Source organism: Panthera tigris, chromosome B2, assembly GCF_018350195.1.
Source record: "Panthera tigris isolate Pti1 chromosome B2, P.tigris_Pti1_mat1.1, whole genome shotgun sequence".
NCBI classification, from domain to species: domain Eukaryota; kingdom Metazoa; phylum Chordata; class Mammalia; order Carnivora; family Felidae; genus Panthera; species Panthera tigris.
The window spans coordinates 24,377,989-24,450,077 of record NC_056664.1 but is presented as its reverse complement, the minus strand read 5'-3'; the positions used below and the strand labels follow the sequence as shown (position 1 = coordinate 24,450,077).

The following is a 72,089-nucleotide window of genomic DNA, read 5'->3' as shown; positions in this document are numbered from 1 at the left end:
TTAACCCAAGATTCCCCTTTGCCTCTAGCAAAGTGTCATCATCGAGGCAGCGGAGCTTCTAGAGGGAGGTCACTCTGTCTGTTTCAAGTACTTGTCAGTGGGCTGTAGGTAGTAAGGGAATTTAATTTTTAATTTGGCTTTATTTCCCACATCACCATGGCAAGCACTTAAACCTCCTTACATCTTGATGAGTGTGATGTTAGGGCTCCAGGGAACAGAGTCTATAGGTTTCTGGAGATTAGGCTATGGATAAAATTGCCTTTTTCTTGCAGTTTATTCAGTTATCCATAAACTGAAGGAGACTCCTATCATGCATGACTGCGATTTCTATCAGTCAATCATTTGCTTTTTTTTTTTTTTCCTTTCCTCTGTCCTTGGGCAGCCAGGAGTATCTGAGAAATAGCACACATATCCCACCTGGGGTGGGGCGGGGGGTGCATGCTGTTAGCCTATACTTTGCCCTCAGCTTTCCCCAAGCTCCCTCATCACTCTCACCTAAATTAATTAACAGAGGGAAAGAACATCATTGTAGGAGCAGGAGTGGCTGGCCTAGACCTTATGGTTATTTTAAGCTGTGGTGGCAACAGATCTCACTGTGTAAGAATTAAAGAAAAATTATTCTCCTGGGCTAAAAAGGGAAAACTTGGAAATTTGCAATAAAAAGTTCACAGTCATTTCATAAATACTCTAAAAGCAAACAAACAAACAAGAAAACATTCTGAAGATCTGGGTAAATAAAAATGTGCAGCTTGCTTTCTTTCTTTCTTTCTTTCTTTCTTTCTTTCTTTCTTTCTTTCAGCTTAGAATAAAGCTGCTTATGTAAAACAGATGAAGGCTGGTAAGTAACTAGAATGAGGGGAAATGTACAAGGTTAGATTACACAAAATTAACCATATAATGTGATATGAAATTCTAGCTGAGACTGGGAAAACATGAAAGACATTTCAGAAAAAATACATTATGGGTATATTAGGAAAAGATAAGTGAGGAAAGAAAATAAAGAAGTATAAGATAAAGCCATACTGGAAGATGGCGATGCGTAATATACTATTACAGAAAAAAATTATATTTAAAGAGAAATGCATTGAATGTTTGAATTTAAAGTGACATAAGAATAACGAATCCCACCCAAATGCCATGGTTTCTGCTCTACAAAGAAGGAAAAATTTCTGTTCTGGTATAAGTTGGAGCTTATATGTCCAAACCACTGCTCCAAAAAGTTCTATATTATTACACTAACGGTGGTGATATTTCAGAGACCAATTTCCGATGAAAACACATGGATTCCTCGAGATATCATAAAATTTCAAGGAAGTCAGAAGAGACTTTTAAACATAAACGTTTAACAGAAAAGTACTTTCCAATATACAGATGAAATTTCACCAAAAACATGGTAAATTATGATCAATTCAGGGATGCTCTCCAAAACCACCATATGGGCACTGACCACTCAGAAGGCAGGCTGGCCACGGTACGAAAGCAGGATCCAGGAGGCACCTGACATAAGCTGGGCAAGAACGGAAGGAGGAACCCTGAAGGCATATGCTAACGATTCCACTCACATGAAATAACTAAAATAGGCAAATTCACAAAGATAGAAAGTAGAATAGAGGTTACCAAGAGCTAGGGGGAAGGTGAAATATGGAATTATTGTGGATATGGAGTTTCTGTGTGGGGTAAAAAAAAGTTCTAGAAATGAGTAGTGGTGATGGTTATACAACATCATAAATGTACAAAATGACACTGAATTGCACACTAAAAATGGCTGAAATGGTAAATTTTATGTTATGTGTATTTTACCAATTTTAAAGGATATGGAAAAAGTGGAACCCTCATACACTGCTGGCGGGAATCTAAAATAGCACAGCCACTTTGGAAAACAGTCTGTCAGTTCCTCAAAATATTAAACACAGAGTTGCTATATGATCTAGCAATTCCACCCCTAGGTACCCAAGAGACATGAAAACATAAGTTCACAAAAAAACTTTCACATCGATGTTCGTGGCAGCATTATTCATAATAGCCATAAAGTGTAAAAGTATAAACAACTTAAATATTCATTAGCTGATGAACAAAATGTAGGATGTCCATATAATGAAATATTATTTTGCAATAAAAAGGAAAGAAGTACTGTTGTGAATAATAGTAATTCACGATAGATGCTATTTCATAGAGGAAAGCTTTATTAATTATAAGGGAAAGGAATATACGGAATTAAACAATTAGAGTAAACGTAAGGAGGGAGAGAAGTATAGAGAAGAACAAAGAAGGGTTAATACATCAAATCAGGTACTCACAACATCAAACCTTCTGGCAGGGAAAGCCCCACAGTGAACAGCCCAGTTGGAGTCCTAATTGAGGGCCCTACAGTGGAGTGTCCTCCCCTGGGGTGAGACTTCCAACTATTCCCACTGGGGCAATATATGGACTAGCTGTGTGATTCATCTGACTAGTCATTAAGTTTGCCTAAGTGCAGTCCTGAGCAAGCTGGGTTTTTTTTTTTTCTCTGATTTCTTTTTTTTTCTTTTTTTTAATTTTTGTTTAACGTTTCCTTATTTTTGAGAGAGAGAGAGACAGTGACAGAATGCAAGCGGGGGAGGGGCAGAGAGGGAGGGAGACACAGAATCCGATGCAGGTTCCAAACTCTGAGCTGTCAGCACAGAGCCCAACGCAGGGCTCAAACTCACAAACTGAGATCATGACCTGAGCCAATGTCAGATGTTTAGCTGACTGAGCCATGCAGGCGCCCTCTCTGTTTTTCTTATCATATCTGAGAATCTCAGGAGCCTGGACATCTGTATATTTTTCTTCCCTCCCTGATCTATTCCAGGGAGCCAGCCTGGTCTGGTGCAAGGAGGTGAAGCGAGTTAAAATTCCTTTTGGCATCAAGAACAGAAGGGCCAGTTCTGATACCAAGGCCAATACAGAGTACAAGCCAACTAAGCCCCCCATGACTGTGTATGTGCGGCTCTGGGCAGAAATGCATAACAAGTCACACAAGTTTTAGATAGAACACGTGCTACAACATAGATGGACCTTGAAAATATCATGCCACAAAATGGCGGAACAGCATGGAAGCTTTTTGTATGTCTTGCATCCATGAAGTACAGCCAGACCAACACTAAACCATCCTACACACCTAGAAAACAGACTGGAAGATTAACACAACAATCTGCACAACCTGAACCACAGAATTCAGCAGGAACGGGACACGAAGAGATGAACTTGAGGAGCAAGAAGCCCGAAAGGCAGGAAACCGCTTTTGCAGGCAGAGAGAGAATGGAGACTGGGGAGGGGGGGAGCATACAGGAAAAACACCCCTCCCCAAAAGCAGCTGGAGAGAAAGTGGAAAATTGGAAACAGCCACAGGGACTAAACTAAAAAGGGAGAACGGAGAAAGGACAGGGTTTAAATTCCATTAAGACTGTAAACAAAGGGAGCACAAAGGCTGCAACTCCGCAGCTTGATACCTGGCGGTGCTGTGGTGGGAAAGGTGAATCCCCAGGAACAGAGTGGGCTCCAGGAGGTTCTCAGGCCACATGGGGAAAAGCGGTTCCACTTCTGGAAGGACATTTGGTAGAGACTGTTGAAGCCACCTGGTCCCAGCAGACCCCGGAAGGCAGCCACACTCACCAGTGCTGGAGCAAGGTTGTTGAGGGTGAAGCCTGGTGTCAGATGTATGTTGCGATTTTCCATGGTCCCTGAAATGCTGAGGCTACATTGTCTCGTGATTTTGGGGGCGGGGGGGGGGGGGGGCGGGCTAGCACCTGGCTGCAGTCTCAGGGCACCGGCAACAGCAGGATCCAGCGGGCGTTCCTGGGTGCAGCTACATTCGGCCATTGCTTGGTGAGACCCTCCCGCAGAGGGGTGGAGCAGGTCAAAACCGCAGTCCTTTGGAAGTAAGGGACCGGGGAAAACAGCCACATCTGAGAAAAAACTCGGGAGAGAGGTACTGCCTGGGGCCTGGTCATGGAGAGTGGAAAAGCAGGGAGTGGACAAGAGCTGAAGACGGAGGACTGGTGTGAGACTGCTGATCGGGGAGAACAGACTGGGTGGCTGGGTGGCACCATTTTTCACTGCTCCCACGCATGAGCATGCGCACCTAAGAGCACCTCAACAATCCACCCCAGTAGGCTAGCAGCGCCATCTAGGGGAGAGTGGAGCTGTTACACCGAGCCCTGCCCAACTGGGCCAACTTCGCTCTTCAAGAACACAAACCTCACCACCAGCTTAAGCTAGGGACTATAAAGAGCTACATGGACTGACCTCTAGGGGAAAACAAAGCAATTTCAGTCCTAGTTCAATCTGTTAGCAGGTTCATCTATTTTTTTCTCTCTTTCTCCTTTTTCTCTTTTACAATTCTCTTTTCTTGAATACAGAAAGAGAAAAAACTCATTTTTATTTTCAATTTTTATTAAAAATATCTGTCTTTAATTTTTATTACTATATTTTTTACTTTTGTGTAAATTTTTTTCAAATTCTATCTTACTCCCATCATTTTATTTCAGTCTAATACAGTGTATTCACTTTTTCAAATTTTCAAATGATCTTTTTTCTTTTCCTTTTTTCTTTTTTATCTTTTTTCTCTTTTTCATTTCTTTTCTTTTTTCTTAAATACAGAAAACAAAAAAATTCATATTTCTTTTTAATTTTTATTAAAAATATTTTTCTATAACGTTTTCTACTATAGTCTCTATTTTTGTGTATTTTAGTCTACTTTAGTATATTAATTTTTTCAAATTCTAAAACGATTTCCTTCTTTTTTCTGTACCCCCCTTCTTTTTCTGTTTGTTTCTATAATCTGTCAAACCACTTTCTACACCCAGACCAAAACACACCTAAGATCTAGCATCATCTATTCGATTTTTGTGTGGGTGTGTTTTTAATTTTTAATTTTAATATTTTTTTAATTTTAATTTTTTTAATTTCCATTTTTCTACTTCATTAATTCCTTTTCTCCCTTCAAAATGACAAAACGAAGGAATTCACCCCAAAAGAAAGAGCACAAAGAAACGACAGCCAGGGATTTAACCAACACAGACACAAGCAAGATGTCTGAACCAGAATTTAGAATCATGATAATAAGAATACTAGCTGGAGTCAAAAATAGATTAGAATCCCTTTCTGCAGAGATAAAAGAAGTAAAAACTAGCTGGAATGAAATTAAAAATACTATAACTGAGCTGCAATCACGGATGGATGCACTGGCAGCAAGGATGGATGAGGCAGAACAGAGAATCAGTGATATATAGGACAAACTTATAGAGAATAACGAAGCAGAGAAAAAGAGGGAGATTAAGGCAAAAGAGCATCATATAAGAATTAGAGAAATCAGTGACTCATCAAAAAGGAACAATATCAGAATCATAGGGGTGCCAGAGGAGGAAGAGAGAGAAATAGGGGTAGAAGGGTTATGTGAGCAAATCATAGTGGAAAATTTTCCTAACCTGGGGAAAGACACAGACATCAAAATCCAGGAAGCACAGAGGACTCCCATTAGATTCAGCAAAAGCCGACCATCAACAAGGCGTATCATAGTCAAATTCACAAAATACTCAGGCAAGGAGAGAATCATGAAAGCAGCAAGGGAAAAAAGTCCCTAACCTACAAGGGAAGACAGATCAGGTTTGCAGCAGACCTATCCACAGAAACCTGGCAGGCCAGAAAGGAGTGGCAGGATATATTCAGTGTGCTGAATCAGAAAAATATACAGCCAAGAATTCTTTATCCAGCAAGGCTGTCATTCAAAATAGAAGGAGAGACAAAAAGTTTCCCAGACAAACAAAAATTAAAGGAGTTTGTGACCACTAAACCAGCCCTGCAAGAAATATTAAGGGGGACACTCTGAGGGAAAAAAAGATGAAAAAAAAAATATATATATATATATCAAAAGCAACAAAGATTAGAAAGGACCAGAGAACACCACCAGAAACTCCAACTCTACAAGCATCATAATGGCAATAAATTCTTATCTTTCAGTACTCACTCTAAATGTCAATGGACTCAATGCTCCAATCAAAAGACATAGGGTAACAGAATGGATGAGAAAACAAGACCCATCTATATGCTGTTTACAAGAGACCCACTTTAGACCTAAAGACACCTACAGATTAAAAATAAGGGGATGGAGAACTATCTATCATGCTAATGGTCAACAAAAGAAAGCCAGAGTAGCCATACTTATATCAGACAATCTAGACTTTAAAATAAAGACTGTATCAAGAGATAAAGAAGGGCATTATATCATAATCAAGGGATCTATAGACCAAGACCTAACAGTTGTAAACATTTATGCGCCAAATGTGGGAGAACCCAAATATATAAATCAATTAATCACAAACATAAAGAAACTCATCAATAATAATACCATAATAGTAGGGGACTTCAACACCCCGCTCACAACAATGGACAGATCACCTAATCAAAAAATCAACAAGAAAACAAAGACTTTGAATGACACATTGGACCAGATGGACTTAACAGATATATTCAGAACATTTCATCCTAAAGCAGCAGAATATACATTCTTCTCCAGTGCACATGGAACGTTCTCCAGAATAGACCATACACTGGGACACAAATCAGCCCTAAGTAAGTACAAAAAGATGGAGATCATACCATGCATATTTTCAGACCACAACACTATGAAAGTTGAAATCAACCACAAGAAAAAATCTAGAAAGATAACAAATACGTGGAGACTGAGGAACATCCTAATAAAGAATGAATGGGATAACCAAGCAGTTAAAGAGGAAATTAAAAAGTATATGGAAGTCAATGAAATTGATAGCACCACAACCCAAAACCTCTGGGATGCAGCAAAGGCAGTCATAAGAAGAAAGTATATAGCAATCCAGGCCTTCCTAAAGAAGGAAGAAAGATCTCAGATACACAACCTAACCTTACGCCTTAAGGAGCTGGAAAAAGAACAGCAAATAAAACCCAAAAACAGCAGAAGACAGGAAATAATAAAGATTAAAGCAGAAATTAATGCTATCAAAACCAAAAAACCAGTAGAACAGATCAATGAAATCAGAAGCTGGTTCTTTGAAAGAATTTAAAAAAATTGATAAACGACTAGCCAATTTGATCAAGAAGAAAAAGGAAAGGACCCAAAAAATAAAATCAAGAATGAGAGAGGAGAGATCACAACCAACACAGCAGAAATACAAACAATAATAAGAGAATATTATGAGCAATTATATGCCAATATAGTGGGCAATCTGGAAGAAATGGACAAATTCCTGGAAACATATACACTACCAAAACTGAAACAGGAAGAAATAGAAAATTTGAACAGACCCATAACCAGTAAGGAAATCAAATTAGTAATCAAAAATCTGCCAAAAAATAAGAGTCCAGGGCCAGATGGCTTTCCAGGGGAATTCTACCAAACATTTAAGGAAGAGTTAACACCTATTCTCTTGAAACTGTTCCAAAAAATAGAAATGGAAGGAAAACTTCCAAACTTTCTATGAACCCAGCATCACCCTGATTCCAAACCAGAAAGAGACCCCACTAAAAAGGAGAACTATAGACCAATTTCCCTGATGAACATGGATACAAAAATCCTCAACAAGATATTAGCCAACCAGATCTAACAATACATTAAAAAAATTATTCACCACAACCATGTGGGATTTATACCTGGGATGCAGGGCTGGCTCAATATCCACAAAACAATTAACGTGATTCATCACATCAATAAAAGGAAGGACAAGAACCAAATGATCCTCTCAATAGATGCAGAGAAAGCATTTGACAAAATACAGCATTCTTTCTTGATAAAAACCCTCAAGAAAGTAGGGATAGAAGGATCATACCTCAAGATGATAAAAGCCATCTTTTATTACCCAACGCTAATATCATGCTGAATGGGGAAAAACTGAGAGCTTTCCCCCTAAGGTCAGGAACAAGACAGGGATACCCACTCTTGCCCTGTTATTCAACATAGTATTGGAAGTCTTAGCCTCTGCAATCAGACAACACAAAGAAATAAAAGGCATCCAAATTGGCCAGGAGGAGGTCAAACTTTCACTCTTCGAAGATGACATGACACTCTATATGGAAAACCCGAAAGATTCCACCAAAAAACTTCTAGAATTGATTCATGAATTCAGCAAAGTTGCAGGATATAAAATCAATGCACAGAAATCGGTTGCATTCCTATACACCAACAATGAAGCGACAGAAAGAGTAATCAAAGAATCGATCCCATTTACAGTTGCACCAAAAACCATAAAATACCTAGGAATAAATCTAACCAAAGAGGAGAAAAATCTACACACTGGAAACTATAGAAAGCTGATGAAAGAAATTGAAGAAGATGCAAAGAAATGGAAAAAAGATTCCATGTTCCTGGATAGGAAGAACAAATATTGTTAAAATGTTGGTACTACCCAAAGCAATCTACATATTCAACTCAATCCCTATCAAAGTAACACCAGCATTCTTCACAGAGCTAGAACAAATAATCCTAAAATTTGTATGGAACCAGAAAAGCCAAATAGCCAAAGCAATTTTGAAAAGGGAAGCCAAAGCAGGAGGCATCACAATCCCAGACTTCAAGCTATACTACAAAGCTGTAATCATCAAGACAGTATGGTACTGGCACAAGAACAGACACTCAGATCAATGGAATAGAATAGAGAACCCAGAAATGGACCCACAAATGTATAGCCAACTAATCTTTGACAAAGCAGGAAAGACTATCCAATGGAATAAAGACAGTCTCGTCAGCAAGTGGTGCTGGAAAAACTGGACAGCAACATGCAGAAGAATGAACCTGGACCACTTTCTTACACCATACACAAAAATAAACTCAAAATGGATGAAAGACCTCAATGTAAGACAAGAAGCCATCAAAATCCTTGAGGAGACAGCAGGCAAAAACCTCTTTGATCTTGCCCACAGCAATTTCTTACTCAACACATCTCCAGAGGCAAGGGAAACAAAACAAAAATGAACTACTGGGACCTCATCAAAATGAAAAGCTTCTGCACAGTGAAGGAAACAATCAGCAAAACTAAAAGGCAACTGACAGAATGGGAGAAGATATTTGCAAATGACATACCAGATAAGGGGTTAGTATCCAAAATCTACAAAGAACTTATCAAACTCCACACCCAAAAAACAAATAATCCAATGAAGAAATGGGCAAAAGACAGGAATAGACACTTCTCCAAAGAAGACATCCAGATGGCCAACCAACACATGAGAAAATGCTCAACATCACTCATCATCAGGGAAATACAAATCAAAACCACAATGAGATACCACCTCACACCTGTCAGAATGGCTAACATTAACCACTCAGGCAACAACAGACGTTGGCGATGATGTGGAGAAAGAGGATCTCTTTTGCATTGTTGGTGGGAATGCAAGCTGGTGCAGCCATTCTGGAAAACAGTATGGTTTCTCAAAAAACGAAAATATAACTACCCAGCAATTGCACTACTAGGTATTTATCCAAGGGATACAGGTGTGCTGTTTCGAAGGGACACATGCACCCCCATGTTTATAGCAGCACTATCAACAATAGCCCAAGTATGGAAAGAGCCCAAATGTCCATCGATGGATGAATGGATAAAGAAGATGTGGTATATATATATACAATGGGGTATTATTCAGCAATCAAAAAGAATGAAATCTTACCATTTGCAACTATGTGGATGGAACTGGAGGGCATTATGCTAAGTGAAATTAGTCAGAGAAAGACAAAAATCATATGACTTCACTCATATGAGGACTTTAAGAGACAAAACAGATGAACATAAGGGAAGGGAAACAAAAATAATATGAAAACAGGGAGGGGGACCAAACAGAAGAGACTCATGAATATGGAGAACAAACTGAGGGCTGCTGGAGGGGTTGTGGGCAGGGGGATGGGCTAAATGGGTAAGGGGCATTAAGGAATCTACTAAAATCATTGCTTCACTATATACTAACTACTTTGGATGTAAATTTAAAAAAATAAAAAACAAAGTTAAACCAAAGCACAAAAAAGAAAAAAGATTACTGAAAAAAAAAAGAAAGAAAATATCATGCCAATGTTTACAGCAGCACTTTCAACAATAGCCAAATTATGGAAAGAGCCTAAATGTCCATCAACTGATGAATGGATAAAGAAGTTGTGGTTTATATATATAATGGAATACTACTTGACAATGAGAAAGAATGAAATCTGGCCATTTGTAGCAACGTGGATGGAATTGGAGAGTGTTATGCTAAGTGAAATAAGTCAGGAAGAGAAAGACAGATACCATATGTTTTCACTCTTATGTGGATCCTTAGAAACTTAACAGAAGACCAGGGGGGAGAGGAAGTGGGGGGAAAAAGTTACAGAGAGAGAAGGCAGCAAACCATAAGAGACTCTTAAATACTGGGAACAAACTGAGCATTTATTGGGGATAGGGGAGAGGGGAAAGTGGGTGATGAGCATTGAGGGTGGCACCTATTGGGATGAGCACTGGGTGTTGTATGGAAACCAATTTGACAATAAATCACATATAAAAAAAAGTAAAAAAAGAAAAAGAAAAAAATTAAAAAAAAATATCATGCTAATTGAAAGAAGCCAGTCACAAAGGATCACATATTTAATGATTCCATTTATATGAAATGCCTAGAAAAGACAAATATATAGGCAGAAAGTAGATTACTGACTGCATGGTAGGGACGAGAAATGGGGGACAAATAGAGGGCAATAGCTAAGGAGTCCAAAGTTTCTTTTTGGAGTGATAAAAAATGTGCTAAAATTGGTTGTGATGGTGGTTACACAACTCTGAATAGGCTAAAACCCACTGAATTGTACAGTTTAAATGAGTGTATTATAGATAGAATATATGAGTTATATCCCTATCCTTTATAAAATAAAGATCTGTGACATAACTTTATTTGGCTAGAAAAGAACAAGTAATAGACATGAAGGCAGTGATTAAAATTCCAGTTTTCTTACTTTTACAAGTTATATTCTTTTTATAAAATGAAGCCTAGTTTCTACAACAGTATCACTACTTTTCATCACTGTCAAACTTCACTTTGAAAGCTATCTACTTAACAGATTAATTCCGCTAGGAGGAATTAAAAAAAAAATGACTAAGTTGGATTTATCCAATGAATACAAAAATGGTTGAATATTAGAAAAATCTACAAATTCGATTCATCGTAATAGATGAAAAGAGAAAAATCATGATTATTCCAATCGATGCAGAAAAAGCATTCGATAAAATTTAACATTAAATTCATAACAAAAGGCCTTAGAAGGAAAAGATACAATGAATTTCCACAGAGAATATCTCTAAATAATCTGCAGTAAAAGCCCTTAAAAGCATTCCTTTAACAAATCAAAAAATAACACTAAGTTGAAGCCCTTAATAGGACATAAAATAATAAAAATAAACTGACGCTAAAATGTTTGCAAAGAAGTACATAAAACTATCTTTATTGGCAGATGATATGATCATTTCTGTAGAAAAAGATCTGCAGATGATTTACTAGAAATAACGAGAGTTTAACAAAGTGAGTGGATATAAGGTTGTTGTACAAAAGTCAACTGTATTTCTTTACACTAATAACACATACCTGGAAAATATTTTTGAAAAAGGAAGATAGCATTTTCAATAGTATCAGAAAATACCAAGTACCTACAAATAATCTAATAAAAGATATACAATATCTATGGGTTAAAACTATGACGCAGGTGCCCCATAATTCTTTTTTAAAATAAAATTAGGAATAAGTATTTAAAATAAAATTTTAAGAAGCATAGAGATAAAATAAAGCCATGTAAAGCAAAGGGGAAATGGGCAGAAAATAAAGGAATGACCGAGGTCCCAAATTCAGGTAGGCAAGGAATGAGAAGAGACAGACATAATATCAAGATTCCGGGGTTGAATTGGGTAGCAACTTCATGGATGCTTAATCAGTATTAAACAAAGTAAAAAACAAATGCAGGCTTTGCATGGACCAACAGTGAAAATGTCAAGAACCAGATATTAGTGATCTATTTCTGTGCACCACTTGAGGTGCATCTTAAAAAGACACACACAAACAAACAAACAAACAAACAAAAAGTAACAATAATCTCAGACTGAAATTTTAAATTATTTATCAAAATATAATAAGCATGTCACAAAGGGAGATCTAAAAAAAGAAATCAGGGGCACCTGAGTAGCTCTGTCAGTTGAGCCTCTGACTCTTGATCTCTGCACAGGTCTTGATCCCATGGTTGTGAGCTTCAGCCCTGCATTAGACTCTGTGCTAGGCGTGGAACCCACTTACAAAAAAAGAAAAATCAATCTAACTGTCTTATTTGAGAGTCAGAAGTTAAGATACTCAATAATTCCCACCATTGATAAAAAGATATATGTCAAATATGGCTAGTAAAAATTTAAGTACAAGAGATCAAAAGAGAACCATACTTAATGAAGTTTCACAGGCAAAGGGGAAAAAATAATCAAGAATGTTTTAAAAAAGAACAACATGAAAAATGTCATAAATAAGAAGAAACAAAGTTATCACAACAAATTTGTGAGAATTAAATCAGGATGAAACAAGCTCACTTATTTTTTTGCTCAGAAAACAATTGGAGTAACCAAATTAAGATATGCTATTTGAGATAGTCCAAGTTTTTTTAATTTATTATTTTATTTTTAATTGAGGTATGGTTGACATACAATATTGTATTCATTCAGGTGTACAACATAGCGTTTAAACAATCACGTGCATTATGCAGTGTTCACCGCCATAAGTATAGTCACTATCTGTCACCAAAGTTATAACAATATTACTATGTTTCCTCTGTACCTTTCATTGTCATGATTTCTTTTATAACTGGTAGTTTGTAAAAGATTAAATGTATTTAATTGGCTTCAGAAATTATATGAATAAATAATCATTGGTATACAAATATATGTTAATTTAAAAATATAGAAGTAGGGGTGCCTGAGTGGCTCAGTTGGTTAAGCATCTGACTTCAGGTCAGGTCATGATCTCATGGTTCGTGAGTTTGAGTCCTTCATGGGGTGAACTCGAGCCCCACTGCTGGTGAGCCCTACTTCTCTCTCTCTCCCTCTCTCTCTCTACCCCTTGCTCATTTTCACCTCTCCCTCAAAAAAAAAAAAAAAAAAAAAATTTCATCAGACCCTAACCAGGATTTTAAGCAAATAGTATACATCCAAGTCTGGTAGGCTATTGGGCTAGTTTTTTTTTCTAGTTCCAACTTTTAATTGCTCTTAGCCTTTCCAGGATACAGAAATTTGTGTTTATTAAAACCATGTAAAGTAGGCACTGCCAGTCTTTAACACTGCCCCCTCCTTTTTTAGTAGATGAAGAAACTGAGGTTTAGAAAGGTTAAGTAGTCTTTCCAGGTTATGCAGCTGGTAAGTCATGCTGCAGGCGTTCAAACCCCAATAACTGACCCCATGGCCAACATTCAATCATTAAACTATCACTGATACCACAATCCTTGTGAGATAATCTGCTATGTGGTACAAAAACCATATTATACCACACAAAAGATAACCTGGAAACTAAGCAAAACTGTAACTATGCCCTCTGTTTTCCCTTTCTCTTGCAAGATTTCCGTTATTTAGGTTTTCTAAGTGAACCAATCTCTGGTGCAAGATTGCATGATAACAAAATTATGCTGGTCCTTTGCTGCCCTCTTATGGAAAATGTACAGAGATACACAAATCCTTGCCAATAACTAGTCTCACTTTTTCATAACTAGTTCACATATACCTAGTTTAAGTGATATCATTCAGCTTCTAGAACAAAGCAACCAGTACAAAAAGGTACTCAATGAATGTTTGTAGAATTGAACTGAAACTTCATCCACTGAGTCTCTGATATGTAGGACCTTGATTTCACAGGAATCCTATAATAAATTACTTAGTTAAATGACTAAATACCTTCCAATTTAATCTTTGGGGTATATGGATTGGCATATATCATGCTTATTTAAAATTATAGAATTGCATCATGTACCAAGTTTATGCACAATAATAAAATCCTAATATTTACAAAATAAATAAAGATCATAATCAAAAATTGTCAGTTCAATCACTTGTTTCAAGTACTTCTACATCTTCTTAAAGCTCAAATAGTCAAAGTGAGTAGTTGAACAAGTTTCTTTTCATTTCCTGCTCTTTGTTTAGTCTCTGTTGGTTGTGACAACAATCTATCTCAGAAGAAACCAAGAGCTTTGAACACTGCAATAGGCAGGGCTGATCAATCCTCAACAAAATCTATGAAGAACAGCATTGCTTGAAGTCTTAATGTAGGTAAACAGTTATCTCCCTAGCTACTTCCTCAAACTCTTAATGATGACACTAAACATGAAAGCCCATAATCATATGACTTCAAAACAGTGAGGGATTTTTGTAATTGTTTCACTAATTCATAGATGAGTGGACTTCCAAAGTCATGGATCATCTCCTACAATGGAACTTCTCCAGGCTTTCCATTGGAATGGAATGTTTCAATCCTTAGAATTGAACCTCACCTGACTTTAGTCATCACAAGTACTGGGAAAGGTTACACACATCACTGAGATGTGTGATGTATATATCATTCCTACATATTGGGCAGATACCATAAATATCATTCCTCTGTGTTAGGTAGCTACCACACACACACACCACCACCACCACCACCACCAACAACAACAACAACAACAACTGCTTAGTGTACTCACCAAAAATATTTCTTGAATCCATCTGGTAGCTGTATCATAACTACCCACTATGAGTTCATCAAGAGCTTTATTACTCACACTTTCCTTCCCATTGTCAATGGTATCATTCTAGTACGGTCTCTTATCTTCTTATATCCATTCATCAAATACTATACTTCTTGAGTACGATGTACAAGTATTGTGTTAGGAGCTAGGTACACAATGAAAGACAAACAAAAGATACATGGCCTGCTGTCATGTAACTTATAACCTAGAAAGAAAAAACAAACACCAAGCAAATAAACATACAAATAAATATACTGACAGTTTGATGGGGCTTCTGGTTGACTCCGTCAGCTGAGTGTCCAACTTACATTCAGGTCATGATCTCATGGTTCACGAGTTCAAGCCCTGCATCAGGCTCTGTACTGACAGCTCAGAGCCTGGATCCTGCTATAGATTCTGAATCTCCCTGTCTCTCTCTCTGTCCCTCCCCATCTTGTGCTCTCTCTCTCTCTCTCTCTCTCTCTCTCTCTCAAAATAAACATTAAAAAATTTTTTTAATAAAATAAATATACTGACAGTTTGATTAGGGAAAATAACAGGAAGTTTTAAGAGTCAAAAGAAAGATAGTTCCTGTTATATTTATATTATATTGATATTATATTGATATTCCGACCAGAAGGAACGCTATCACTCAAAGAAAGGCCCCTTTGTGTACAACATCTGAAGAATAGGTTGTAGTAATCAAGGTAAAGAGAGAGAAAAGAGAAATCCAGGCAGAAGAAACAGCAAAAACCTCAGGCCTTAAGATAAGAAAAAGTATGGCATGTTTCAGGATGAAAATAAGGCCAGCATGGCTGAAAGAGGAGAATAAACAATAGAGCCTAAATCATCAGGGTTTTGCATGCCATGTTATGAAGTTTGATTTCAAAATTCCATGGTACCATTACATGGGTTTAAGCAGTAAAGTGACATGATCTAATTCATACTTTTAAAAGCTTACTTCAGTTTCTGGGTAGAGAATGGTTTGAAGCAAAGCAAAGGTGGAAGTAGAGAAATCATAAAAGAGGCAACTGCAGGCATTCCAACAAGACAGAGGCCTGGGTTAAGGTAGTAACAAGGGAATAGAAAAGAAATCACTGAATTTAATATACATTTTAAAGTTAGTGGTGCCTGCGTGGCTCAGTTAGTTAAGCGTCCAACTCTTGATTTCAGCTCAGGTCATGATCTCGTGGTTCGTGAGATGGAGCCCCGAATCAGGCTCTGAGCTGACAGTGTGGAGCCTGCTTGGGATTCTCTCTCTTCCTCTCTCTCTGTCCCTCCCCTGCTCATGCTCACTCTCTCTCTTTGCCTTTCTCAAAATAAATAAACATTTCTTAAATAAAGGTAAAATTAATAGAACATGATGATGAACTAGATATTAACTGGTTTGAGCAACTCAAGAACAGAGATATCTCCTATACTGAGACAAAAGGAGTCTAAATTGGGAAGGGGGAATGATAATTCAGTTTGAAGCATGTTCATGTTCAGATTTCTGTCATGTATCCAACTAAATGTGTCTATTAGCTAGTACATAAATGACAAACAATGGCAATGGATGAGATCACTTAGAGATCACAGAGAATATGTGAGACTCAAGGCTAAGCTAGAAAGGTAACTTAAGGAGTAGGAGCCCCAGAGACCCATACAGGAGGAAAGTCAGGAGAGTATTATGCCACATAAATTTGTATTCAGTAATTAGAGCTGTTAAATGAACACATGAATAGCAGGTTAGTCCATTTGACCAATTTCTCATAGAGATCCTGCACAAGAATTAAATGCACAAAACTGGAATGTTTTAGTGATCTCACAAAATGGAATAAACTGTATTTAGTGGGAACACAAGTCTTCTTCCTGTCTTTTGAACACATCAAATGTACCCCCTTCTCAGGTGTTTTATACTTGCTCATGTTTGGAACATTCTTCTCCCTAATGGCTCCTCACTTTGTATTATTCAAGGCTCAGTTCAAATGTCATTTCCTCAGAGAAGTGTCTGAGAGCCATCCTCTCAAACAGCTCTCTCCTACCACATCATTCTGCTCCATCTTTTCATAGCACTTACTATTGCCTGTTTCCTACCAACTGAATATAAGCTACATGAGAGCAAGGATCTTATGTATCTTAAGTTCACCATCATTTTCCCAATGCCTAAACAATGTTTAAGACACAGTAGGCACTCCAAAAATGTGTGAAGTAAATAAAATATGTAATAATTTTCTGATAAGAATAGGAGATTACTGTTATTCGTGGTTCAGAAAATGTAATACTAATGACAGACTGCATTAGATAAAAGACAGTATTCTAGAATTCTGAATCTGTTATTGGAGTCTTCATCTTTCATCTGGTCATGAGGACTCCACTAAACAAACCTTCATACTGCACTCCTCCTTCTTGCTTCCCTGAGATCACACTCAACAGCTCACTTCCTCTCCTGATGAGTACACCTAGCATTTCCTGGGGCCCATGTCTAGCCTGTATATGACCTCTAAACATGAAACTAAGCCACTGCCTCTTTATCCACAATTACAGCCAGTACTGTGCCAAGGAGTCCTAGATTCTTTCCAATCTTTCCTATGCCAAGGGATAACTGAGGGCTAATTTTTATCAAACAAATTCTGTGATAGTTGATTTACTGAGATATCACTTAATTAGAGATAAACATGTTTCCAAGGCAAATTTACTAAAAGTGAAGTTAGTAAGTATATAAATATTGTTAGTAAAAACCACATAAATTTTATATTTCTAATTTTTAAAAATTCATATGCTTTTATTCAGAAAACATTTCCTAAATACATCAGTCAACCATGTATTTTCAGAATGCAAAAGTGCACAGTGAGAAAGAGTCATTTTCATTAAAAACTACAAATTATATTAATGTACAATGGGCTTATTATTGATATTTTAAATTACTTGATCAATAAGCATTTTTAAATTTCTCTATTTTAATATCTATTACAGCAAATATCGATAGGTATAACCCACATAATTAAAAGTTTCCCATTAATTTTTAAGGATATAAAGGGTTCCAAAGAACAAAATGTTTGAGATCCACTGTCATAGGTTCAGGAAGAAACTAAAAACAGGAAAGATGAGAAGAATTGTTTTATGAGTATAAATGCCTGATTTAGTATGACTATACAGAGAAAGGATCAAATCTGGGATAATATGGATTAGGAACATTAGCAGCCCTAAAATCCTAAAGGCTAATGGTCATTCCCCTACCATATATTCAAAATAAAATAATATTAATACATAGAATGAATGTAAGGCAGTGAAACAAATTTCTGAGGTTTTCTTATATTTCTTTTTTTCCTCAGATTTATTGAGGTATGATCGGTAAATAAAATGTTATATATTTCAGTTATACATGTGACTTTTTAAAAAATATACAACATAATGAGTTAATATATACAGACACTGTGAGATAATTATTATAATCATGTTAATTAACACATCCATCACCTTACACAGTTAGCTTTTTTTTGATGGTAAAAAAAATTAAGATCTACTGTCTTAGCAAACAAATGTTGAGTATACAATACAGTTAATTAACAATAATCACCACACTACACATTAGGTCCCCAGAACTTATTCATCCCTTAACTGAAAGTTTGCATCCTTGAACCTTAGCCCCTGGCAAACACTACTGTACTCCCTGGTTCTATGAATGTGACTCTTTTAGATTCCACATGTAAGTGATCTCATATAGTATTTGTCTTTCTGTGTTTGGTTTATTTCACTTAGTATAATATCTTCTAGGCTCATCCATGTCATCACAAATGACAAGACTTCCTTCTTTTTATGTCTAAATAATATGCAACCCCCCCCCCCACACACACACCAGGTTTTCCTTATCCATTCATCTGTTGATGGTGAAAGCTGAAACCTTTTCCTCTAAGATAAGGAACAAAACAAGGGTTTCCACTCTTACCACCTGTATTCCACATAGTACTGGAAGTCTTAGCCAAAGCAATTAGGCAAGAAAAATAAATAAAAGCCATTCAGAAAGACATCCATATCCCAGAAATAAAACATGCATAACAGTCAACTAATCTTTGAGAAAGACTCCAAGAATACAGAATGTTAAAAAGATAGTCTCACCCATTATTAAAATTATCTTTTTTTGTTGTTTATTTATTTTTGAGAAGAGAGAGACAAAGCATGAGTGGGGGAGGAGAGAGAAAGACGGAGACACAGAATCTGAAACAGGCTCCAGGCTCTGAGCTGTCAGCACAGAGCCCGACACAGGGCTCAAGCTCACGGACTGCAAGATCATGACCTGAGCCAAAGTCAGATGCTTAACCAACTGAGCTACCCAGGCACCCTATTACAATGATCTTTTAAAAATATCAAATAAGAAAATCTTCTGTTCACCCTATAAACTGGTATTCTTGTTTTGACATACTCTAAACATATGTTTCCTCTATAATACTGGGAAAATGAACTCCTTGTTTCTCTAAGTGGTGTCTATGGATCCCATAGATGCTTTTTAGCATTGCAGAAAGTCAAGCCTCAGCCCATACCTACTAAATAAGAATCTATATTTTAATAAGATTTTCCAGATTATTTTTACATACAGTAAACTTTAAGAAGCACTTGACTAACTAACATAGATGCTAAGGAATCAGTGATTAATGTTAGATTCCTAAAAAGACAATGATGTTAAAGTTAAGAAATGATGTTTAATATTGCATTCAACTATCTGGCATATGAAGTTGATAATTTACTTGTGATATACATAAGAAAATAAAACAAAGACATAGTCTGCAACTACACAGAATTCATACAACAAAATGGATACATTTCAGGATCTATGCAATAAATTTTTAGAATCCAAGCTTATGCTATTAACTATGTTGAAAATTCATTACAGAACTTTTAGTTCCTTATATATTGAATGAGAACTAGATTTATCCTCCTGCCTTAACAAAAAACTCGACAAAATAAAAAACCAACTGTTTTCATATATTGGACAAGAGGAAGCACAGAACTATAGGCATTGAGAAAAGAAAATCAAATGAAGGAAGCCCTAAAGCTGCCACAGCTTTTGGCCTGCATATTGCAGAAAAGGAGAGGATCTCCCATACAATGTAGTGGTCCTGCTAAACTAAGTTATCAGCAGTTGGTGTTCTGAGAGTCTGAAGCAGCTGGAAATTGCCAGGCAGAGTCCTGGAGAGGAAGAATAAATGAAAGTAAAACAAAACTTTTCACTTTTATTATTCTTAACATAAAATAAATGTCTGTTAAAAGTAACAATGGCAAAAATGTATTGGGTGATTATAGGATATGAAAAATAAGTGAAATGAATGACAGCAATGGAGACAAGAGCAAGAAATTGGGAAGACTCCATTTTAATCCATGTCCTATAGTGTTCCTTAAAAGTGGACTTAGATTAGTTGTAAATGTATATTGCAAATGTAAAGAAACCATTCAAAAATTTTTAAGTATAATTGAGGATTTTGAATAGAAAACAGAATCATAAATTACTCAACTAAAAGCAGACAAAGCAGAAAATAGGGGAAAAAAACAGAAAGAAAGTACAATAAATAGAATATAATTAAAAACATTATACATATCAATCCAATCATATCAATAATTTAAATATGCATGGTCCAAATACTTCCATTAAAACACAGAGGGAATCAAAAACAAGATCCAACTATATGTTGTCTAAAGAAACCCACATGAAATATAATGAACCAGACTAAAAGGAAAGGGATGTTAACGTTAATCAAAAGAAAGCTGGAACATATATATTAATTCCAGACAAAGCTGACTTAAGAACAAGGAAACTTACAAAAGGTAGAGTGTCATTACATCATAATAAATAAAATTCTCCAACACAGCATAATAATCCTTAATGTGTATGCACCTAACAACAGAGCGTTATGATACATAAGGCAAAAACTGATAGAACTGCAAAGAGAAATAGATGAACCCACTATTTCAGTTGGAGACTTCAACAAACTTCTATCAGTAATTGGCAAATCCAGCAGGCAGAACATCAGTAAGGATATAGTTGAATTAAACAGCATCATTAATCAACAGGATCAAACTGACAAACTACAGTTTATACTCTAGTATTTATATAATATTTATTCAACAACAAAAAACACATATTTTTCTCAAGGTCATTTACACCATTCACCAAGAAAGACCACATTTTGAACCACAAAACACACCTTGAAAAATGTAAGAAAGTAGAAATCACAGAAAATATGCTCTTAGACCACAATAAAATAAAACTAGAAATCATTAACAGAAAGATAGCTAGGAAATCTGAACATATTTGGAGATTAAACTATTTATGGGTCAAATAAGTCTCAAGAGAAATTTTAAAATACTTTAAATGAAAATGAAAATACAATTTATCAATATTGTGGGATACAGCAAAAGCAGTGCTTAAAGGTAAATGTACAGCATTGAATGCATAAATTAGAAAAGAAGAATCTAAAGTTAATAATCTAGTTCCACATTATGAAACTAGAGAGAAAAGAGAAATATAAGGCAGCCAAATTAAAATGAACAATAAAAATTGGAGTAGAATTAATGAAATTAAAAACAGGACATCAAGAGAGAAATATCAAAGAAATCAAAGTCTGGTTCTTTGAGAAGATGAATAAATCAATAAATTGATATTCCTCTAGTCAGACTAAGAAAAAAAGGAGAAGCCATAAACACCAACATCAGAAATGAAAAAAGGGCCATTTCCATTGATCCGATGGACATTAAACAAATAATAAAGGAATATTGTGAATAATTCCATCCCCACAAATATGATAACTTAGATGAAATGGGCCAATTTCTTAAAAGACACAAACTACATTTCACACAAGGATGAATATATGAATATGCCTATATCGACTAAAGAAATTGAATCAGGTGCACCTGGATGGCTCAGTTGGTTAAGCATCTGACTTAGGCTCAGGTCATGATCTCACTGTTCATGAATTTGAGCCCCACATCGGGCTCTGTGCTGAAGCTTAGAGCCTGGAGCCTGCTTCAGATTCTGTGTCTCCCTCTCTTGCTGCCCCTCCTCTGCTCTCTCGCTCTCTCTCTCTCTCTCAAAAATAAATAAACATTTTTTAAAAATTGAATTGGTAATTAATAACCTTCCAAAAATAAAGCTCTAGTTTCAGAGGGATTCACTGTTGAATTCTACCAGATACTTAAGGAAGAAATGATACCAATTCTTCATCATCTCTTCTAGAAAACAGTATCAGAGGGAAATAATCCCTAACTCATTCAGTTATACACTACTTTTATACCAAAAGTGGTTATACACATTACAAAGAAGGTAAAATTACAGACCAATATTACTTATGAACATAGATATAAAATTCCAAAACAAAATATTAGGAAATCTAACCTAATAATGTACAGAAAGAATTGCAAACCATGACCGTGTAGAATTTATGCCAGGACTACAAAGCTGGTTCAACATTTAATGAAATAAGTTAATATAATCCATTACATCAACAACCTAAAAAAAAAATCATATCAAAAACTGACCAAAAGACCTGAACAGGCACCTCATGAAAGAAGACACACAGGTGGCAAATAATCACACAAAAAGATGCTAACTATGTCATAATTGCAAATTGAAACAACAATGAGATACTACTACTACTATTAAAATGGCTAATATCCAAAAACTAACAATACCTAAATCTGGTGATGATATGGAGCAACAGGCACTCTCATTCATTGCTAGTGGAAATGCAAAATAGAACAGCCTCTTTGAAAATTTGGCAGTTTCTTACAAAGCTAAACATAGTTGTTATTTTCCCCCCAGCTTTATTGAGATATAAATGACATATAGCATTAATATGTAAGTTAAAGGAGTACCACGTAATGGTTTGATGTATATTCAAAAATGACTGCCACAATAAAGTTAGTCAATGCAGCCATTACCTCACAGTTATAATTTTGTGTGTGTGTAGTGAGAAGTTTTAAAATCTACTCTATTAGCAACTTCAAATGTACAATACAGTATTGTTAACTTTACTCACCATGCTGTACATTATGTCTCCCAAACTTATTCCTCTTGTAACTGAAAGTCTGTACATATTGACCACCTTCACCCATTTTCCCCACCTCCTACCCCCCCACCCCAACAAAATCTTGTGGTATATTATAGACTGAAACGTGTCCTCCAAAAATTCTTATGTTGAAGCCTTATCCCCAGTATGACTGCATTTGGAAATAAGGCCTTAAGGGGTAAAGTTTAATTGAGGTCAGAAAGGTATGGCCTTATTCTGATAGGATTGTCTTTATAAGCAAAGGAAGACACCAGAGATGTCTGTCTCTCGGGAACAAGTGAGGACACATCAGAAAAGCAAATCAAACCAGAAGGAAAGGCCTCACCAAAAATGAAATTTTCCCACACCTTGATCTTGGACTTATGGCCTCCCCAAAATCTGAGAAGACAAAAAATTTCTGCTGTTTTTTGCAGATGACATGATACTATACATGGAAAACCTGACAGACTCCATGAAAAGTCTGTTGGAACTAATACATAAATTCAGCAAAGTCGCAGGATACAAAATTAATGTACAGAAATCAGTTGCATTTTTTACACCAATAATAAAGCAACAGAAAGACAAATAAAGAAACTGATCCCATTCACAATTGCACCACGAACCATAAAATACTTAGGAATAAACCTAACCAAAGATGTAAAAGATCTGTATGTGGAAAACTATAGAAAGCTTATGAAGGAAATTGAAGAAGATAAAAAGAAATGGAAAAACATTCCATGCTCATGAATTGGAAAAATAAATATTGTTAAAATGTCAATACTACCCAAAGCAATCTACACATTCAATGCAATCCCAATCAAAATTGCACCAGCATTCTTCCCGAAGCTAGAACAAGCAATCCTAAAATTTGTATGGAACCACAATAGACCCTGAATAGCCAAAGTAATTTTGAAGAAGATCAAAGTGGGAGACATCACAATCCCAGACTTTAGCCTCTACTACAAAGCTGTTATCATCAAGACAGCATGGTATTGGTACAAAAACAGACACATAGGCCAATGGAGTAGAATAGAGACTCCAGAAATGGACCCACAAAATGTATGGCCAACTAATCTTTGACAAAGCAGGAAAGAACATCCAATGGAAAAAAGACAGTCTCTTTAACAAATGGTGCTGGGAGAACTGGACAGCAACATGCAGAAGAATTAAACTAGACCACTTTCTCACATCATTCACAAAAATAAACTCAAAAGGGATGAAGGACTTGAATGTGAGACAGGAAACCATCAAAGCCCTAGAGGAGGAAGCAGGAAAAAACCTCTCTGACCTCAGCTGCAGCAATTTCTTACTGAACACATCTCCAAAGGCAAGGGAATTAAAAGCAAAAATGAACTATTGGGACCTCATGAAGATAAAAAGCTTCTACACAGCAAAGGAAACAATCAACAAAACTAAAAGGCAACCAATGGAATGGGAAAAGATATTTGCAAATGACATATCGGATAAAGGGCAAGTATCCAAAATCTATAAAGAACTCACCAAACCCCACACCCGAAAAGCAAATAATCCAGTGAAGAAATGGGCAGAAAACATGAACAGACACTTCTCTAAAGAAGACATCCAAATGGCCAACAGGCACATGAAAAGATGCTCAACATCACTCCTCATCAGGGAAATACAAATCAAAACCACACTAAGATACCACCTCATGCCAGTCAGAGTGGCTAAAATGAACAAATCAGGAGACTATAGATGCTGGAGAGGATGTGGAGAAATGGGAACGCTCTTGCACTGTTGGTGGGAATGCAAACTGGTGCAGCCACTCTGGAAAACAGTGTGAAGGTTCCTCAAAAAATTAAAAATAGATCTACCCTATGACCCAGTAATAGCACTCCTGGGAACTTACCCAAGGGATACAGGAGTGCTGATGCATGGGGCACTTGTACCCCAATGTTTATAGCAGCACTTTCAACAATAGCCAAATTGTGGAGAAAACCTAAATGTCCATCAACTGATGAATGGATAAAGAAGTTGTGGTTTATATACACAATGGAATACTACTTGGCAATGAGAAAGAATGAAATATGGCCTTTTGTAGTAACGTGGATGGGACTGGAGAGTGTTATGCTAAGTGAAATAAGTCATACAGAGAAAGACAGATACCATATGTTTTCACTTTTATGTGGATCCTGAGAAACTCAACAGAAGACCGGGGGAGGGGAAGGGGGAAAAAAAGAAGTTACAGAGAGGGAAGGAGGCAAACCATAAGAGACTCTTAAATACTGAGAACAAACTGAAGGTTGGGGGGGGTGGGGGAGAGGGGAAAGTGAGTGATGGGCATTGAGGAGGCACCTTTGGGAGCACTGGGTGTATGTGTGGAAACCAATTTGACAATAAATTACATATATATATATATATATATATATATATATATATATATATATATAAAGAAATTTCTGCTTTTTAAGTCACCCAGTCTGTAATATTTTGCTGTTGCTGCTGAGTATATTAAGACACTGCATGATCCAGTAATTGTTTTCTACATGTTTACCCAATTGAGTTGAAAAGTTGTGACCATACAAAAACCTGCACATTGATATTTTATAGCACCTTTATTCAGAACTGCTAAAAATGGAAAACTCAATAGATGAATAGATAAATTGTGGTACACCCAAAGAAATATTATTTAGCAATAAAAAGAATGAACTATCAAGCCTCCCACACACATACAAAAAGACATGTAAGAAAACTTAAAACTTTTATTGCTGAATAAAAGCAAATCTGCAAAGACTATATATTTTATGATTCTAAGTATATGATATTCTAGAAAATACAAAACTATGGAGATCAATGGTTGCCAAGGGTTCAGTGGAAGAAAAGAAGGAAGGGATCAATGGGAGGAGCACAAGAGATTTTTAGGGCAAACTACTCTGTATGATATTACAATAGTGGATACCTTAAACAATAGTGGATACATTAAACATGGGTCAAAACGCATAGAACTGTAACTACAAAGAGTTGACCTTAATGTAAACTATGTACTTCAGTTAATAATAATGTATCAATATTGATTCATTAATTGTAACAGGTGTACCACATAGATGCAAGATGTTAATAGCAGAAATTGTACAGGTGGGGAAAGAATATAGGAACACTTTGTACTGTCTGCTTAATTTTCCTGTATTTTTAAAACTTTCATAAGCAATAACATCTATTACTTTAAAAATCATATGACTTGGAATAGAAGAAGTAAAAGTTTTTATTTGGAAAACAAGATGATTATATATAGAAAATCCTAAGAGTTCTAAAGTAAAACTACCAGAAATAATGAGTTTAACAAAGTTGCAAAATATACAGTCAACACGCAAATATCATTTATATTCTACATGTAGCAGTAAACAATTAAAAATAATATTTAACAAATACTATGGCACCAGTAAATGTGAAACACGTAAGGATAAATTTAACAAAGTGTGTGTAACACTTGTATACTGGAAATTAGAAAATACTGGTCAGAAAAATTTTTAAAGACCTAAGAAAATGGAAATCTGGTAAAGCTCACACCTATGGGTCTAAATAAAGTATTTCTAACAGTTGCAGTTTGAGCTTCCAAGCCTTCCCCTAGGAAATAAGAAGGATTGGGCATTATGCTTTCCTCTGATAAATGTCAGGATTACATGAAATGTACTAGAATTTACATTTTAATTCATTAATTTAACAATGCAGATCTACAAATAGGAAAAAAAAAACAGAAAAGAATGTATGAAAAGGCATTTTAAAAGACTGCTGTTAAATCCTTTTTGTTCTCCCAGTTTTATTGAGATACACTTGACATACAAAAGGACTAATGTTCAATCTTTCCTACAAGGCATAAAATTTTAAAAATAATCTATTGTCAAGGTGGAAGGGAACCACTAAAAAAAAAAAAAAAAAAAAAAAAAAAAAAACAACTTAAAAAAAGTGGGGAAAAAACACCTAGGAATAAAGTTAACCAAGGAGGTGAAAGACTTGTACTCTGAAAACTATGAAACGTTGATGAAAGAAATTAAAGACAACACAAATAGAAAGGTATTCCATGCTCATGGATTAGAAGAATGAATACTGTTAAAATGTCCATATACCCAAAGCAATCTACAGATATAATGCAATCCCTGTCAAAAGACCAACAGCATTTTTCACAGAACTAGAACAAATAATACTAAAACTGTGTGGACACACAATCTCAAATAGCCAGAGCAACCTTGAGAAACAACAAAGCTGAGGACATCATAATTCCAGATTTCAAGTTATACTACAAAGCTGCAGTAATCAAAAGTAGTCACATAGATCAATAGAACAAAATAGCCCAGAAAAAAACCCCACACTTATATGGTAAATTAATCTATGACAAAAGAGGTAAGAAAACACAGTGGGGAAAAGACAGTCTGTTTAACAAATAGTGTTGGGAAAACTGGTCAGCAATATGCAAAAGAATGAAACTGGAACTCTATATTACATGATGCACAAAAATAAACTCAAAATAAATTAAAGACCTAAATGTGAGACCTGAAACCATATAACTCCCAGAAGAAAACATAGGCAGTAATTTCTTTGACATCAGCCATCACACAATTTTTCTAGGTATGTCTCTTCAGGCAACAGGAAGTAAAGCAAAATTAGACTACTGAGACACAAAAGAAACAGCTTTTGCAGAGCAAAGGAAACCATTAACAAAATGACAAGGCAACCTAATGAATGGGAGAACATATTTGCAAATTATATGTCTGATAAGGAGTTAATATCCAAAGTATATAAAGAAACCATACAACCTAACACCAAAAAACAAAAACAAAAACAAACAAAAACAAGAATAACCTGATTAAAAATGGGCAGAGCACCTGAATACACATTTTTCCAAAAAAGACATACAGATGGCCAATAAACACATGAAAAGATACTCACAAATCAACAGGAAAATGCAAATCAAAACCACATGAGATATCATTTTACACCTGTTAGAATGGCTAGAATCAAAAAGACAAGAAATAACTAGTGTTGCAAAGATGTGGAAAAAAAGAAATCCTTGTACACTGCTAGTGAATAATATAAGTCAGTCCAGCCACTGTAGAAAACATTATGGAGGTTCCTCAAAAGATTAAAAATCACAAATAGAATGATCCAGTAATTCCACTACTGAATATTTACCCAAAGAAACTTAAAACACTAATTGAAAAAGATATATGCAACCCTATGTTTATTGCACCATTATTACAATAGCCAAGATTTGGAAGCAACCCAAGTGTCCATCCATAGATGAATGGATAAAGATGATGTGGTACATATATACAGTGAAATATTATTCAGTCATATAAAAGGATAAGATGTTGTCATTTGCAACAACATGAATGGACCTAAAGGGTACAATGCTAAGTGAAATAAGCCAGACATACAAACACGAATACCATATGATTTCATTCACAGATGAAAATTTAAGAAACAAAACAACAACAACAAAAACAGACTCTTAGACACAGAGAACAAATTAGTGATTGCCAGAAGGGAGGTGGGTGGATGGGTGAGATAGATCAAGGGGATTAAGAGTACACTGATTGTGATGAGCCAGAGTAATGTACAGAATTGCTGATTCATTATATTGTACACTTGAAACAAATGTAACACTGTGTGTTAATTATATATCAATTTTTTAAAAAGTAGGAAAAAAGTGAAAGAAAATTACTAAAGAAAGTAAACTGCTCCATTAGGAAATATTCACCTGATGCAAAATAAAGTAGTGAAAAAGAGACAGAGGAACAAAAACCACATTAGACACATAGGAAACAAAGTAAAATGGCAGACATAAATCCAACTGTACCAATACATTGAATGCAAATGAATGAAACATTCTAATCAAAAGGCTGAGATCTTTAGACAAGACTAAAAAAAAAATAAGATCCAACTATGTGCTGTTTATAGGAGACACACAACAATGGTATATCATGTAAGCAACAACCAGTGGAAAGCTGAATTGCTGTACTAATACAAGACAAAATAAACTAAAAATTTTTCAAAAGAGGGACATTTGGAATGATAAGTGTCAACCCAAACGGAAAATGTTTATAAACATTAATGCACCAAAGAACAGAAATGAAAGGAGAAACAAACAACTCAATAATAATTGAAGTCATTAAGACCCCACTTTCAATTAGACATCTAAGACAGTCTGAAGCATGATATGACTAAAACAGAACCTTCATTTCCCCCACTTAACATTTGCTCTTCCTTCAGTCTCTATCTCTGTAAGCAGCAACTGCCATCCATCTAATTGCTCAAGCCACAAACTGTTAACTCACTGTCCCTTGCACCCCACATCCAATGAATCAATGAATTCTATAGCTTGTCCTTTCAAATTGTATCCAGAATCCAGCCACTTTTTCCATTTCCACCCTGGTTGTAACACCACCATCACTCACCAGGAATACTGAATTACACTCTTAACTGGATTCCACCTTTTGTTCTCTGGTGCCCTGCTGTGTATCCTCATACAGCAGCCAAGTGAACCTTCTAAAATTAATTAAATCAGATTGTTCCTCAACCCTGAATTTACTCTGTAAATCTGAAATGAAATCTAAATTCTACTTTTTTTTCCAGCTTTTTCCCTACTTACTGCACTCTTTGCACTGAACCCCTTGTTTATAACGTAATTCTTAAAAATAACGTATGTATAAAAAGTGAGAAAGAATAGGACCTACTATAAAATGTGAATAATAATTATATATGGGTAAATTATAGCCAAATATAGTTTTTTATTGCAAAGAAGTATTTCTAACTTATGTTTTGATGAATAACTTATGTAGTAAAATATATAAAAAGCTGCGTATAAAACCTCTTAGACCCAATGTGGTGATAGTATTTAACCATATACAAAATCTGGAAATAAACCATGCATGTCACTAATTTAAAAAAATTAGAACAATGGGGCGCCTGGGTGGCGCAGTCGGTTGAGCGTCCGACTTCAGCCAGGTCACGATCTCGCGGTCCGTGAGTTCGAGCCCCGCGTCAGGCTCTGGGCTGATGGCTCGGAGCCTGGAGCCTGTTTCCGATTCTGTGTCTCCCTCTCTCTCTGCCCCTCCCCCGTTCATGCTCTGTCTCTCTCTCTGTCCCAAAAATAAATAAAAAACGTTGAAAGAAAAAATTAAAAAAAAAAAAAATTAGAACAAGAGAAATTTTAAAAATCAAAAATCGAAAAAAATTTTACATGTAGAAATGGTAGTATTTACCAATATATATGATCCAGGCACTGTCGTGCATTATTTCAATTAATTCTCATAATAACACTTTGTGATGAGAACTGTTATCCTCATGTTACTGATGTGTAAAATGAGGCTCAGAAAGGTTAAATAAGTTGCTGGAAGTTGCAGAGTGGTGAAGCCCATTGCCTTGAATGGTCGTGTTCTAAATACTACGGTAAATTCGGCTTCATCATAGGCATATACAATAGTGCAAAACTAAAATGACATAGACATCCAGTAACTGAAAAAAAAGGACATCATGTAAAAATGCTTACTGAAACTAGAATTATGTAGAATACATGGGTATGTTACATGAAAAAGCCAACTATCACATTCTACTCATGAGTACAAAAAATTTAATATTCCATATGGAAATAGGTCAAAATAAGCCAATACATTAATGTTGGTTCAGTTTGGGCAATAGAACTTGGGCGGTTTTGTTTTCTTTTGCTATTTGTATTTTCCAGATTTTCGTGAATGCATCAGAACTGCTTTTAAAACAACAACAAAAAGAAAACCCTAAATTACATGGAACAAAAAGTTTTGTTTGTAAAAGAAAAACTCAGCCTCCAGTGTCTTCCCAGCTATAGATTTCAAGTCTGGATCTAAACTAGGTAAAACTTATCTAAAAGGTGATCTACAGTCTTATAATTGACATCTGGGGACTTTCCATGGACCAGTTTTCTTCAAAGGATCTTATGATACTCTATTTTCTTCGTAGCCTACGTTAAAATGAGCCTATTAAGAGCTTATCGGGATTGATGCCCGTGTAGATTAGATGGTCCAAACCTAATTATCTCTTTCCACAGAAAGAACGTAATTCAAAAGCATTTCCAAACTACCTCTGGAGTGTGAATCTTGAACGAAAGTAGTAACACTTAAAAGGAAGGAAAGGTGGTTAAAAAAAAAAAAAGTCAAAAACGCAGGCTTGTTCTCAAAACCTTGTCTCGGGGCCAGTAAACTTTTTTGGTAGTAGGGCGCCAAGCGTTGTGGGTTTTACGCTCTCTGCTGGCAAAACAAAGTCGACCTCTGCTTTTTTGAATTCGGTATTCACGGGGGTCAACAAGGTGTCTCAGGGACGCGGGAGCCCGCGACGCCAGGTCCTCGGGGCCCCCAGGCCCCCAGGCCGCGGCTTCTAGGACCTACTCAGTACCAGTCGGACCGGCCGGGCGACGCCGGGAAACCGCCTTGTCGGTAAAACCGGCAAGAGCGGCGCGTCTGACAGGGACCAAAGAGCGCAGGCTCAAGGCCGAAAGGAGGAGACACACTAGCTGGGCGGGTCGGCCAGGCACCGCGCGAAGGTACCGACAAGAAATAATCAGCTCTCAGCCTGCATCCGCCGCTACAGGGCGGGCTCTGCCTGGTAAGGCGGGCCGCGGCCGCCTCAGGCACGCCCACCCCTTGCCCCTGACGCACGCACGCATGCACGCACGCACGCGCTACCCTGGGCGCGCGGGCGGAGCGCCCACAGACAGGGAAGCGCTTGCTCGCGGAGGCGCCGTCGCGTCAGGGACTTCCGGCGGGCGGGTTCTGCGGCTATGCTGTCCCTTCCGCGCCTGCTAGGTGTAGGAATGCCTGCGGCTCTAAGGTGCAGAGGTTCTCGAATTCTGGGAGGAAAAGCAGCAAGAGTGAAAAGTTGGGTTTAAGTTTCTCTTACTAAACGTTTGCGGAATTATTAAACTAATAAGTGATGTTTGCTTTAATTTTAACTCTGCCTTCCCTAAATCCTGTTCTTCCAAAACTGCAACACAACTTTGGGGGAATCCTTGACAAATCCCTCCTAGTGCGGTCTGAACTGGTAGTAACCGTGCAAGCGAATTGGTGAGAAAATCTTAATGGAAATTTGCCAGTATCATTTTGTGAAGAGTTCCTTCTTTTTCTATGCTTTAAAAAATAACACAAAAAAACGTGAAGGGTTTGTCCAAGTCTAAACTTGAGCCAGTCATAATGTGGCTTCAAACCTGAATAATTTAGCATCTGTTCTGCCCATTTTTACCCACAACTCATATAGCATGGCTAGCACAGGTAACGCATATTGTCAAATTACTATGTTTTACATTAGAAACTAATGTAACATTTCATGTCAACTATAATTCAATTAAGAAATTTTTTAGAATCATAAAGCAGAGGGGACCAGGGAGATAATAATATGAATGAGGAAATTGGAATTGACCTGTGAGCTCTCTGCTACTCAGCAACAAGGAAGAGACTACAGCCTCTGGACCCAGAGAAAATAAGGTGTATCTGGATGGTAATACAGTGTTCTTTCCATTACCTTTATTTTTTTATTTTTTAAAGGGACCTCCCCCTTATTTTTTTCGCCATTACCTTTAACTCAAAACACATTTGAATATCAAAGAGCTGTGTTGGTGGGTACTCAATAAATAGATGCTAAACAAATGACATTTCTGTGGGAAGCAGCAGAGTAAGAGGGAAAGAGCACAGAATTGCATGTTAGATTTCATTTCATACGCTGGCTTGGCACTTGGGAACTGAGTCATCATAAGCAAGTTCCCTTACCTCCAAGCGCCAGTGTGCTAGGCTTCTTTTGCCTTCAAAGTATATTCTACTTTATATCCAAGATGAGATCTTACAGGTTTGCACTTATTTCCAAGAAGAAATCTAATAGGTTTACACATACATACACTATGTTCATCTCTTTTAACTTAAAATTTTATTTTTAATTTTTTTTTTTTGTTATTTTAATACCTTTGAGCCAATGTGGCTACAAGGACACGTGGCCTTGCCTTCACGTGGAGTGGGAGAATATAATAAACCATAAATATAAGGCTGAATTCATACCATTTGAAAAGGTATACAGGGATTTGAATCTAGAGGCAGGAAGCAATTAGAACTCTGAAATCCCATAGATAGATAGATATATGGTTTAAGATAGAAACCATCCTTAACATATTTCTGGAACCTTTTTCCTCTGAAAAAAAAGTCTCCCAAGTTATTAAACCTGAATCTCATTGTTAAGAACAAGAAAAATCCTTCACAAAGAAAACAATGTAATTAAGGACCACTTAAATGCTACAATGGAGTTGAGGAGGAAAGGGAATCCACAAAAATCAGTAATTACCCAAGGATTAGTTTTCCATATTAAGAGAGTCCACAAAGGTAAAACGCTGAACATTTTAAACAGGTTAAGAAGTCAACCAACGAAAGACTCATTTTGTACGAATGTTTGTAAATCTTCCCCTCCGAAAACCAAGATATATAACAAGCCAGGTAGTATGAGCTCCAATTTCTATGATTAAACCAAACTCAGTAAGAATGAAAGTGATGGTCACCTGATTTCGGGTATCATAGTATAAAGATATTTTTGAGAGAAGGTAAAAAACTACATGGTGTTAAAAGCTCTCCAAGAGCCAGTACATATTTTCTTATAAAACATTTCATTTAATCCCATTACTGTAGAATTCATTACAGAAAAACAAAATCGCATTAAGTGATTTGGACCAAAAATGTTACTGAACCAGCAAACCTAAAGGCTCCATAATCGTTACTCTTGAACAGTAAAAGCTGAAAGAAATTCAAACGTTTCAAATAAATCTAACAATTAATAATTCCATATTAAAAGACATTTACATTCTAAAACAGCACTAACTTCCCAGTATTCTCAAAATGTCTTTCACCAACTCTCCTTCAATGCCACTTGAGATTGGGTTATCTAACCAGTAACGAGGTATTATGCCTCCAACGCAGCCCCGCCGCCAAATCGTATTGTTTGCCCTAGTTGGAGAATTAACTCAACTTGTGGGTCCCACCGTGAAACCAGTTCTCGGAACCGCACACAAAATACCGATATCCCACTCACTCTGGTCCCTTCTCTAGCAAGTTTCCAGAGCCAAACGTTCAGTGCTAATACTAACTACCGGGCAAGCCCCAGTCACTGGTCACTAAACCCTTGGCAGGTGCCGCCTATACTTCCACACGCCCAACCCCCGTCCCGGAACTTGCGTCATGGCGCTCGTGCGCTCTGTCCCCGGATGCACTTTTATATCCGGATTCTTAGAGCGGACTCAGAGCTCCACGGTTCCCTACGCGGTTAGCACATGCGCGACGCCTCTGCTCCCTGTTCCTCCACTTCCACTAGCTTCCACCGTCCGGGAAGCCGCCGCCACCGCCGCCGAGGAGTCAGGAAGTTCAAGATGGCCGCCGCCGAGACTCTGTCGCTGCGGGAACAGCCCGAGTGAGTAGTCTCTGTGAGCTGTGCGGAAGGCCGGAGCCCAGGAGACTGCCGAGTGGGAAACGGCGGAGACCTGCACGGGCTGGCGGGAAAGTTCAGGCCTAACGGCGAGAGCCAAACTTTGCCTTTCCCCGCGCGATACGTTGTTGGGCGGGAGGCGTAGGGGGCGGGCGGGCGGCCTTCGAGCTTCGCTTTCCCGGAGGCCACGGCTGTTGGGTCGGAGGCGGCCGCGGCCTGCCGCACGTCGTTGCCCTGGGAGGCGTACGCGCGAGCGGCCTCTACAGGTCCCGTGCGCGAGGCGGCTGCCGCGACCGTGCGGTCGCGCCTTCGTATTCCTCCCGCAGGGACCGAGCGGAGCTCCTTGGCTGCAGCACTGAGCGGCATCGGTGTTGGCACCCGAGGAGCAGTGGCGGCAGGGAGGCAAGCGATAATACTTTTCTTCTGCATGCAGTAACCTGCCGTTGTCCTGCTGCTGGTGTCAGTTTTCGGACCTGAAAGTAGGGAGGAGGGGATGCTAGGACCACCTCTTTGAATATCCCAGACCTATATAATAGCGGGGTGCTTCGTTTTCTCACCCCGGTGCTCTTAATCCAGCATCACTCGATATATTTTTCCCCCTCTGCCTAGTGGCAGCTTATTTGCCAACTTGCAAACTTAAGGCAAAGTAAGATCAAGTCCTTGGTTTTGAGGCCTGACGTTTTTGGCCTGAGTTTATAGGGCTTCTTGGGAGTATGAGTGGAAGAAATAGTAGCTCCTTCCAAACCCAAGTGCTTTATGTCTGTAATTAAGGTAATGTAAGAATCGATGCGGCCGAGTGAAAATATAACTTGTATGTGCTGCAAAGTCTGATCTTTGCTTAAAAGCAGCATTTTGTTCCTCTGTTCGTGTTTGGAAAATTCAAACAAGAACCTAAAAGAAAATGGATTTTAAAAGAGTGTTCATATAGCGACCGTTTTGTGCATCAGCATTAGCTTGCCTTTTTTTTTTTTTTTTTTTTTTTTTTTTTTTTAAACCCATCTTAGGAGAGAGGTAGATATAGTCTCCCAGCAACTAGAGACTGAGAGGAGAAATTTTTACTACCAGGCAGCCCAACACGTCATTGCTGTGCATCCAGTTTTGGACTCCTCAGTCATTTGCTTTACTCAGAATTACACTGAGTTTTTCATTAAGGCCTTTTGAAAGCTGCTTTATTATCTTTACAATTTTGACTTAGAGCAATTGGGTTGTAAGTTTTACCTAGACTTTGCCTCTTTGTTTCTCATTGAGTTCACAGTGTGGCAGAGTTACAGTATTTATGTCATAGTAAAAATGTTATACAGCTGTTTTTTCTAGCAATCTCTTTAACGTTCTTTAGTATTATGTCCGTTTGATTTGAGGGACCATTCAGATTCATTTTGACGAGTGCTTGAGCCATATTTTCTATGCATATTCAAATACTCGTCTTAATATTTATTTAGGCCCCTGCAATATGAATGCCACTGAAATAAACCTTGATTCCACATCCCTTCCGCACAGAACTCTTGGTATAACTGGAGTATTCTGTAAGTGTCCCACTTATTTTAAAATGTTTGACAAAGAAAATAAATTTAGTATGAAAGCAAGCACTGTGTGTGCTGCTCATAGTGAATTCTGGGATGTAATATCTACACAGTTCTTTAGAGGACACTGAGTAGTTTACAGTTGTATGGACTCTATTCAAAGTGGAACGTTTGAGAAGAAATAAATATGAAAAACAGCTTTTAAATTCCCTGAAGGCTTTTTAATGACTTTTACGTTTGTCCGTCTCTTTAGCTCCGCCTCTTTGGTGGTTTTAAACATTTAAGTTTTTATCTGCATTCACTTATTTGCACTTACCAAGTACTAGGTACTATTCAAAGCACCGAATGGCTATCTTATCGTTATAATGACCCTTTGGAAGTGGATACAGTTGTTTCCTATATTTTACAGATGATGAGACTAAAGCACAGAGAAATTAAGTGTACTTAGCCAGCCAGGGTCACACTAAGTGATAGACCCAAGATTTAAACCCAGGAAGTCTGATTCTAGAGACCTGTTCCTAACTGTTTTACTATCTGGTCACCCACTATACATTGTGGTTCCTTTTTAAAATATCCTTTAGGGTTTGAAATCATTTTTATTTACTTCCATTGTTCCCAAAAGGTCCATTTTTTTTATGTGACAGTTCTAAATCTTTGAAGCTTAATTTTTCACACCCGATTTGGAAAAGGAGGGGCAGAGGAGTTCATTTTAAGACTACTTGGTCTTTTGAATCATTCTTATTTTTTATGTCTATGTGAATACTGTGTTAAAGTAGTTTAGCTTATCAGAGAAGCAGGCTTAAATTACTTTCTTTGTAAAGAAGTAATGGCATTCACTTTGCTCTCCATTCTCTGTTTCCAAAACATTAATTGAATGCCTCCCAAATAAGATGTCATTAGGAGCATTCTTATGAAAAAATTTGAAAGAAGAAATTAAAATAACACTGGTGGTTTGTAATTAGTCTTTATTTTAAACTTTATTTTAAAGTTGTTTCATTGCTGTTTTCTTTGTGTCAGATGCCTAGAGACCCTTGTTTGAAGGATGAAACTTGTACATTGCATTTAACAAAATAAATGAATAAATACTGTTAAACACCCCTATAGTCTTCACTTCAAATTCGCTTTGTTTCCAAATAATGTGATTTGAAGGATGTTTCTCAATTCTCAATGAGTATGACAAATAATTGTAGATCGTGTTGGTTTAAACATACACCTGCTAAATGTGTAGCGTTAGGTTGCAAAATGTAAATTTACATTTGTGGGAGTTATATGCCTGTATTTATTATAAATATAAACTATGCAAAAAGACTGAGATTTATCAAGGTACCTTTCCCTAAAGTTTTAGAAAAAAGTTGTTGATAATGAACCTAAATTAGCTGCCTTAGCACAAGCTTGTTATATGCAATATGCCTTTGCTTCATTGAGTTCAGATTTTCCTGATGTACCTAATCAGACTTCAATTGGTATATTCTATGGAATTTGCATTGATAGAGCCAACTGAGGAGGGTGTAAATGTCTGCTAACCCTAATGTAGGAGAACTCTAGAATTAAGGTTGAATTGACTTAGTAGGCCCTAAGGTGCTTGTAGCATTTTTATCAGTAAGGTAGTCATTTCTTGAGGTTAACAGTCACTAAGATACATTAGAAACAAGGATCACTCATGGGAGTAACTCTTAAGTGACGTTGGGCATCACAGTGATTCTGATTCTCAGAAGCTTTAGGAGCTAGGTTTTCTTTTGAAGGAAATTACTTCCTTTGTGGGTAAACTCCTAAGAATTTTGATTTGAAACTCCTTGGAGACTTGTAACTTGTAGAAGAAAGCATTAGAAAAGTGTTCAAAGGGTAGATTTTTCCTGGGTAGGGAGCTGATTAAATTTTAATATTATTTTGAGTTATTGCATTCGCCAGATAGGTGTGTGCACTGTGTGAGGCACTGGAGATCTGACTGAGCAAAACCAAATTGTTTCCTGTTAAGAGGTAAGAGTATAGTATAGCAACTATAAACCCAACTGTAATCTCATGAATACAGTTTTTATGTGTTATTCTATACAAATTATTTCATTGACACAACAAATTACTTAATACCTGCTTACTATAGGTTAGACAATTTACTAGGTCTTAGTGCAGTGAACTACACAGATTAAAAATCTGCTCTCATAAGACTTGTGTTATGATAGGCAAAGACAAAAATTTGATTGCAGTTACTTTAGAGAAAAAAATAGGAAGGGAATATGTGTGTGGTATAGTGAGGGTTGTGATTTAAATGAATTGGTGAGGAAAACTTGACTGAGAAAGTACTTTGAGCAAAGGCCTGAGTTCAGCAAAGGAACCAGCAATGTATGCATCTGGGGAAAGCATTCCAGGTGGAGAAACAGCAAGTACAAGTACCAGGGCCCTGAGGTAGGGGTGTACCTGTTGTTCAAGGTGAGCGGTGTGGCTGAATGACTGAAGCATGGTGAGTGTGGGACAAAAGTAGGATCAAAGTGTTGGGAAGGTTGGGCAGATAGTGTAGGGCTTTGTAAACAATTTTGGTTTTTACTCTGAATAAAATATGAAGCAATAATCAAGTTTCACACAGAGTAGGGATAGGATCTGACATTTTAAAATCCATCTTCAGTCAATTGGAAGAGCTCTTGACTCTCTTGGAATGTAATACTAGCCTTCTCACTAGCTTGATGTATGTGCGACTGAAGGCAAGACCATTAAACTTCCTTGAAACTTAAAATCTCTGTCGTGGAGACTGAGACAGTATTTCTTCAGTGCTTTGTGTGGTAGCCTTTTACATACAAACTCAACATTCTTAGCATCAGCTCTGACAGCTCCACAGTGTCCTAGTGAGTAAGTAGATTTATCCAGTCTCTAAAGAATAATAATCTCTTACTTTGGGGGCCCTAGGTTTGTTCTAGGCACTATTATGAGCCTTGATAACATCTGTTAATCCATGCAATCCTCAGTTTTGAGGTAGGGAATATTTTCTCCGTTTTGTAGATGAGGTGCCTGCAGACCAGAGAGAACTTAAAATTTGCCTAATGCACAACTAGTAAGCATTCGGACCAGGATTTGAACTCAGTCTGGCTTTGGAGACTGGCTTCCTAAGACACATTAGAGGATATTTAGATAGTTTTGAGTTTCAGGTTGTTGACTAGAATTTTGTACTTTGGGCACTGAGATTTTATATACCTAAAAATCATTCGCAACCTTTAAACAGGTTCTCCATACCTGTCTCCATACCATGAATTAGCCTAATTCAGTTTTCCTCAAATTTGCCCCCTAGAAGTCAAGTTTCAGGAAAAAAGACCTATGCTCCCACTTCCTAGGTTGTGCGATGGGAGATTTCAGGGGAAGGGGTGTGGTTACCTGTATGAGGGTATAGTCTGTATAAGGAACAAAGTTAATTCTTTGTATCTTCTACTTAAGTTCGTGATTTCCCCCTACCCATAATAGAACCATGTTGTTTTTAACATAAAGATGTTACACTTTCTTTTTCCAAGTCTTTGAGAAAATTTGACGATCCAGAGAACGCTGCTATATTTATTCTTTTTTCTCATACCCCATTAGAGAGAAGTCAGATCAAACTAAAACCTCTCAACTGGAAGGTACAGCTTTTTCTGCAGCTCTCTTCAGCACTTTCTCCTTTCTCACATTCCACAGTACCAAAATGGAGATTGGCAATCTGACAAAAATTTAAAGTTCTTGCCATGCGGTAGTTATATGTTCTTCATGTTCTCCACATCCCTTCATTGTTGTCAACTAGTAACTTACCAAGCCTACTCCGGTGTGTCCCCTCCCTCCTCTAGCCTTTTCAAGTTTACTAAAGACTGAGACCTAGCTGGAGGACCAGACTTGCCTCCCAACTCCTCTTTAATAGCAGTGTCCTTACAGACCACCTATCCAGCAACCTAATCTTGCAGTTCCTGGGCCTCTGACCCCAATTAGCCTCTAACTATCTCAGCCACTCATTCCCAGAATCTTGTGCAGTATCTCTTTATCTCCTGGAATTGGTCCATGGAGATCTTAACCACTAGACCAGTTACTTCATGAGTTTTGATGCCCTGACAACACTGATCTGCTTCTGGTTTGCTATTCATAACTGTGCCTTTTGTCACCTTTTTTTCTATCGAATACTCTTTTCCCTTGTTAATTTATTATTATTTAGGACTATGTTACTCAACTTTTATTTTATAATCCATGTACCTTCTCAGTAAACATTCCTTCTCCTTTCAAAGTCCTTGCTTAACACATAGCTTGGGTTTTTCTTTGATCTCCTTGACCATTTTCAAAGTGGTTTTGGGTGATCCCTCAGTGTTCCCATAATGCCCTTATTTATGTTTTTATCATTGCCTTCTTGCAGTGTTTCATGTGACTTTCTTTTCCATTGGCCTGTTATTTCCTTGAGAGTGGGAGATATGGTCTTGTACATCTTTGTTTTCCTGCTACTTTTTCTAATGCCTACATTGTGTAGTGATTTTTAAAAAAATCAAATTCCTTCATTTTTGGCATGATAATTTTTCTAAAAGTACAGCAGTACATATACTTGAAGGATTTGGACAAAATAATCCATATCTTCCTACAAAAATAGTGTTTTGTTCTGAATCCAGATGATTTAGTGTTTTGATGTTTGTCTCATTCTGGGGTGTGATGTTTTACTATGGAGTGATTTTAAAGGGGAAAGGTAATTAATGCCATTGTAGCCTGTGTTTAACCTGGGATTAACAATAGCAGGGATTTAGCAAAATAACTTAGCATCATAAACTAAGCATAGCCCGGGCATTTAAACACAAAAGCTACCCCCTTGATGTAATTAAATGTTTTTTTGCATGGTACCTATCAACATGAGCATATTTTGGGAAACTAATCTTTCATTTGAAATTTAAAGAGATTAAATAGCCCAGTGAACTAATATTAGTTGAACCATAGGCTGTTGCTGATATTGGACTGTTGTTCACCTGCAGAAGACCCTTTGATGTCTTTCAGTCTAATACCACATGGTTGCTCATTGGGTACCACAGACTGAAAGTATAGTTCTCAATTTAAAGTGGAGAAAGAGGGGCGCCTGGGTGGCACAGTCGGTTAAGCGTCCGACTTCAGCCAGGTCACGATCTCGCGGTCCATGAGTTCGAGCCCCGCGTCAGGCTCTGGGCTGATGGCTCGGAGCCTGGAGCCTGTTTCCGATTCTGTGTCTCCCTCTCTCTCTGCCCCTCCCCCGTTCATGCTCTGTCTCTCTCTGTCCCAAAAATAAATAAAAAACATTGAAAAAAAAATTTTTTTAAATAAAAAAATAAATAAAAAATAAATAAATAAAGTGGAGAAAGAGATTAGTCTCCCAATGTATGTCAGTGTTTTATGGAAAAAAAAAAAATGGGAGGGGGATGCCTTTGGTGTTAAATCTGTGTGAAAAATTCTGGTTTAAAAACAAGTTACCAAGTGTTTAAATCAATATTAACGTTTTACTGTACCTGTTTTGGATTTTCTTTTTCTATTCAGTGTAATTATTTATCTTCTGTCATTGTGTATTTCTTCTATGTATTTTAGTGCAACCATTAGAAATAAAGCTAAACCACTATTTAAGTCAGTTTTGCCATGTATTTTGAAATGTCTGAAGCTGTTCTGAAAATATTTCAGTGACTAACTTCATGTATTACATTGAGATGTATTTATCATTATTTTGTTGTGATCAAATCTTGATAAATGATAGGATTTTGAAATGTGTTTGATACATTTATAGGATAGAAGATGCTGATAATTCCGAGAAGAGTGTAAATGAAGAAAATGGGGAAGTATCAGAAGACCAATCTCAAAATAAGCACAGTCGTCACAAAAAAAAGAAGCATAAACACAGAAGTAAACATAAGAAACATAAACATTCCTCAGAAGAAGATAAGGATAAAAAACATAAACATAAGCATAAACATAAGAAACACAAAAGAAAAGAGGTCATTGATGCCTCTGACAAAGAAGGTATGTCTCCAGCAAAAAGAACTAAACTTGATGATTTAGCTTTGCTGGAAGACTTGGAAAAACAGAGAGCCTTGATTAAAGCTGAACTTGATAATGAGTTAATGGAAGGAAAGGTCCAATCTGGGATGGGGCTCATATTGCAAGGTTATGAGTCTGGCTCTGAAGAAGAGGGGGAGATTCATGAAAAGGCAAGAAATGGAAATAGGTCTAGTACCAGATCTTCAAGTACAAAGGGGAAACTCGAACTTATGGACAATAAAAATAGTACAAAAAAGCGAAGTAAAAGCAGATCCAAAGAACGGACTAGACATAGGTCTGATAAAAAGAAAAGTAAGGGAGGTGTTGAAATAGTTAAAGAAAAGACAACTAGGAGCAAATCAAAGGAGAGGAAAAAGTCCAAAAGTCCATCCAAAAGAAGTAAGTCTCAAGATCAAGCAAGGAAATCAAAATCCCCTACCCTTAGAAGGCGATCTCAAGAGAAAATTGGAAAGGCCAGATCTCCTACTGATGACAAGGTTAAAACCGAAGACAAAAGTAGGTCAAAAGATAGGAAAAAATCCCCGATTATAAATGAAAGTAGAAGTCGTGATCGAGGCAAAAAATCCAGATCCCCAGTTGATTTAAGAGGTAAATCCAAAGACAGAAGATCACGATCCAAAGAGAGAAAATCAAAACGGTCTGAAACAGATAAAGAAAAGAAGCCAATTAAATCTCCCTCTAAGGATGCTTCTTCTGGGAAAGAAAACAGGTCACCCAGTAGAAGACCTGGTCGAAGTCCTAAAAGAAGAAGTTTGTCTCCAAAACAGCGTGATAAATCAAGGAGAAGTAGATCTCCACTAGTAAATGATAGGAGGTCTAAGCAGAGCAAATCACCTTCTCGAACTCTGTCTCCTGGTAGAAGAGCCAAGAGCCGATCCTTGGAAAGAAAACGAAGAGAACCAGAAAGGAGACGACTTTCTTCTCCAAGGTAACTTTTGTTTTCAAAATGTTAATGCTTTCTGCCAATACATCAGATTTTAAAAAGGAGAAACTAGAATTTGTGAACAATAAAAAAAAAGTGGTGGTGTTAATATACTTTTAACATAGATCCTGCCCACTAACTATATTAACATTTGTACTTTTGTCAGCAAATATCTTGACTATGGGATTTAAAAATATCGAACTGTTGAATTGAATTATATATTAAAAATATTGAATTGAAATGTTGACAATCAGGTTTTTTTCAAGTTCTTAATTTAGTACCTAATTTGCAGAATCACTCCTTTAAATCCAAATAATTTGGCTGATAAATCTATGTGTACCCATTTATGGGAATTTCTAGAGCAAGGATTATGACTTCATTGGACAGTATAGGCTTAAGATTTTAACTTTAAAAAAGGAGGTATCAATTTAAGGCTTGTGATGTATCCATTCTCTTGAGTTGGCATAATTTTGAGTTCTGACAGTGTAAATTGGAACTACCAAATTTTTTGGCCCCCAAAATAAAATTAAATTCAAAGTGGACATTTTTTTTGTTACTAATTCATATACTTATAATCTCAATGTTTAAATAATAGTACCTTTTAATTTTAAGAATAGTGTAAGAAATGATTTTATTTTCTTAATAATAATGAAAGTAATTCATTTTTGTGTAATACTTTTGGCCCATCATATTTTTTCTCATAAATTCTCATGATTCTCTCTCCTTATAGAGTAACTCTTATACTCCATTTGTAAATGAGAAAAAAGATTGCAAGATTATCTAACTTACCTAGGATCATAGACCTAATAGGTAATTTAGGCACATGAAAGATTTTGGAAGAGGGGTTGGGGGTTGTTTAGTCTAAACTACTTCAGAAACATTTTTAGTGTCTTTATATTTAATAAGCAGGTGAAATTATCAGCAAAGTTTAGCTTAAAAGAATGTTGGCTTATACAATGTGAAGATATAAATTCCTAGCCATTTACTCTGTGTGAGTATACATACAAGCTGACCTTGAAGTGTAAATGGTTCTCTGAAAAATTTTAAGAATGCTGTTTTCAAAATGCTGTATATTAGGAAATACTCTTGATTTTTCTAAATGACACTGTAATTAAATGGCCCCCTTCTTTCTTTAGCTTTCTAAGTTGAGACGGTTGTTAGTGTTGCTGATTATGTCTTCTAAAGTGTTTCCAAATGATTCTTGTCTCTTTCAATTTTCTTTCCATTTGAAAAGGAAATTCTGAGCAGTTTATTAAGGACTAGAGTTGAATATTTGAAACAAAATTTTGTTTTAATTACAGAAAAGATACTAACTCAAAGAGAAATTCGGATAAGGCAGAAACCTGTAAATTCTCTCCCTTTCCATCCTTTCTGCAGTACCAGTCACAAGAATGTCCTTCTAGCCCCTTTTTTTTATGCACATAGAATTCTATGAATGTTCTTTCTTACAAAAATGGAGTCTTCCTATTCACGTGAACAGTGATTTTTTTCATGAAACATTTTTGTGACAATAAAGATCTTTTAAGTCTTTATATAACAGCACCATATTTCACAGTATAGATATATCATAATGCAGTTGACCCTGGAACAACACAGAGGTTAGGGGGGCCAGTCCCCCACACAGTCAGAAATGTGCATATAACATTTGACTCTCCCAAAATTTATTACTAGTAGCCTACTGCTAACTGGAAGCCTTATCAATAAAACTTAGTCAATTGGCATATTTTGTATGTTGTATGTATTGTATACTGTATTCTTAAAGTAAGTTAGAGGTAAAATCATAAGGATGAGTAAATATATTTACAGTACTGTAAAAAATCTACGTGTAAGTGGACCTATGCAGTTCAAACCCATTGTCAAGGATCACCTCTAATCATCCCCCTTTTTCAGATGAAAATTTTGGTTGTTGTCAGTTTTTCATGATTGTATGCTACTATGTCCGTTGTTTACGTGTGAAGGTTCTTTGTAGAATAGATTCATAGAAATGGAATTGCAAAGTCTAAGGTAATGTACATTTGCATTTTAGAAAGTTACTGCCAAATGTCTTTCCGGGAAAGTTACACCAATATGTGTTTCCATGACTAGATAGGCTGTCCTTTTCTCTAAATCCTTACTTATATTTCCTCTGTTTAAAGGTTAACATTGATTGTAAGATGCTATTATATGTAATATATTAAAAAGAAGACTCTATATTGGGAGAATGTCAAAATTTAGAAACAGTCTTCAAACTAAGGAAGTGGAATACTGTTACTCACTTAGGCAAGTTTTATTTGAGTTGTGTATCTGGAATTAGAATCAGTGACTTTAATAATGTGAATAGCCATCATAATTCTTCAGATTGTGAGATGACAGGAAGTATACCATTTTTACTGTGTGCCTATCACAACACCAAAATGTCATTGTGATTTTCTGGATTTAAGTTTTAAAAAACCTGTTAATATTTGTTTACTGTCTTCATGTTTAGTACACCCTTTCTTAAGATGTTCTTTATGTGCAAAACAAATTCATTAATTAGATGTGTTTTTCTATAACTTGGATTTGGTCCCCTTAAGAACACGACCTCGAGATGATATCCTCAGTAGACGTGAAAGATCAAAAGATGCCAGCCCCATCAATAGGTGGTCTCCAACCCGAAGAAGAGCAAGTAGATCTCCCATTAGAAGGCGGTCTCGTTCCCCACTCAGACGAAGTAGGTCACCCAGGAGAAGAAGCAGGTCTCCTCGGAGAAGGTAAAATAATGTTACATATGTTGTCCTTTTGATTCATTAAACTGTATGCTTCTGAAGCCTCATATTAGCTCAGTTGGTAGGTTTTCTTAGAGACCGTTTTTCTCTGAAAAATTGTAGCTGTGATCCCATATAGTTTCCTTTTTCCCAACATGTGATATTTCACATACACTGATTTTTCTTTAATATAGCTTTTTTTCAAATTTAAGTAAATCAGTGTTCATTAAAAACTCATTCTTTTAAAAGGGAAGAATTTTTTTCCCCTACTCAAGATAAATACTACATGAGCTGTGCTTACTGCTTTTTTGTTTTGTTTTGTTTTTTTTGAACAGGATAGATCATAAGGTAAAAAAAAGCCGAGTTTCTGGTCATACAATTTCATTTCTCTGTTTTTCTATTAACTTGTATTTGGTCCCCTTAGAATGTGACTTCAAGATGATAACCTCAGTAGATGTGAAAGACAATCTCAGCAAACACTTATTTAATTCACTGTAGTAGAAACCATTTTATGTGATGCACATGTAGTGAGTTGGTTAATCAAAATGTTGGTTTATAAAGCACAAATCATTTTTAAAATATATGCATTAAATATTTTAACTCAAACATAAGTAGACTTCCATTTGCCAATTTTTAATGTTTTTAAAAGATAGCATACCAAAGGCTTATATTGCAATCAGTGGATAGATCTTTACATTATCTGAGTATTTTTGTATACTAGATTCCTTGAAGTAGAAGTGCTTTGCCCAAGGTTGTGTATGTTAAAATTTTTAGAAATTATTATCATATTATCTATTGATTTCTTATTCTGGACAATTACTGTTTTTTAATCCCCCCCCCACACACACACTTTTCTACCCAATTGTACCATATTTCCCTGTGCTTCCAGTTATAATCATTATGATCATGTGCATATTGCTCATTGCTGAGCAGACGGGAGAAGGGGCAAGAAAAGACCTTCCTTCTAATGCTTCTAGCCTTTGAGCTCCAAACTGATGAATAGGCCTGCTTAAACAGTTATTGTAGGAATTGTTTTCCCTTTTCTGTCATCTTGGCAGTCTCTCTTATTTTGTGATTCTCTTTCCTGTATCCAGCATCTTCATATTTTATTTCCTTGCTTTGTTAATGCCTTTACAATAGTTTCCTGCGAAAAGTACATGAAAAGGACATTTTGGGGGACCTTTGTCTCTTTAAAAAAAGAAAAGGCTTTTGTCTTCACTGCTGATTTGTTAAGGAATAGAATTCCAAGTTGAAATCATTTTTTCCCTTAAGAATTTTGAAATTGTTATTCCACTAACTTCTAGTTTCCAGTAGTTTTCTGGTCACTAAATAGACCCTTTATTTACTTACTTAAGTTTACTTTTTGAGAGAAAGTGCAAGGACAAAGAAAGGTTCTACGCTGTATGGAACCTGACTGGGGGCTCTAACCAAACAGATCATGACTTGAGCTGAAGTCTGACGCTTAACCCACCATTGAGCCACCCAGGTGCTCCCTAAATAGGCTTTAAAGCAGGAAGATTATGGCTACCTATTCTGGGAAATTTTCTTTGTTTGCTTTTTTGCCCATTGTTTTCTTCATTCCTGCATTGGATCTTCTGTATTGTTCCACTCATTCCCCCTCTATGCACACTCATCTTTTATGTTTGTCCTTTTGTTCTGCTTTTAGTGTAAATTTTCTTGTTGTGCCTTCTTACCTTTCTATATTTTTTCCTGTGCTCATATATATTTATTTTTATTTCCAAGATTTGTTGGCTGTTTAATTTTTTTCTGCCATTTTAACTTGTTTTATAGAAATAGCATCTCCTACATCAAAGATTATAATGAGTTTGCTTTGTGGAGTTTTGTTCTTAATGATTTTCTTTTCTTATACTTTCTTTCTTCCCAGAATCCTTTTGCTGCTCATTTACCTTTATCATTTGAGGACTTTATTCAAACAGCTGGATCCTATTCTCATTTAAAACTTAGCCACTGAGAAAGCTGAATGGAAACTTTCGTCCATTCTGAGAATGTAGAATTTGTGGCTTCATTGTGATCTCTTTAGCATATCCTTGACTATAGCTCTTTTGGGTTAGCAGTTTCCCAGAATCCTCTCGTCTGCTGGAGAATGTAGACATAGCTGCCAGTAGAGTTCTGGTTCTTCATAATGTAGACTTCCCCTAATCCTTCCATTTTCAGTACTGTGCCTCCCTGCTACCTTGGGTCAGTTTTGATAACAACCTCACCTCTATAAAATTTAAGTATTTTGCCAGAATGTTGAAGGGGAATGGTTGGCATTTTCTGCTGAGTCAGGAAGGAGGCAGAATATACAGAAGCCAGCTATTCCTAAAGGCTTTCAACCAGTTTTTATTTAGCTTTTACCTACAGGATATGGTGTTTCCAATGCTTGAGGCTTTCTTTCTGGAGTTCTGTGGCATGGATTTACTTGTTTCTTATCTATCTTGTCTGTTCCTGTCAGACTTATGTTTAGATTTGATCTGTTACTACTCTTTTTGTCCAGTGTGCACATCAAGATTTTGTTGACATCTCTGTTGTCCTAATAGCTCTTCACATTCTTTAGTTGTTCCCTTCATGTCATTTTTAGTAAGATTTCTTAAGAAATATGACATAAGCCTGGTAGTCAGATGTGACATTAACAGGCAGTTTGCCAATTCTCTGTAGACTTAGCAGCCTTTTCTGTTTGGAATTCTACAGCATCTTTCCAACATAAACTTTACCTTTAATGCTTGAACCACAGTATCAGTTTTTGTTTAACATGAGGCAAGACCTTCAGGCACTTATAAAGCTGTCTGAGGGCCCTGTTAATTAGACTTAGAATTTTTGTCATGTTTGTATTTTCTGTGCCTTATTAATGGTGATATTTTTTTAATCTCATTTATTGAAACATATTTACATAAAGTAAATAAATTCACCCTTGTTGGTGTAAAGTTATGTGAGTTTTGACAAACGCATAGTCACATAATCACCATAATCAAGAATATTTCCATCACCCCCAAAGTTCTTTTTGTGTCCTTTTGCAGTCCAATAAGAACAGTAACTGAGTTTTAGTTGTCTTCAGTTACGCTGATTACCCCAATCTTGTGTGTTATTTCACTTTAAATTTTTAATTAACCCCTTTTTAAAAGATTTTATTTTTAGAACAGTTGTAGGTTCACAGCAAAATTGAGCTTTTGAAAAGTACAGAAAGTTCCTGTATACTCCTGCCAACACACCCACAGCTTTCCCACCTTTAATTGACCTTTAAAGTGTGTGTGTGTGTGTGTGTGTGTGTGTGTGTGTGTGTGTGTATGTGTATTTATTTATTTATTTATTTTCCCCCTAACCCAACCAAATAGGGACAGAGGTCGAAGGAGCAGGTCACGCTTGAGAAGGCGGTCTCGATCACGGGGTGGTCGTAGACGTAGGAGCAGAAGCAAAGTAAAAGAAGATAAATTTAAAGGAAGTCTTTCTGAAGGAATGAAAGTTGAACAAGAATCTTCATCTGATGATAAGTAAGAATGGAATTTCCCATAATTTCCTTTTTTCAATTTAGACAAGTACTATTTGACCTGGAAGTCTTTACTTTTCCACCTGGATATAGCAAGCAAATCCATTCATTAGGTCCTGAATTGAAAAGTTAATCTTTTGTGTATATTTTATAGGTTATGTGGCAGAGGTCATGGTTTTCTGAATTTAGAGGCTTCAGTTTTCGCTGGAATGAACATTGGGCTATCAATTTATCATGAGCCTTCCCTTCATTTTTATTAGAGACAACAGATATATTAGATAGTTCTACTACCAATCTTGATTACCAGTTTTGCAGTGGTGTGTGTGTGCGGGTGTATACTAATATTTAAACTTTTCACTTTGTGTAAAATGATACCTACTTTGCAGTTGAGGCTATCTGGTGGTAGATATGCCTGTTACCATGTGGAAAATGCAAAAACATTTCATTGTCTAACAGAGAATTTTTTTTTTTTAATGCGAATTTAGTTGTGTAGATGGAACATCTCAAAAAATGAGACTAATCTAGAGCAATAGTTCTTAGCTGGGGGTAATCTGCTTCTCCGGGGACATTTTGGCAATATCTAAAGGTATTTTGATTGTCATCTTGTGGCTAGAGACCAGAGATACTGTTCAGTATCTGCCAGGGCATAGGACAATGCCCTCTTCCATAATGAAGAATTGTTAAAATGTCAGTAGTGCTGAGGTCAAGAAAGAGCTTAGGTGATATGAAAGTTAAATGAAGGTTAAGTGAACATCCTGATAACCTTGAGAATGCATTTTGCTTACTTGTTTGCAGTGAACATTCAGCAGATCATAGAAAAGCCTATACTGGGAGGGATTGCAAAGATTGTGGAGTTTTTTTGGGAGGAAATTGGGTACAGTCAGGGCAGTGTCTGGGGGTAGAGCCACATTCCCCTTCAGAGTGTATGTGGATATTTACGTGTGCATTTTTGATAGGGAAAAGATCCATAGCTTTCCAAGGATCTGCAGCTTTCTGTGACCCAGAAAAGGTATTAGTTTGCTTATGTGTCTCACCCTCTTGTTCTATAAAGATTAAAACAGGCTAGTAAATGAAATGACTTTAGCAATACCAAGGTCATGGAAGAGCCGGGAGTGACTTTTTTGAACTTAGGGATCTTTCATTTGTTCCCTAGTTTGGTGCCATGAAACAAGTGAGGAGAAAAATGAGACATAGAAGGTTAAATTACTTGCTTGGTTTCCAAACCAGGCAACTAAGAGAGTTTAGAAACAGAATAGAGTAGGATGGCTTAAGACTTTGGTGCAATTAGCTGATCACTTACGTTTTCCAGCTCTTACTTTTAATTTATGTAACAGTTACTATTTGTGAGTCTCTAAGGATTTTTGAAGTTAATTATGTGTATATATGTGTAAATTTTTTTTTAAGCCTTGAAGACTTTGATGTAGAGGAAGAAGATGAAGAAGCCCTAATAGAACAGAGAAGAATACAGAGGCAGGCAATTGTTCAGGTGTGTGATATTAGTGAAACTTTGAGCAGTCCTTCTGAAATAATTACTCTTTTAGTAAAAACAGTTTTTATTTATAAAGAAGTGATGGTAACAGCAATTGAGTAAACCTTTAAGAAGTGTATGTGTAAAATTATCTTTGTGAGATTTGAAAAGATAGTTTCTTAATAAAATTGAAATGGTTGCCTTGTTATAGAGAGGATTCTGACAAAAACCTTTTATAAGACATAAAATTTGAAATTTGCTTTTTTTAAAAAAAAAATTTAAAGTTTACATATTTGTTTTGAGAGAGAGAGCATGGGGGGGGTGGGGGGGGGGGAGCAGAGAGAGAGAGAATCACAACATAGGGCTCAAACTCAAAAACTGAGATCATGACCTGAGCCAAAATCAAGAGTCAGACGCTTAACCACCTGAGCCACCCAGGCGCCCTTCTTTTTTGTTTGTTTTTTAAGAAAACCCTCATAAGTGAGTATAGAATAAATTGGAAGAATTTCAGTTAGAAGGAAGAATTTCTCTATGTGGGGGCGGAGAACTATTTTAAGGTCTAAAAAAAATGGTAAATTTCTAATGCAAATGTGATTGTTTACATGGAACATCTCAAAAATAAGTTTGAGTCGTTTAGAGCTAGGTGATTAAGAAAGTGGGGTGGGGAAAGGGTGTTATACATAGGTCTTTATATGGTCATTTAATGATTTGGTTACCTGCCTTGGAAGATTGTCAGTTATGCCTCGGCCATCCTGACTTAAAGCCATGGCCACTAGATGCTTTGTGGACGGCAGTCCCTGTAAAGTGTAAAGTTTTCCCCTAATGGAAGGTGAGCAATGAAGTTGAGAATGCATTCTGGAAGAAGTAAAAAATGTTTAGGTGCTATAAGAACATCAGACAAAAGGAAAGGACAGTCATACTAGCTCACTTACACATATGTAGCAAATCATAAACCATGTACTGGTATGTCAGAGCAAAGGAAAGAACTTGAATCATCAGAAGATGTAGGGCAAAACTGGAATTCCAGAGAACCTTTTCTGGGGCACTGATGAAATTGTTGTTATTAAACTGATATCCCTAAAGACTTGGTTGAATCTTTTTTTGTTCTTGCCCAGGTCCACAATCCCTTATCTCCATCCCTTGGGGCCAGATGTGCTTCAGAACTCAGAACTATTTGAATTTTAGAAAGGTAATATGGTGCATCTATGTATATTATTTAGCCCCATCAGTGGGCTCTAGGAGCAGCACCCCATTATCAAACACAGTAGTATTTCTGCAGTGAGGCATATTCTGTTCACACTGGGGGAGATAAAAATAAGACTACAAATAGCATCACATCTGTTCATGTCAGGTTTTGTCACCTAATGAATGTGCACCGAACATAGAAAATCTCTTTCAGAGTTGTGTGGATTTTGGAATTCTATGTAAGGGATTGTGGATCTGATTCAGTGAAGGCATCAATACTCTTTAAAAAATTTTTAACATTATTTAACACTCTTTTCAGTGCAATACCTCTTTAGCAAATATGCATCAGATTTTATGAAAATAATATGTTGTATTGTTGTTACAGAAATATAAATATCTTGCTGAAGATAGCAATATGTCTGTGCCATCTGAACCCAGCAGCCCCCAGAGCAGTACCTGTACGCGGTCACCTTCTCCAGATGACATTCTAGAAAGGGTAGCTGCTGATGTTAAAGAGTATGAACGGGAAAATGTTGATACATTTGAGGCTTCAGTAAAAGCCAAGCATAATCTAATGACAGTTGAACAGAATAATGGTAAGTTAGATTTTTGTTTTGATCATGCTTTTCTCTGAATTTTTAGCTCTGTAAATAATGAAAGAGATTGTTTTGGAATGGGGAAAAGTGAAAGGGATTAGAAATGTTGCCCCTGTTAACCCCTGTTAAATCTTATGGTAATATAGTATTAAATGAGTCCCAGTGAATGTTCTTTATAAGTATTTTTTATTAGTTCACATAACCTAAAACAGTATACGGAATCCCACATTGTTCGTTACCTTCTGTTTGGGGCGCCTGGCTGGCTTAGTCAGGAGAGCATGCAACCCTTGATCTCGAGGTCATGTGTTCAAGCCCCATGTTGGGCACAGAGCTTACTTAAAATAAATACATACATACATACATATATTTAAAAAATGTCATTAGCTTCTGTTTTGCTTGCTAGAGTATTCTAAAGCAGATCCCAGCCATGATTTCATTTTGTCTATAAATATTTCATTTTGTATCTCTGCTAGATAAGAACTTTTTTTTAAAAAAACATTACTTAAAAAAATTGATCGCTTTTAAATATCTAATGTCTAATTACAGTTGGCTGGTTTGAATCAGAATCCACATAAGATGCCCATACCTCTCTCAATGTCTCAGAGTCTTTAATATTCTCATCCTTTCCTCCTCCCCCCTTTCCATTTACTTGTGAAGATACTGGGGCCATGTGTCCTATAAACTTTTCTTTGCACTCTGATTTTACCACATTCTTGGGCCATTTATCTTATTTCCTCTATCTTCAGTGTTTCTTGAACACTAACGTGTTGGAGACTTGAGCAGATTTAAGTTAACTGTTTTGGCAAGAATACTTCATAAGTAGTGGTGTGCACTTGCATTACATCAGGTGGCGTGTGGTGTGTGTTTGTCCTGTTTTTATTGACCTTGAGATTGTGTGTCCAGTATGAAGTTTACCTTCAGCTGTTCACCTAGCAGTTTCAGTAGCCATTGGTGATCATTACTTAGATCCATTCTTTCATGAGGGGCAGGGGTGGGGGGGTGTGGACACACTCCAAAGTGGTGATTCTTAAATTATAATTCCTTTTGAATTACTACCTGTAATTCCATAAAAGAAAAGGTTTCCATTCTTTGGTTACCGTGAAACATAGTTTGTACAGGAGAGTTGGGATAAATGCTTCATTATTTTCTTTTATTGACTAATTTTTAGCATAGATAGAGTTTGGTACATTAGCAACCTCCAGAGATAACCAGTGAAATTTTGGTAGTTTTTGTCATGTTTTCATGGTTTCGTATCATTATATACTTAAATTCTCTTTCCAACTGAGGTGGGGAAGAGCCTTTTTAAGTTGGTTTCTAATGTCTTTTTGACCTACACCCTACAGGATTGATTGGTAATATATACTTATTAATATTATTCTTTCTAGGACAGGGGTTGGCAAACTGTAAAAGGTCAGATAGAGAATATTTTAGGTTTTCATAATTTAGACTTTTTTTCTCTGTTCCAACTACTGAACTCGGCTGTTGTAGAGCAGAAGCAGCTGTGTTCCTCCCAAAAAAAACCTGTGTGGACACCAAAATTTAAATTTTCAATAATTTTCAAACGTCACAAAATATTCTCATGTTTTTCCCCAAAATCTTTGAAAACATAAAAATGGACCATATGAAAATAAGGGGCCAGATTTGCTTCACTGTGGTTTGCAAAATTAGTTTTACCACAGTGTGAGATTTCACAGGCTCACCTTATGGGTATCTTGTCCCAGAACAGAAACAGCTGTTGATCTAAGGAACGCTGGTGCCATATAATAGGAAATTCCATTCAGAGGTCACAGGGCACGTAGGGGTGCCCGTTATTCATGGGACTTTTCAGTGGACAAAGCTAGGACATACATACCTTTTTGGAAGGTGGGGGGTTCATACTAAAAAAGTGTCAATTCAAATTCGTACTTATATAAGGTTTTTATTAAGTTCTTTGATTTTATATTTCTATTTTAGTGAAAAACTTGACTCCTAATAACATTATTTGGGTTATTTTGAAGCTTTTATTTACATACTTATCAGTATGATCAATATTCTTTTTATCCTTGGGATACATTCCAAAGTGTAAAATCACTTGAAATACTTCTTTGTGTGGGTGTACCACTCATTTAATAGATTTAGGTTTATTTTTTTTCTTTTGCTTGTGATTTTTAGGAATTTTCTGTTTTATTATTAAAATGGTCCTTCATATGTGTGTGTATCTGTATCCTATGTATACAAGAACACACAAAGATATATACACTCCTCGATATGAAAAAAATCTTCATTCCTTTTTATAGCTGTGTACTATTCCAGTGTAATGAATGTGCCACAGTTTATTCATTGTCTTCTAATGGTAGATGTTTGGGTTGTCTCCAGTTGTTGAGTATTCATTGGACCATTAATTATAATGCGATTGTGCATTGTCATTTTTTTAATGTGTACCACTCTGTCTTTGAGATGATTTTGTAGAAGTGGAGTTGCTGGGTCTAAAGAGTATGGTTGTGCTGTGTTTCCAAATTTTATGCTGTAAGGCTTACACAGTTTTGCCTCTCCCAAGTAATGTCTGAGTTCTTGTTTATCAGGGCTTGTTTTTGTGGGGGTTCTTGTTGGTTTTTTGTTTTTTGTTTTTTTTTTTTTGAGAGAGAGAGCATGCGCATGAGTGAGGGGGGGTAACATTGGCGAGACAGATAATTCCAAGCAGGCTCCACACCAGCAGCGCAGAGCAAGACTCAAATGCTTGAAACTGTGAGATTGTGACCTGAGCTGAAATCAAGAGTCAATTGCTCAACTGACTGAGCTACCCAGCTGCCCCTAGAATGTATTTATTTTTTTTTTTTAAGTTTATTTTTGGGAGAGGGGAAAGTAGAAGCAGGGGAGGGGCAGAGAGAGAGTGAGACCAAGGATCTGAAGCCAGCTGACAGGTACCAATACAGAGCTAGAACTCACAAACCGCGAGGTCATAACCTGAACTGAAGTTGGAAGCTTAAGTGACTGTGCCACCCAGGCACTCCTAGAAATAGAATTTTTTGAAGAGGAACTTTGATTTTAATACATAATTATTATTTACCTATTAGCATATTAATTTAACTAACATTGGAGAAAGTACTGATAATTAGGTGTTTCAACTTTCTGAAATGAATCTTTTTAGTAAAGAATGGATGGCCTTATATATGTTAAGTGTTAAAGTAACTTTTGGATGGGTATTAATGAAAAACTAGTGCAAGAGGAAAGAAACTGAATTGTTAGTGATTTTACATTGATGACTGATTTGTGTTTTAATTTGTATCCCTTCATTTTTCAAATATTACTGTTCATTTCCATTTAGGTTCATCTCAGAAGAAGCTGTTGGCACCTGATATGTTTACCGAATCTGATGATATGTTTGCTGCCTATTTTGATGTAAGTAATTTTACTTATGTAACTTTAAATGAAATGTATAAGCGTTGTATATATAGAGAGAGAGAGTAATAGATAAAGCAAATATATGCTAACATTTGGACAGTCTGATTGAAGGTTATCTGGAAACTCTCTGTACTAATGTTGCAACATTTCTCGAAGTCTGAAATTAGGTCAATATTTTAAAAACAAGTATAGCAGAACAGTTTGGGAGGTTCAGAAAAGTTAAACACCAAATGACTTAAATGTGTAGTTATTTTTCTCAAGCAACATTTTCTTGGATTTAAAAGTGTGTGTGTGTGTGTGTGTGTGTGTGTGTGTGTGTGTGTGTGTGTGTAGGGCATAGTTAGCTGAGACAAGATGGTACCAATAATTTCCAAGCTGGTATTAGAGCAGAGTCCACTTTGAGCTTCGATATTATTGGTGATTGAAAAGTTAGGATTTGGGTCCTAATAAAGTCATTAAAGAGTTCTGACTGTTATTCTAAGGCAGGGGATTAAGAAATTTTGGCTTTTTAGCCATGTTTCCAGTTTTCTTTTCTTGAAAAAGTCTTAAAAACATACTCAAAAGTATGGGATTTTTTCATTATAAATTCAAGAGAATAGAAATAAGGAGGCTTTGGCAAGAAGAGGAAGTAGGGGGATAAACATAAAAAGGGGAAATTAAAAATGGAGTAGGATTAAGCAGTCTGTGTCCAGGACCCGGAAGACCTTGATCATGGGCTCATGTGTCTACGTCTGTATTTTAAACAGAAATACTAAATAATGCCAGGTTAAGGAATGATGAAATGATGATTGAGCCAGTGAAAGTATCAGTGCCCATCATTTGCTTGGGTGACAGGGGCCTTCTGGGTATCATGGAGAGTGGTTTGTAATATTCTTAATTTCCCAGACAAACTGTTAGTACAGCCAGTGACCTTTCATGCATATGTGGGAAGAGGAGCCAAGGGGTGGCAAGTGGACAAGGCAGTATAAGAAATGTGGAATTGGTAGAAGAGAGTGTTGGATACCTATTGTTAACTGAGTGCCCGTCTGTAATTTTTGTCCCCCTTTGTCTATTAATAGCTGTCAAAAACCAGACCTGGTTTTGAGTCTTTTTCATTTATAATGCCCTAGTCATATTCCTAAGATTTCTTGAAGATACTTTAACTTTTTTCCTGAGCGTTATTGTGGTATAAGAGACTTTGTTACTCATGTTTCCAGGTGATGGTAAGAGTTTACTTAATTTGGCATAAGATGTTTTTATTGAATTATAGCTTGTTTTGCCCATTTTTGTTTTAAAGGAAGTGGTTTAAATGTCTGCCTGATTAGTAGGTAAATGGCTCTCTTGTTGCCTCCTTCATTTCAGAGTGCTCGTCTTCGGGCTGCTGGTATTGGGAAAGATTTCAAAGAGAATCCCAACCTCAGGGATAACTGGACAGATGCAGAAGGCTATTACCGTAAGTTCACGGTTCTGATTAATTTTAGAGTTCATTGCAATATTTTATAGAATTCTTTTGCTTGATGCAGTCACACATTGGAGAACTCTGAGAGTCCCATCACAGTGCCAGCACTTACAAAGTATGGCACATTGGATAGCTGCATGAACCCATGTCGTAATCTAGTAAGCAGCCCACGAGCTTCATGAATAGACGTGAGGTAAAAACTTGATGTGCAACTTAAATCTATTCAAAGTTGTTTTCAGCCATGAGATAAGCCTCCAGGAGGAGGAGGGGGAACGTCACTTGCTCGTCTTGATCTGAAAACCAAGAAAAACAACATACAAGGAGCTTGGGATGCCAGTCATGCAGTATTTGTCCTGCAGGACTACAGTTGGAAACACTTCAGTGAGCACATTTCTTCCCTACTCAATGTTGAAATCCTCAGCAGTGGATAGGAAGTGGGCATGCAGCTTGAACCACATTATGAAAGAGTGACGAATGATGGAGGCTTGGCTTTGATTCTCCCTGGTGCCTAGGACACCAAACACACAGTAGAGATTTGACACACTTTTTTAAGTGACTGCACTGTTTCTTTTTATTATGTGTATCTCAGAGTTTTCTTAAGTATTTATTGTTTTCAAAATTCCCATTTCTTAATTTACTTTTCTAGGCGTGAACATAGGTGAAGTCCTAGATAAGCGTTACAATGTGTATGGCTACACTGGCCAGGGTGTATTCAGTAACGTTGTACGAGCCAGAGATAATGCAAGAGCAAACCAAGAAGTGGCTGTAAAAATCATCAGAAACAATGAGCTCATGTAAGTTCAGAAGACATATGTAATGAAACCTAAAAACACAGGTATTGACACATGAAGATTTTTAAAAAGTATAACAGTCTATAAAAGTATTGCAGTTCTAAAATGACAGAATGATGGTATTGAATCTGATGCCCTTTTTCTTTTATACAATAGAGGTAATTGCCATACCCATATGTTCTAATAAGCACAATCCATAACCACACACTGAGTTGATGTTAAAGTCAACTTGCCATTATTTTTATTTTTTAATTTACATCCAAGTTAGTTAGCATATAGTGCAATAATGATTTCAGGAGTAAAATCTAGTGATTTCATCCCCTACATACAACACCCAGTGCTATCCCAACAGGTGTCTGTCCTCCTTAATGCCCATCACCCATTTAGCCCCTCCCCCCACCCACAACCCTTCCAGCAACCCTCAGTTTGTTCTCTATATTTAGATCTAAGTTTTGTCCCCCTCCCTATTTTTACATTATTTTTTTTAACGTTTATTTATTTTTGAGACAGAGACAGAGCATGAATGGGGGAGGGTCAGAGAGAGGGAGACACAGAATCTGAAACAGGCTCCAGGCTCTGAGCTGTCCGCACAGAGCCCGACGCGGGGCTCGAACTCACAGACCGCGAGATCATGACCTGAGCTGAAGTCGGCCGCTTAACCGACTGAGCCACCCAGGCGCCCCATTATTTTTGCTTCCCTTTCCTTATGTTTTATCGGTTGTGTATTTTAAATTCTACATATGAGTGAAATCATGATATTTGTCTTTCTCTGGCTAATTTTGCTTAGCATAATGCACTCTCATTCCATCCATGTTGTTGCAGATGGCAAGATTTCATTCTTTTTGATTGTCGAGTAATAGTCCATTAAATTATAACTAGAATTTTAGAGGAAAACCAAATATTTAATACTTGGTAAGACATCCATTATTAGACTCTTACACCAGAACTTGTACAGGGTGGTTCTGTTTTTGTTAAAATAACATTTACATCAAGATGTTTTTGAGATAAAATATGTGCAAGATTGAATTCCTTCAAGAAATGTGGGTTTGTTTCTTAGTGTTTCTTTCTGTTAATTGTGGAAATTAACTACGTGAGAACAATATTTGGCTCAGTATAAATTATTGCATTAATGATATACAGACTTGTCAGTCCTCAATAGATTTATTAGTATTTAAAAAAAATTCCAAACTGCTTATCATCTGTAATACATCAGACTGGAACTAGTTAAATATTGTTTGATTTTTTTTTTAATCTGTATTGTGTTCAGTTTTGATTTTTTTTTTTTTACTTTTCAGGCAAAAAACTGGCTTAAAAGAACTAGAATTCTTGAAAAAACTTAATGATGCTGATCCTGATGACAAATTTCATTGTTTGCGACTCTTCAGACACTTTTATCACAAGCAGCATCTCTGTCTCGTATTTGAGCCTCTAAGGTAAGCTGTCAAATCTGTACATTACTAAACATTTAGATAAATGTGATGACAAATTTTCTGTGTGTTTTATTTTTCCAGTTAGCTCTGGGTTTGTCTTTTACTTTTGGTTAAGAACTAGTTTCTTGACAATAGTTAATGTATAAACAAGAATTGACTGCATACCGTGTGCCAAACTCTAATCTCCTGTAGCCATCAGCGCAACAGAGGTTCTCCGAAAGTTCAATACTTTTACACCATGATAAAAAGAAATGGAAATAGTGGAGTAGGAAAATACAATTTTGATTGTCAAAAGTATGGCTTTAGTTTTGGGCTTTCAGATGTGAACCATTCTGAAATCAATAGGAATTTTACCATTGTATGTCTTCCCTTCTATTTTTGAAAATTGAGTTTTACTGGAAAGTTGTGTTATATACACACAGATTCATGTGCTCTCATTTCAATGTAGAATAATTTATTAAACATCTGAGGAGGTTCTTGAACAGGTACTTTCATTATAATCCAGATTGCAGATTTGATTTTACTTTATGCTTGGACATGATTTTGCCTTTTTTATTTCCATTTTGCATTTTAACCCCTAATTTTGTGTTGCTTTTCTCTCCTAAAAGTATGAATTTACGAGAGGTGTTAAAAAAATATGGTAAAGATGTTGGTCTTCATATTAAAGCCGTGAGGTCCTATAGTCAGCAGCTGTTCTTGGCATTAAAACTCCTTAAAAGATGCAATATCCTACATGCAGATATCAAGCCAGACAATATCCTGGTAAGTCCATCAGTCAGGTTGCCTTGTACATCCGTATAGTTTCTTACCAATTATGTGATTACCACTGTATTATTCTAGAAACGATGTCTTAGAAGAACAACTCAGTATATTAATTACCCATTACAAAGGACTTAACCAGGGTTTACTTTTATGGAAGTTGGTCCATGAAATTTCATAGTAAAGTGTAAAGAAAGGAAATAGGCTATTGTCCCCAATTTTTTCCTTTTATTGATGGATTTAGAGTACACATAAATCTCAGGAGTGCTTTAATGGAGTAATGGTGGGTTTCTTCTGGTATCTAAAAAGAAAAAAATAAAAGATGCATATGTGTTGTTTGAAATTAGGAATGTTCACAACTCTTTGTTCTCTGTGGTCTGACAGGGTTAGAGACACTTAAGGAGAATTATCTCTTAAATCTACGGTTTGTCTATAGGTGCCCAGGAGGGGGTCCAAACACAGTAACTCAGTTGTGATTACATTGAAAGGTGTCCCTTTCAGTCTTTATCTCCTAAGGACTTCTGGTATAATATGCAGCTTTCACAGAGTACATGTTTTTGAAATTTAAAAGTAATATATCCTGATAGGGGAGTGATGAATGCACACATACCTCTTCCCTCCCTGGCCCCATTTCTTCACCCCTGTTCTGAGATGTTCAGAGTTGCGGGTATGTTCACAACTTGAGGAATTCCTAACTTGTCTGCTAGTAACATGTTCTACACTTTTAAAAGATTACGATCCCATTAAAGTCTAAGGATCCCTTGTCAGTAACTTAGCTGTTAGTTCAGATTCTTCTTTTACTTTTTTAATATCTTAAAATATTTTCTTCCAGACTAGCACATAAATAATGAGACATTCCATCTTAGCATGTTTTGTCTGACTTTACAATGTATTGCGTATCCAATATAATTTGGGGTTAGAAGAGCTGAGTAATTACAGTGAAATCAATGAATTGTAGACTTGCCTAGTCAACTTCATAGTTAGTTTTTACCTCAATTTTCTTTAAATTGTGAAATATAACATTCATATCAAAGAATGTGTAAGATCTATAAAACCTAAAGGTAACTATGCATTGAAAATCTGTTTAACCACCATAGAAGTTAAAGAATAAGACCTTTGCTCTTATTTTTAAAACTTCATTTTCTTTGAGTTAATGCTACTCTCATAAGGTTTTCACATGGACTTCAGACACTGAATGTTGTCTCTCCTTCCCAAGAAAGGAGGAAATAGACCTCAGAGATCACAGGGAGCTGCTTGTGAATGAAAATCCAAAACTTCTAGCCCAGGATTTCAACCATCAGTGTGGTAGGAGTACCACATTCCTTGTGAGAGGATAGAAATTGTGTAGCCAAACTGAAATGCACATAAGTGTGGCTCCCCTGCTATCATTTAAGGCATGTTAGCCAGCCCAAGAGTGGAACTCCTGTCAGTGGAACTGGTAGATTGTAATTTTAAAATTGTCCTGAGGTTTCTCTGGGTTTTAAACTGCTTCGTTAATTAAGTAGCTGAATGCAGTTTATACTTTTTAAAAAGCTTCACAAGTACTTTTCCATTTGAAGATCCCTATCTTCCTGAGACCCCAGATGAAGAGAATGGTTACGGATATGGCAGTTAAAAATAATCATTTCCATTATTAGCTTAATTCTGTGGATATCAACTGTAATGGGCCAATCTGTAACACTGACCAGACTTGGATATCCCAGTAGAAAGTGTTTATGTTAAAGTGTTATGTTTCTTTGGGGTGGGAACTATAGGCCAAGTTCAAGTCCCAACTCGGAATTTGTGTGTGTCTCTTTTGAAGGGGGGAAGGGACTCTGGAATATGAATTATCTTCACTTGTTAATCCTGAACATGCTTCTGACTCATGAGTGGCAGCAGCCATGGGAGCAGCTCCAGCCTTTCTCAGCAGATGTCACTGTTACTGTGTATGTTGAAGTATTTACAAAGGAAAAAAGAAACAAATGACTAATATAGAGTTCATATTTATCAAATATTGTGCCAAATATATTTAACATTTTCTTGACTAATACCTTTTTTATATTTAAGGGATTTAGTATTTTTTAGACTTGAAGTGATTGCTAAATTTGGGATGGTCTAGCAGCTTCCGGTGAAGAATGTTTTTACTCTGATTTTGTCCAGATTTAATCTGAATCGTCCTCTGCTTTCATTGCTATCATAATTTTCTGGCAACTGAAAGTTAACCTCAGTCAATTGAAAGTTAGAATCTAAATGTGATCCCTTCTTAATAAACGTGTTCATGTTCCTTTAAATTAGTAACTTGACTTTATTCAGGTATTCTGGGGATTTTTAGAAGATGCTTTGCTTCAATGAGATTTTTCTATTACCCCTCCCTTTTCAAAGTAGCATAGGTTAAAATTGTACTTGGTATTATTCCATATTTCCTCACTGAAAAAAGTTCTTTTAACTAATTATAATCAAATACTTGATAGCTCTTAATTTTCTATAATTAGGAAATTGAGTTCTAAGATGATTAGAAAAGGAATTTTTAAATGGGTAACTTTGTTTTCAGTATTGGAAATAACTTCTCAAAACCCATTGTTTTTTATCTGATTATTTGTCTTAATTCTTTCTGGCATGAATTAAACTTCCATGATAAAATGTTTTGCAGGTTAATGAATCAAAAACTATTTTAAAGCTCTGCGATTTTGGGTCGGCTTCACATGTTGCGGATAATGACATAACACCTTATCTTGTCAGTAGATTTTATCGTGCTCCTGAAATCAGTAAGTCTCTTCAGCTGTTCTTTGACCTGGGCCATCATATGCAGTGGAAACAGCATATTTAATGTCTAAGTACTGTTTTCCATCGCACTTCAGCAGCTGCTCGAGGTCATTCATGAGGAAGGGAACCGTAGCAAGTTCATCCTCCTCAGGTGGAATGGTGGTAGTTGTGACAGGAATCTTGATCATGTCTGGCAAGAGTAGCAAAACAGTTCTGGAAAATCCTCGGCTTTAGAAGACTGCTCTTGATTACTCAAGGTCTGATTATCAAATTTATGGATTATATGGGACCTTTGTTTTTTTTCTCTTCCTGTTGCCTTGGTTGAGGCTGGTTAGCACCTCCACCAAAGGTGAAATGAAAAAAGAAATACACACTTTCTTCCACACCCCCCTTCAGTCCCTTCTGCATTTTGTCATTTTTTAAGGTTTTTAAGTTTAAGAGTCTACTAAGAATTAGTGGGGAAAAAACATAAAGCTAATGCCAAAGTGAGGTATTGAGATTGCAGTTATGGAGGCCGAGCTAAATTAATCCCTCATTAATGAAAATAAATTGTAGTTGATTGTTTTTATCATCATGTATTAACACTCCCATTTTGTTTTCAGTTATAGGGAAAAGCTATGACTATGGTATAGACATGTGGTCTGTGGGTTGTACCTTATATGAACTCTACACCGGAAAAATTTTGTTTCCTGGCAAAACCAATAACCATATGTTGAAGCTTGCCATGGATCTCAAAGGAAAGATGCCCAATAAGGTAGGACATTAGTGTGAGCTGCTTTTTGTTTTTTGAGGTCTTAGCAGTAGTTTATTGTAGACCAGTAGATTGCTGACACTTAGTCCTCAGTAGTGTCTATAAAACAATTTCAGAAAGGCAGGTATATGGCTACTGTGATTCCTTAGTTCTTTTTCATTTCTGCTGTTTAAGTTAGTGGTTCTAATCAACCAAGAGCTGTCAAGATAAGAGAAGTCCATTTTCCTCTTCCCTCTAATGTCTCTCTTTGCTTTTCTTTATTCTTTTAAGCAGGAGGGTAGGGGCCTAGAGTTTGGAGTAGAATTGGAATTGAGGAAGAGAGATTGATGAGCATAAATTTGTTCAGCACCATACATGTGTATATATATGACTGTTTCATATCTTTGTTCTTCCCTTGTTTGTTTATTGTCCTTTAATGATGGGCAGAGAAGCAGCCTTGGGAGCACACCGTATATTGATAACAGCACCAAACATGCTTGAGAGGTGGAATGAAAAAAGATGCAGGTCAGGTTAGTTCAGATGTGAAGAAGGGCTCAGTTGTCAGAATGATGGGGGACTACTGGAAAAGGAACTTGATGGCCTTCAGTTTATTCAGATTAGAAGTTCTTTGGGAAAGGAAGTTACAAAGAAAACTCCCTTGAACTTGACATCTTTATAACCTAAAATTCACCCTTAATGCTTCAGCTACAACAATTATTTCAGAAATGAAGCAGAAACTTGAGGCATTTATAAACCTGAGGGCCATATGTTAGACTTTGATGATTTCAGTTTATTTGCTAAATTTCTGAGAGATTACAGATTTTTCCACGTATGGGTCAGAAGCCATTGTATTTTTCAGGTACTGTCCAAATTCTATTATGTTGGGCTTGGTTAGAAGAAGTTACACAAAAATTAGCCATGTTGGTATTTATTTTAATGAGGTCTCACCTATATCCTCTTTGGACCATTGGAACATAATTTGTGAAATTTCATTGGGTTTCTTAAACTGCCAAGAGAAAAGGGTCCAAATGTGTGATACTTTTACTTTCTAAGCATAAATTATTTTGTCTTTGTTTGATCCTCAATTTTGAATAATGAAAGCACAATGTGATATTATAATTGGTTTAAGTCACTGCCTGGGAAAATTGAATTTCATGATATTAAGTAGTTTCAGGCACAGCATTTCTATTTGCTCTTTCAAAGGGGTTAAACTCTCCAGAGCAAGGACTCTAAGATTCCTAAACAAGGAGACAAACCTAGAGAGACTAAATTAATATTATTTGTGACTTGTTTCGTATTAAATTGTTAGTAGGCCAGACTGTTTCATAATAGTTCAAAACCCAAGTTTTGTTTTGCTTTATTGCCAGATGATTCGGAAAGGTGTATTCAAAGACCAGCATTTTGATCAAAACCTCAACTTCATGTATATAGAAGTTGATAAAGTAACAGAGAGGGTAAGTCTCTTTTAGCTGTGCTACATTAAATGATTTTCTTACTGTGAACAAACAATGCTGGGTGGTACTAGGAGCAATGAATATTTAAAACACTAAAAATAATTCCTTTTGCTGTTGGCCAATTCCTGAATAAAACACAATCAGGTTATGAAAAAGATGAAGGAATTTAAAAATGTTTAGTATAATGAGTCTATTTTTATTATAGGTCATATTTAAATGGCCCTCTTCCTCTGTTCTTTGGATTCTGGCCTCCCATCCAGCTTTTGTGCTGCTTGCCAGAGTGATCTTTTTGAAAACAAATCTGATCATGTTATTCTCCCTGCTTAAAAACCCTTCTTTGGGTTCCTCTCTGATGAACTCTGCCATCTTCAGCAGTTCCCACCCCCTAGCAGTACTCTGTAAACCCCACCATGCCACACTTGGCAGTTAGCCAAAGGGCCTGCTGTGTCACACCTCTGTGCCTTTGTTCACAGACTGTCCTGACCTTATCTGCCTCCTGTACTTCCTCATCCCCTAAAAATAATTTGTCCAACTTCAGGCCTCAAGGGAAATACACATTCTACATGAGCCCTTCTAAAACCTCCAGGTTAAAGTAAGGACTTCTTTGTTTTTGTTTGCCCCATTATATCGGCTGTTCCTAACTTCATCGGAGCACTTAACCACAAACACTTTTTGGTATGGACTTGCTTCCGTGTCTGTTTGTTACCACTTCAGGATAGGGAAAGTACAGTTCAAACTCAAGTGTTTACTGTTAATTATTATTAAACTGTTTTAGGGTTTTCACAGACTTCTTTCTTTTGACATTTTCTCTCTTTTTACAAAATTAAATTACAGTGTTTTTTAAAAACTGTCATTGCTAACTTGGGGCTGATTTTTTTTTCCCCATTGAAGTTTTTTGGTTGCTTCTTAAAAAGATGTAGACTAGAGGAAGCTGTGTCAAAGTTTTCAATGAGTAGATGATAATCTATGTTAGAAGTCTTGATGAAGCAGTCTGATTTAAGTTACATATGCTTAGTAACTCATTTAGACATACACATTTTAAAAATTATTTTTAGGAGAAGGTTACTGTCATGAGCACCATTAATCCAACCAAGGACCTGTTGGCTGACTTGATTGGGTGCCAGCGACTTCCTGAAGACCAACGTAAAAAAGTACACCAGCTAAAGGACTTGTTGGACCAGATCCTGATGTTGGACCCAGCTAAACGAATTAGCATCAATCAGGCCCTACAGCATGCCTTCATCCAGGAAAAAATTTAAACGAGATGAAGAAGCTCCAAGGGTTTGAGTAATTAAATACAAAGACTGAAGAAATTTCACAGCAGTTTATTAATGTATATAAACTTATAAATATTTCTCCAGCAAATTTGAGGAAGCATGATATATTTGAATTAACACCAAGGGTGATATTTCTTTTAGAAATGTTAGTTAATCTGTTTTGTGTCTTATGTGAAATTTCACTGTAGAACTGTTTTAATTGCCAAGACTGCACAGAATTACAGTGCAAATGTATATGGTTGCAGTTCACATAAAAGACAAAAGCATCTGTTATAAAAGGAGTAGTAATGTTGGGTGGTTGATTTATTTTTAGCAAACTTGGCTTCATATTGGTCTTCAGATAAAATGGCCAGCATAAATGCTGTTTATATTCACATTTTCCTAGGTGTGTGTGTGCAGGCCACAGCGGTATGCCCTTGGCGTAGTCAGTGCCGAAGGGGGTCTGTTCCTTCTTGAGCCTGCCTGCAGGGACGGCCTCCTCTTTTAAAGCAGGTTGTGTACAACATTCAGTACACTGAAGGTAAGCTAAACCATCAACATCACTGGCGTTTTAAGACGTTATTTTATTGGAACAGTTGACAAATGAGGGATATTAGCTTTGTGGCGGAATTCCCTGCATGTGTGCTAACTGATCTCGTTTTCTTTTTTGGCATCGCGACTGTGGCATAGTTACAATTTCTGTTCTGTTCATCACATTTAAAATTGGAAGAGTGTGCGCTTGATGGATAGAGCGCCTTCAGTGTACTGTTTCTTATTAACTTTAATTTTTTTAAATCAACTTGCTATAGACTTTATATACATTTTGTTAAATACAGTTCGTAGTGACATAGAAACAATGCGTAGTTTTCATTTACTAATTACAAATGTTGAGGCCTAATTCTGAGAGTCCTCATATTTAAAAGTTAGACAACATAATGAAATTTTTAACTATTTGTATGTCATTTTGAAAGTGTACTGCTTTATGGTAAAAGTGTTTTTTCATTTGTTCATTGTTTTCATTATTTGTGATCATGTTGTCTTTCAATACAGGCATAAACCTTCCACTCTTGAACAAAGCAGCTGCTTTTTAAAAGCGGTAATTGCTTCTTTACCTTTTATTTCTTTTGTAAATGAAGCTTTTCTTTAAGAATGTGACTTTAAAGTGTTGTCTATTGCATAAAACAGTTGACACTCACTTATTGTAAAGTGAAGATTGTTCTACTGCATGTGAAGTGGACCATGCAGATTTCTGTATGTTCTCAGTATGCATCACTAGATAATAAAGTCTTTTGTGAACAAGGCATTTGTAGCCATTTTTAAAAGTTTTTGTCTTCAGTGCTGGTAAGTCAGGTAAACCATAACTAGTTAAAAGCAACCTTTCATTTCTTCCTTTAAGTCTTTAAAAGAATTATTTGTTAAAGATGTAAAGCCTAGCCACAAGTTTATCATTTTATTAATAATCAGGATCCTAATTATTTCATCAAAAGAATCCTGCAAATATTGTCAGCTTTCAGTGTAGTGAGATAATTCCTGTAGGTTATGGGGTATAATTCAGGATTTAACTAATGTTTCTGCTATTTTCTCACTTTTCCTTCTGATGGTGCGGAAAGAGAAAAAAGGAAAACGGGGCACAGGCCATTCAACGCCTTCTCCAAGGGGTCTGATTTGCTGAGACACCAGCTTCACCTTCTTAACAAGGTTATTTCTGACAGCATGTGTAGATAAACATTTAGCCACAATTTAAGACAAAATCATGTAAATCAGCTTGGTTTTGCAACACAAAGGAATTCGTATTTTTAAACATGGTAGGGGAGCTTTTTCAGAAATGCATATGAATCTTTTCTGTTTGGGTGGTAAAATTAATGCTTGTCTTCCTGAGCAATGTGGAAAATAATCAGATTTTTGGGGTTTAAATAATATTTTTAAATTGTAAATGGGATTTTTTTATTCACCCAGGCACCTAATTACAACAAGATGCACATTTTGGTGCATTCAAGAATGGAAAATCAGAATAGCAGCATTCTTCTGGTGGGTTTTGCTCCATTTAAAGACATGAAATGAACTACAGCCAGGAAGGTGATAGATGATATAATAAGCCAACTTTGAATCTACACCCCGTCTCTTCATGGTTTAGACTTTACTAAAGTAAATACAAGCTGGTTTCCATCTTCAGGTAGAGGGAAGCCTTTTACAAAAGGCTTCACAGGTGCAGCTTTTCTACCTTAACAAAATGGGTAGTGATTTTCCCACCATGATTTACTTTATTTTGGTGATCATATGCTGCATATTCGAGTCTTTTGTAGTTATTTTCACTCAAAATAGTTAACATTTTGATGCTTCTGGTGATTTTTCATGGCTTCGTTTTATATAATTATTTAAGTAAGTTAACTTCCACTAGAGACAGTTCATCTTATGCCTTCAAAACTATTACCTATTCTTTAAAAAACAAAGTTGCTTGTTACTTGTTCTTTGTGTTTTAGGTGCAGTTCAGTGGAAGATGATGACAGCCAGAAGACATGAGCTAAGGTTTCTGTCCTATAAAAGATTAAAACAAACAAACAAAAAAGAATCCTCCATTTAATTTTTGTCTAATTCTTTAGTTTTCAGCCTTATCATTTGGGTTTCGTTAATGTTTGGCACTTAGAGTAGTAGTGCTGTTGTGTTCATCTGTACATGCTTGTTTTATTGTGCTTCCTACCTCTCCCCTCTCTTCCCTCCCCTACAGTAAAAAACAGTGGTCATTGAGTGGTTGGTAGGAAAGACTCCTCAATGGCGAGATTCCACATTAAACACGTGGCCGTCAGAATTGGTCCCTAGGGGTTATTAGGAAACTAGAAACCACCAAAACCTTGTACATCAAAAAGCAGTCTTTAGCTTTAGGTATCTAATCTCCTTGGCAAATGCAAAAGAATAGCAAGTCGTGGAATTTGAAGAACACTATTATTCAACTCCCTTAATCCTCTTTCCTTTTAATCCAGCTTTCCTTTTAGTCCCTTTGTTTTCACAAGTGCACCAATCATGGTCTTAAAATAGACACAGTATTTAGAGTCACTGTCAGTTTTTCTTCTTAAGGGAAATGAGAGAAGTCAATCTTCCCAAATTTAGCATTCCTAGATTTGTCTATTTGAAAGGAACTCTGTAAACATTCTTTATATACATACACAGGATTTGATTAGAATTTGTAATTTTGCAGAGGCAGAAATTCAGAACTTGGTAAGACCTGTGTGTTTGATTATGGTCATTTAGTTGAATTACCTTTAACCTACATTCATATTTCACAGTAGCTGTATAGTTTTCAAATAAATTAATCTCTGGTAAAGCTTTTTGTTTTATTACACTTCACAGCAAAATAATACCGTGAATGTGTCGGACTTCAGGGTTCCTAAGTCTTAGGACACAACCCTCAAAAAGGTCCTACTTTCTGTAGTGAGAGGGTAGGTGAGATCCAGAAAGCACATACATTGGAGAGCCCATTCTAGGTGGACCTTATTCTCAAAGGTCTCAGAATTCAGGTTGGAATATCCAAGTTTTGAAGGAAGGGGGCATCTGGTCGTAAACTTTGAAGACCTTCCCAGCATTCACTTTCACCCTTAAGTCCTTATTAATAGCATCCTGTTTATTCAAACCCAGTGTATAACTCATTCCACTCTACCACTTCAAAATAGTTTTGTATTTGTAAAATACTGTAACTTTTTTTTTCCCCATTGTAATAACCACCTCTTTAAAACAAATACTCAGGGCATTTCTACAATACGAAAAACGTATGTTTTATGGTATGTGGTAGAGCAGAGAAATGTAATGTTCTCACATTTGTTTCATATTTGCATCCATCCTGCTTTGCTTTACCTGTACTTGATCATCATTTGGTTACTGGAGCTGGCTAGGTAGAAATAAAATCTCTGAAATGACACAGGAATCACATCTCTTCAAACTTAGGCCAGACAGTTAAGGAATGCCCTTTTTAAATGGTGGAGATAGGAAAGTAGACATTCAAATAAGTAATTTCCTTTCATGAGTTATGATATCATTAGAAATTGGGCTTCGTAAAGTGTTTCTTTCCTTGTAGCATACTAGTTCAAGCATATATTATGCAACACAAGTTTTATCATTCTCCTAGATGGGATGTCTTCCTTTTGGAAGTGTTCACTACAGATTCATTTGTGTTTTTTTACATGTCAATAATGTACACTAAATTGACTTAAAATGTTTTCCAGTTATTTGATAGATATCATCATGGCATCTTTAATTGTTTTCTTCTCCTTCTGTATGTAGGGTAAGGGACTGTTCTTCTGAAGAATCTTTCCATTTAGTGATCAAGATATGGAAGCTGGTCTCTGAAAATACTCAATGTGTATCCCAATTACTCATGGTATCATTTGAATTGTAACTTGCATTTTAAATAGAAACAATGTTTCCAATTATTGGGAAACTTTAATAAAATATGCCTCTTGTTACCAGGTTGTCTCCTGATTTTTTCCTTTGCTCCAGTTTGGTATTTTGTGTTTAGTTTTAAATTAAAACACCATTTCCTACCTAAAGTTTCTTAGATGCTATTTCACTGGTGTTCATAGATCTGCCTCGAAAGGTATTCTGTGCTCAAATCTGATTGACAACTGCCGGATTAAGTTAGAGTGGTATTTACAGGTTCTCAGAAGACATCTGATGTGCATCCCAGTGAGGGCAAAGGTATAGAGAGAAGTTTACCAAACCACTTGGCAGAATATGCCCTTTCACAGAACCTGCTGTTTGGAAACAGCCTAGTATCTTCCTTACAAACATCAAAATCCTTCCTAGTGACTAAGTGCACAACACACACCAAACGAACGGTGTTGGATTCCTATTCTTGGTACATATAGTTCTGATTTGGTTTTCCTAATAATAGAAACATTGTAAGTAAGGAGAGAACTCCCTCTTCTGTAATGATTTCATTCAATTGGTTCATTGCAGATGGGAAAGGCTGGCAAATACTGGACTTTATCTTTAGTCCATTTTCATTTAAGGAAATGTCCTTAACAAAACAAACAACGTGTAAAATGCTTAAGAGTGGCAGCAAGGCTGAGTGGCTCTTTAATACACAAAGCAGGACTGGAGAATGGAAGACAGCCAGAATGTGTGGCTGTGTGAATACACTTGACCTAGCTGATGCTCCCTTCTCTCATTAGCAGTCGATTCCTGATTTTGGGAAGAAATGGGCCAAATGGCAGTGGTTCTGGGTACCCTCCCCCCCCCCCCCAAAGGCCCCAGTTGTTTTCTGCTTGGGCTAGCAGACGATTAATGACCATATGCTATTCCTCTAAAGTGACATGAGAGTCTTGAGATCCTATTTTTTATCAGAGTGTATTGGGCTTGGGAGGAGGTTGCTGCAAACTTTAAAGAGAAAGATGTGCTTTCTCTCATTGAAGAAATCGAAAGATCCAAAAAGGAGCTAAGACAAGGCTTCAATACTAGAGAGCTAAACATGGGGAATTTATGAGCAAGCCATTAAGCCAAATTCAACTAAAGTTTACTGGACGGAATTAACTTCCAATTTAAACATGTCTGTTACAAACTGCCAGATGTTTCTTCAAAATTAGTAGAAGTTGGCTATTTCTCAAGCCCGTTGGAAGTCAAGTCTTTTGACTTTGTTGGTAACTACTGTGCCCCCACCCCTCAGTGGTGAGTTTTCCTCGTAGGGGTAAAATAGGCAATGTTTGGCTATCCTTTTACAAGATGAACTTAAGATGGCTACATCTTCCTATGTACATTATGCCCCTTCCAACCTCATTTTAGAGACTCCATTTAAACACAAAATATTTTGGCAACTATTTTTACAAATGATCATGATGTGTTAAAATTAGTACCTTTGCCTCATAATTGAAATCTGCACTGCTGCAAATGTGTTTTTCACATAGTTACATTGAACACAATTAGGGACTGGGGCATCTGGGTGGCTCAGTCAGTTAAACAGCTGACTTCAGCTCAGGTCATGATCTCCCAGTTTGTGAGTTCTAGCCCAGCATTAGGCTCACTGCTGTCAGCACAGCCTGTTTTGGAGCCT

At 36.6% G+C, this 72,089-nt stretch overlaps 1 protein-coding gene across 13 annotated transcripts; it reads left to right on the top strand.

The window, feature by feature from the left end:
- Nucleotides 1-33,978: 33,978 nt before the first annotated feature.
- PRPF4B (pre-mRNA processing factor 4B) lies at nucleotides 33,979-70,507 on the top strand. 13 transcript variants are annotated; one of them, XR_443632.3, is made up of 17 exons: nucleotides 33,979-34,161; nucleotides 41,422-42,621; nucleotides 45,168-45,344; nucleotides 48,671-48,826; nucleotides 50,227-50,308; nucleotides 51,861-52,071; nucleotides 55,376-55,449; nucleotides 56,794-56,884; nucleotides 57,537-57,684; nucleotides 58,977-59,114; nucleotides 59,720-59,873; nucleotides 62,500-62,614; nucleotides 63,215-63,366; nucleotides 64,710-64,796; nucleotides 65,852-66,593; nucleotides 67,103-67,148; nucleotides 67,663-70,507. XR_443632.3 is itself a non-coding variant. In XM_007073144.3 (15 exons), the coding sequence occupies exons 1-15, from the start codon at nucleotides 34,025-34,027 to the stop codon at nucleotides 66,053-66,055; spliced, it is 3,126 nt and encodes a 1,041-aa protein (XP_007073206.1). In that variant the 5' UTR covers nucleotides 33,979-34,024; the 3' UTR covers nucleotides 66,056-70,507. The 13 variants fall into 13 exon arrangements, 2 of the variants coding, with proteins under 2 accessions (XP_007073206.1, XP_007073207.1); XR_001509591.2 differs by having other exon boundaries at nucleotides 65,852-67,750; nucleotides 68,533-68,578; nucleotides 70,325-70,507; XR_001509587.2 differs by having other exon boundaries at nucleotides 65,852-67,750; nucleotides 68,009-68,080; nucleotides 68,533-70,507.
- Nucleotides 70,508-72,089: the final 1,582 nt, after the last annotated feature.

Excerpts from the sequence above, each read along its gene's own strand:
- PRPF4B (XM_007073144.3), top strand. The coding sequence starts at position 34,025 with ATGCGCGACGCCTCTGCTCCCTGTTCCTCCACTTCCACTAGCTTCCAC. Across the intron at positions 45,345-48,670 it reads AGCAGGTCTCCTCGGAGAAG|GGACAGAGGTCGAAGGAGCA; the intron begins GTAAAATAATGT and ends CCAACCAAATAG. Across the intron at positions 63,367-64,709 it reads AAGGAAAGATGCCCAATAAG|ATGATTCGGAAAGGTGTATT; the intron begins GTAGGACATTAG and ends CTTTATTGCCAG.